This window comes from Tasmannia lanceolata, unplaced genomic scaffold, assembly GCF_043159265.1.
Source record: "Tasmannia lanceolata isolate RefF3 unplaced genomic scaffold, GAP_Taslan_0.1 ptg000006l, whole genome shotgun sequence".
Taxonomy (NCBI): domain Eukaryota; kingdom Viridiplantae; phylum Streptophyta; class Magnoliopsida; order Canellales; family Winteraceae; genus Tasmannia; species Tasmannia lanceolata.
The window spans coordinates 49,367,074-49,428,021 of NW_027518683.1; the positions used below are offsets into that span (position 1 = coordinate 49,367,074).

Below are 60,948 nucleotides of genomic sequence, written 5' to 3' on the forward strand. Positions count from 1 at the left end.
ACCAACCCGGGTCAGGTGGTTGCCATCTTGGGGCTACAACCTCTTCTAGATCTCTGCTAGAGCAAATCTCTCTCCAGCATCGTCGAATATATGTGGCCGAGTACAAACTGAAACAAGGGAGAACTTTAGCCTAGGCAATGACTAAAGATATAATCTTAGCATAGGAATAGGTTGCACTTTTGACTACATTCTTAAACATGCGAGGATTCCTTTCTTTCCATAGGATTCTTCGCTTACTAGGCCACGGTGCAAAAAGCCAATTGTCAAGAAGATCCGTGATATGAGCTAGGAAAACCCACAAAATCCCAAAAAGATCCAAAAGTTTGCCCCGTACTTTTCTAGCATAGCTACAGTGGATAAACAAATGATCCACTGACTCACCAACACCCACACAGGGCACAATGATCGACTACGAGCAGTTGACAATGACGGAGATGGTTGATGTTCTGGATCCTGTTCTGGTCGGCTATGAGCATTTGACAATGATCTGGATCTTGTTCCGGCAAGCTATCCATCCAAACGCCTGAAATCTTGTTGGAGCTGGAATGAGCCACAGTTCGAGAAGCTGTGAAAGGCTCTAACATTTCCAAAATGACCATCAGCAAACAATTTGAGAAGTATTTAATAAAGTGAGAAGTGCCATTATCAAAACATGGGAGTGCAAATATCATTTCCCATAGCAATAACTGACTTAACGAGATTTGACACCTCATAGACAACAAAGCACATGGATACACAAACCTTTAATGGGCTATTCTAATTAATGATACCTGACTTACATATTGATGGTGGAAACACAATTATCTGGAGGAGCATATTCCATTAGATAATCAAAAGAGATGACACAGAGATTAAAATAGACTGATTGAGCAGACCCAATTCCCTCCAATGAATTACAGGCATTCCTCCATTGCCACCAAGATATAGAGAAAAATGCTCCAAAAAAATGAAAATTGTGTGGCCAGTCAATTTTATTCAAATTTCCCTACAAGTTAACCGGTCATTGTTGATACAAGCGGAAACCCTTTTCCCGGTTTCCAGCAAAAGAATAGGGTGCAACAAATGCATTAGTTACGGGGAACACTCAAACCCCTTCTCCAACACGTTGTTGACACCCACATAAGCAAAAAACAAAAATCCGCACCTGCTCACTATTTTCGGAGGTCTCATCTGCTTCGTTTTTTTGCTTCACTGTAAAAAAATTACCCCGAATACCGTGAGTGCGTACCCCAGCATCCCGGTGACAGAGACAGGATTCCTGAATATTATAATCGATACAGCTACAGCTACAGCACCTTTTGCATTCCCCAGTACCTGAAAAATTGATAGAATATGGTCAGCCGCTCGCTAATCCTTGATCCCACCAATGATCTCTTCAAGAAAAATAAAAAGTTTTTGCACCAAAACTTTAATACATATTGGTAACAAGGAGTAAACAAATTCTTTTCTTTGCTGTAGTAAAAAATGAAACAAATTCTTTTCATTGCTGTAGCACAAAATGAAGCAATGAACATAAGTAAGAACTGATACAGATTTCTCACTGAATGTAATATACAACTTTCATCAAACAGGCCGCAAAAAGGCCATTTTTGCCAATTGCTACTAGCATCCATGCTTTCAATTCGGGATTTTCTATTTTTTGCTCTTGAGTGATGACTGATGAGCAAAAAAATGCAGAGAACACAGAATATTATAAGAGGGGACTGGGATGGATATATGCCCAAGGTATACTGTTTGAAATTGTTCTCTTGTGATCAAACCAGATATTTTATTTAACAGCTTCGGGGCAGGAGTTCTGGAACAGGAAAAAAATCATAAAAGGACATCAAACAAATCCATGCATCAAAGGCAATCCTATCCTTCACAACATCAATCAGTTGGGCTCCACCAAGATGGGCCATCACCCAAAATCTCTCAAAGGATGGGTAATCCTAAGTGTTTATGGGCCAGCAAATAGACAGTTACAAACAAAGGCAACAGTGACACCCAACAGGAAAAAGTCCAAGGTCGAGGACTGTGCATGCTAATGATATGGATAAGTGTTGTGGAGACCATGGTTTTAAATTTCGGTTTCAGCTAAAATTTGAGACTTATCCGAAACCGAAATTTCAGCCGAAATCCTGAAATTTCGGAGGAAATTTGGTATTGGCTAACGAAAAGCCAGATTTTTAGGATGAAATTTCATTTTAAATTCTTTAACGGAATTAAAAATTATTGTTTTATTATAAATTTTGACGAAATTTCGAACGAATTTCGGTTTCGGTACCTTTTCGTTTCGGTCCTCACCGATTTCGGTTGAAATTTAAAACCATGGTGGAGACTCCATGAAATATGGAAAACCACCTTTCATATGGGATATAAAGTCAACTCTGCAAAAAACCAGGGTGGCATCAAAAGTTTTTGGTAGTGAGTGTTCAACAAGTAACTAAGCAGTCCGGCAGTAGAGTATGGGAGGGCAAGACTCTTCACAAACTGTGGAATCGTCCCGAACGAGCGAACTCACAGTGCCAAATGGTGAGGCAACTCATCTGGGTGAGCTGGGCCAACTCAATCCAGAGTTCTACCGAGCATGGTTTTAAATTTCGACCGAAATCCGAAATTTCGGATTTCCGTGGAGACCGACACCGAAATCAATAAAAACCGAAATGGTCATTTTCCGAAATTTACCCAAAAAATCTTTTTTTTTTAAAGCAAAAACCCCATTAATTTCTCTCTCTCTCTCTCTAAAGTTCAAACTGGAGAAAGGGCTAGGAGGGAATGATGACCTGATGGGTAAAAGCAGAAAAAAACGATCTTTTTTGGGGGATTGGTATTGCATTAAATGTTGCATTAAATGATAAACTTAATGTTACCGTAAAGTCCTTTTGTTTTTGGACTTCTTGTTACATCACCATCGACTTTAAAAGGCTGGGTGACAGAGAAGAATAATGGAAATTCCTGAAGTGGAAAATTAATTTAATACTTCACTGAAATTTCGGCCGAAATTTAATATTGAATAAAATATTAGTTTCGGGTTTTGTACCAGATTTCGACCGAAATTTCGAAATTTCAAGGTCCGAAACCGAAATTTTAAACCTTGCTACCGAGTCAACGAGTCTATAGACCGTAGTTACCAGAAACTTACTCGTTCGATGGGAAGCTCACTTCCCTGGAAACTCACTTCGGAAGATAAGTTCTTCTCCCTTCCTAAATTTAGCGCACGCTTCCCAAATGCTTCTTATACATTTCCTCTTAATTAAGAGTATGCTCCCACCATTCAAAAAAGAAAAAAGAAAAAGAAAAGAAAAGAGTATGCTTCCTGTTTCGGTGATTATTTCTTCCTAAGGATATATTTTCTCCTTTTGACAATGCCGAAGAAGCGTAATTGAAAAAAAAAAAAGTGCATTTAAAACTGGAAAATTCATTTTAAGTTCCAAATGGAAATTATATGGTTCTTTTTCTGAAAAAAATTAAATATACATGATTAAAACATATGAAACTGTAAATTCCTAAAATTTGTAATTCTAATTAGTTTCTAAGTCTTCTTACCTATATTAACCCTTCTCCCTAACCTACTACGATCCAATATATCCTTGTGAATCAAGGATCCATCTCCGATTTTAGACATTCTTGGAACACATTGCAAGTTTGATTACCAATTATTGAAGAATTTGTCAAAGAAGCACCTCTTAGTGACGAATCTGTTTGATCGGAAAAGGAAGAATCTCAGAGCACGGATTTTCTGGTTCGTGCAAACTATGCAGAGTTGGAGCTTGTTTTCTCTTGAAGTTTTCAGCTGAAAATTGGTAATATACATTAGATCATCACTCTTCCGGTAAGTTTTCTGGAATTTCATCATTGGAAGAAGTGCATTTGTTGCAATCACTTTTCCAGTTTAAATGAGACACAAATTTTAAGGCATGTGTTGACAAGATAGGAGAATAGTTGCTGCTCGTCTCATTGAACTCAAGGATCTGTTCCGTCTCTTCCTATGGAATCCACTAATTGTATGAGCATAGGTTTCAATTACCAGATCAGTGGTATCTAGCTTACAAATGAAATTCCTATAAGGCTCAAGAGCATGAATAAGCTAGATTGAAATTGGAGCGTAACCGACCTACTTGTGTGAATTTGAGCCTCTAAAGCTCAGCCACAAATCTAAGAACAAATGATGGTGAAATCCATTGGTGGAATTCTAGCTTTACCCTCTAATGACTAGAGGACAGAAACATTTCATCATCTTTATTAAGGTTTCTCTTAGAAAACTTTTGGATCACGTGAGCAATGACATGTGAGCTTCCCCAATTGTTTCTTGTCCAGCTCCAACTGACAGTCCAATAAATACTGATATCTGGTTATTAATGCCTCATTTTTAACCATTGCTAAGCTGATTCTCAAGACTTGAGGAATAATGAAACCTGGAATTCATTTGGCGATTGGGGTTGCAAAATCGAGCTTTGTTGTTTGTGGATTTGCAAATCACTTTCGGTTCTGTTGAACACGAATTAGTGCCACTGAAAATCTTGTTTTAGTGGACATATGTTCTCCCTGGGTTTTCTAAGAAAGCATCTTAACCCGGGCTACAATATGTTTTCTTTTATAAAGAAAAATAATTTACATATTGTTATTTGCAACTGAGTCTTCCATCTCTTTAGTGCCGAAATTCAGAATTAGTGCTATTTGATCCGTTGCCCTGATCTCTTTCCCTTGTCACTCTCCTTTCCCATTACAGCGACTTGGAACTTTAACCACCATTTAATTGCTTTTCTCTCCTTGTGGCCTGTCAAATTGCTTGTGAATCTTTTAGAGTATACCCTTTCGTATGCTTCTTACGTACGCTTCGGCGAATTACCCTACATCAAAGTGGTATCAAAGCGTCCTCCCTGCAACCTTGATCTCCGTCACATCATAGGTGTTTGGAAAGGTTGATATCAACCCTATGCAAGTCTATAGCTGTCTTTTTGGGTGTGCATGAAGCATTTTGCCCATTAAAACCTTTTCTAAGAATTTACGCCCAAGTATAGTCATGAATTCATGTCTTAAAGGGAACGATATCTACATGAGTAGGTGGGTTTCAAATTCTTGGTTCATGGCAGTGTCAATTTCAAACAAATTATTTGCTGAATAAAGGGAAGCCTTCAAAGGCGACACACAATATTAAGGTTTGCAATCATAATAAAGCTTATTTTTACATGTTCTTTGGAAGATGAGTGATGCCCTACTCATACCCAAGAACATGTATAACAACTACCATAAGTCCTAACCAAAATTTGGGAGATTCTTCACAATTAGGGGCAACTGAGGAGCACAAATGTTGACAGTGTAGGTATATTTAATGGGCAATCGTTGCATGGAGATGGCCACTAACTGGGATAGTTAACCCCTTAGGTGATTTTCCAAATTTAATTTATTTTTCCTCTGCATACATTCTTTTTTATTGAGGAGAAAACCCAATATGGGCTGTTTTTACTGCTACCAAGAAAAACCTAGAGGAGTGTCTCAGTTGCCGATACCATAGTTTCAAAAGTCCCCCGCATCATTGTGGACTCCCCCGAGTTGACTCCTTTTTACCATGGCTGTGTTCTTGTTCGAGTCCATGTTTTGCCCCGCGTAAACCGAGTACTCAACCACGTAGACTGAGTACTTGACCAAGTCGACTAGGATTTGCTTTAGCTACGTTTTGACCCACATCTGTGTTTTGAAACAGTGGTTGATACACTTAAAAAATCCAAAACCTCATCAGAAAGCAGATTAAATCACCACAGCTCCAGACTCCTCTTCAATGCTCATGAATTGGCGCAGAAAAAAGAAGAATCAAAGAATTGATACTCCATGTAAACAAAAAGATAAAAGCAATCAAAGGCAATAACTTGGCAAAATAAGGTTGTGTCAGATAGCAAAACACTACAAAAGCGCTCAAAATAAATGTTTATTCTACAAAGAATAATCCACAAAACTTGTATACTAGGAGGATTATGGATTCTAGAAGGCCTTTGTCCAGCCATGACATATATCCAGGCACCATAAGCCTCAAAATAAAACCCTAATCTAAGTAAATTTCACCTATTCATTTTCTCTAACCACCCCATCAATACCAGCTGGACCAGGATTGCGCCTCAAACTCGTAGAAAAATTAACCAATTAGGGGGTCTTTCCATTTTCTCAAATACTTGTCTTCAACTGTTCCAATCTTGGGCCACCAATCTCAGGTTACAATCTAAGCCTTGCACATTCACCTCGTGATTCATTCCTAATCAATCCCAATGTATATCATTCCTCTCCACCAAACAATTCGTCAAGTCACTACCTTCATTGGGAACATGCAACTAACGCCAAAGAAACTCCACCCCCGCCACCACAAAGACATGGATGAAAAGATGGTTGACTGTCTCTTTTAGCTTTAACACATTACGCACACATTCACGAGCCAAATCTCCCCATTTAAGATATAACCAAACAAAAGAATATTCTCTTTAATAGCTACTCAGAAAAATGGTTCCCAAGATCATGAGATGGAGTGCAACCCACTAAGGAACTAAGTGACACTACTCCCCTCCAAGGAACTTTTTTCATCAACAACCAGAATTCATTAGTATCAAAAGGGAACTAAAGAGTCCAGTGACGGTACTTTTTCTTAAAAAAGAGTCCAGTGACAGTACTTTTTCTTAATATTACCATTGTTGTTCAAAAGAAAATAACAATACGCCATAAAAGATGAAACTAAGTCTGAAATACAATTGATGACTACCGCTCCTGTAGCAAGTATCAAACTTGCTGTCCACCTCCTCAATGAACAATGTAGGAAATTTTAAAGGTATCAAATATATGCAAACTATACTATGAGCGAGCGCCTATGGATGTTTCTCTCCCTAATCCAACAAATGAAATTTAAATGAAAATATAACCATGAAATGCATCAACATCGATGATAGAAAAAAAGAGTTTGGAAGGTATTCTTTCTTGCCACAAAATGGGTCCTTTGGAAGGGTGTTCAAAGGTTTCTTTACGAGACCTGCCTTTCTCTTTAACAAGGTTATTGCTCTCATTGTTTCTTGGGTGAGAATCATTCCCAGTTTTGCATTTGTGTCGGCATTCGATCTTTGGCACGGGTGGACTGTGATTTGTAGTGGGACTAGGGGAGCCCCATCGATGGATCAAGTTTGGGAACCTCCGATGCATGGATTTTCAAAATTAAACTTTGGTGGTTCAAGTCTGGGAAATCCGGGGCCATACGGTATTGGAGGCGTACTTAGAGATGATCTTGGAAGAGTCATATGGGCCTATTCGGGTCGTATTGGGATCTCGGATGCAAATGAAGTTGAGGTGCGAGCCATTCATTTCAGTATAAAGTTATTATCAAAGGATGACCTCGCTAAAGTTGAAATCGAAGGGGATTCAAAGAATGTGATTAGATGGATTTGTGGATCTCACTCAATTCCATGGAGATTTGCTGCATGGTTTGATGAAATTCAAGACATCATCGGTGACAATCATGGTTAAGCCTATCATGTAAAAAGATCAGCTAATGGTGTTGCTGACAAACTAGCCAAGGAGGGGGTTTCTAGAGATAGCGTACAGAGATTAAATTTCCTCCCTCCTTGATTTCATGTTTTTCTGAGTTGTATTTCCCTAATGTACATTCTTTCGGGCCCTTGGCCCTTTTAATATATTATACCTATCATTCAAAAAAAAAGAAAAAGAAAAAAAGAGTTTCTAATACAGCAAAAAAGTTCAGTAGCACAACGCAATGACGCATATAAAGCAAGTGACCAAGCTAACACTCCATAGCACAAATTATTGACTGTTCTAGCATTCGGCTATTTGGCTAAGAGATTTCAAGTAATCTACTTGAGTCTTTTAGTCCCTTTAGAGAATTAATGAATCTAAGTTGATGATACATAAAAATCAATGAAGGATATTGAAAAGTAAACTTGCATTCAATCATGAGCACATACCTGGAGAGTCAAAGCACTAGTGTGTTTAGTGACAAAGAAATTGGTCAAATTGACAAATACGCCAGTGCAGAATTGAAGAGTAGGTACCAAATTATTCTGATATCTTCTCTTGCAAGTGCCAATGTGATGCCAACCACATTTTCCTCCACATAAAAAGTGTTGCAGGAAGAAGTAAGACAACGGCTATTGGAGCCATGTACAGAAGGAGATTCATGGAGTTCAGCTTTTCCCTGAAAAAAGAGTAATATTGTTTCTGTATAGTTTTCCAGTTTCAGAATCAATTCAAATCTAAGCCTAGAAACTTAAGTCCCTAAAGCAATCATGATAGAACGAAACTAATTCTAAAAGCAAGTGAACATGCTAAGGATATGCTCTATGAGAAAGGTACATCGGATGGACCAACTTGGTGCAGTTTCAATATATAAAAACAGTATAAACTAAAATACTACTAGAGAGAGAGAGAGAGAGGGGGGGGGGGGGGGGGGGGTAACTGACTTGAGTGCTCTCGCAGCAGTCGCACCAACACACATTATAAACCCAAATAGATGGAAACTCAGTTCACCTACAGATAAGGCATAAAAAAACAAGAATAATTAATGATAGTCCAACAAAAAACGACAGACCTTCAAAATCATTAAGCCTTCCCACCACTAGCCCACTCAAATTCATCCACATAACAAGTCCTAATCTAACACTTCTTTTCTGACGATGAAGAGCAAAATCCAAACGTAAAAAATAAAAATAAAGAACAATTTAGGTTCCCTCAATGAATCTATGAAGATCATCCATGTCCACAAGCCCATCCACAGCCTTCCAATTGAATTGCCAGGCAGCCTCATAATTCTACCCAACCTTCTCACAAGATAAAGCAACGAAAAATAAGACATCAACCAGGCGATACCTAATTAAACCCATTTCAAATTTTACTAACAAGAAAGAAGCATATCTAATCCAATGGAGACAAAAAAATTAAACATTCAGGAAGTCAGTGCAGCTCCCTGCATTCATAGATAAACAAATTGTATGAAAACTAGACTTGCAAAATCAAGTATAGTTATTTGTTTTCCTTTAGTTTGATCAACAACATTTCTCCCTTTACCGATTGAAGTAACCCACTATATTGTGACACCCATTCGCTTATTTCGGAACATCCTTAGAATGGCTAAGAGTTTTGATCAAATGCAATAATTGCACACAATTAACAGCTTTCATTCTCATCGATAAGCAAAAAAAATCTTCAAGGATTATATTGCTTCTCAGTTTGTATTCAGACCTATATTATTGCAGCCATATTTATGTATTTCATATCTTTAGTCAGAGTACGCATCCCAATGTGATTTGACTAACTTTGAATACTTGATCTGATTTTGTTGCCGGTTGGGTTATTTTAATTGGAATATTAACCTATTAAGTTCCTGAGTTCTCTGAAATTACTGACGAACCTCTGGGTTTGCACCGGTTTTTCTTTAGTTTGATCAACAACATTTTCCCCTTTGCTGATTGATGTAAGCCACTACATTGTAACACCCAAATTGCTTATTTCAGAACATCCTTAGATAGGCTAAGGATGTTGCTCCATTATTTCAGAACATCCTTAGATAGCCTAAGGATGTTCACGAGAGGGCAAGCGGCGAACCTTGGCGCAAAGTTAAGGTTGCTCCAATGTGACCTAGTGGTCACGGGTTCGAGTCACGGAAACAGCCTCTCTGCAAAGCAGGGGTAAGCTGCGTACATCCAGACCCCGCAATGGCGAGAGCCTCGTGCACTGGGCCGCCTTAGATAGGCTAAGAGTTTAAAATTTTAATAAAATGTAATGATTACACACAATTAACAACTTTCATTCTAATCAATCAACAGCTAAAACAAAATCATCAGGCGTTAAATTGCTTCCAAAAAATCAACAAAACGAATTCTTAGCCCGCTGGCAATGATCACCCCAGTAACAACAAGGACGAGGGCAATGTACGTAAGCCAAGCTTCTCGTTTCAGCGTCATGATGTACGCAAACACAGCTGTGAAGAATGGCGCCGTTGCCCCAATCGTGAACAGACTGTTCGAGACCCTCATCGGATAATTCGATGAGTTTTCTAAGGTTTTTTAATCTTCTCTTTATGGAGGAGGTGGACGTTGGGTTGAATTACAAGAATGTAGATATGGAGGCGTTAGGGTTAGGGTTTTTTTATGGGAATAGAGAGAGGAGAGGAGAAGAGGAAGAGAGATCTGTAATCACAGAAGAGCATTGGTGAATTTAGTGAGAAATTGAGATCTTGGGGAGAGAAAGTGAATTATGCATTGTATGATCATTACGCTTCAACTGGGTTATTCTATTTCTTCACTAGAGTCAGCACAATAATCAGTAGAGTTGTCTCTAATAATTAGGCCCCGTTCATTTAAGATTATCACAACCGATTGTGATTATTGGGCACAAATTTAAATGTCAGTTTGGCAGTTTCTCTGTTATCGTAATCTTAAACGAACAGGGAGGGCATAATATTGATGGTGGTTGCATTTTCATAAGGTATTAGAGAATAATAATTATCAAATAGACACTGTATATCAATCACCCTCGCTACTTGACTCTAGCCACACGGCTTTTTCTTTGTCTAATTTTTTGTTATTTTCCTGCCCACTTGTCTACTGCCATTGTCATGTTGAATCCTCCTTGCCAGCATCTGCTATTTTATATCAGTGCACTATTAGACAAATTTTATGGATGTGGTGACCCACTACAATAGATTTTTATTCTTACTAGACACATCCTATAAAACCCAAAAGGGTTAGGATCAACCTCAGGAGAAGAATTTTGGGGCATGGTTTAAAATTTCGACCGAAATCCGAAATTTCAGATACCAGTGGGGACCGAAACCGAAAATTGCCGAAATTCAATTTTTCATCATTTACCAAATTTCGGACCGGTTTAATTACATTATTTATTGAAAAAAAAGTTTTACAAAATTTCGTCCAAAATTTGGAACCAAATTACGAAATTTCGGACCGAAATTTCTGTTTTTGGTGGGGTCCGAAACGGTTACCGAAACCGAAATTTTAAACCTTGTTTTGGGGCATGATCTATATAAGGCGAGAGGCACCAAGTGTATGGTTTAAATCATTAAAATGAATGAGCTCTATTGTTCTTTTTATGTGCCCATGTATTTTCACGGGAGTACGCGCGTATCATATGAAATCTCCATGAAACAAAATAAACGGTAGGCCCACCCTCAATAAGCAGCACTTGTAAAATAAAATACATGGTGGGTTCACTCCCATTGCAGTTTATTTGTAGATCAAAATAGAATATGATGGGCCCACACATTGTGTGGACCACTACAAGTAAGTCATTGTATAAATTATTTGTCTTCTTCTTCTTTTTTCCTCAAATATATATCAGTCCACTTGACTGATTTAAATTCCGATATACGATAGCGATGTGTGTGGGTATATTATTTGATATTTCACGATATTTAAAGGGCAGTGATAAATCGACTCCCAAATATCTTAAATCGACTCCCTATGTGTCTTTCTCTCTCCTCAGGGTTAGAGAGAGAAAGAGGAGAGAGATAGACACATGAGGGGGTAGATTTAAGATATATGGGAGTCGATTTATCACTCCCCTATTTAAAATGTGGCCCTGAGTTTGCCCAGCTGGTTTTATTTTCTTAGATCATTCACCATATACTCTCTCGCAGTGAACCATTCTTCACATCAGAGTAAAAAAATGTGCTTTCATGAATAACGCTTCTGAATTGCTCAACACGTCCACCTTAGGTCTGGCACAACACCTACGTGTGATTCCTATTTGGTGACCTACACGGACTTGGTCCCATGCCGCACAGCTGCTTCGTTTCTTAGATCAATAACTACAAAAATCAATGGTTTATCTTTTCTTCTTATGCCTACAAAAAAATACCTTATCAATAGTGGTTGTAAGATCTTACAATTATGGTGGGAACATCTGTAACAAGCGGACTCGTAGTTACCCACAAGAACATAGGATTTGATTAGGGAAATGATATATTCTTCCCCTTTCTCTATCCCAAGCCACCTTTTTAGAGTTTTAGGCCATGTTTGGCAACTATGAATTTTTTTTTTCATGATAAATTAACTCTCAAGTGATGAGAGAGAGGCGTAGGCAGGTGGGAGAAGGAGAGACTTAAGGGGGCAAGAATAACTAGAAGGTGAACAGTGGCTAAAGATCAAGAATAACTATGAAGGACCTGTAATATATATGAACTGATTTGCTAGGTAATTTCATGGAAAGTCATAATCCTGCAAAAGTGAGCTTGCAAATGGCTTTCCGCGAAATTGCCTACCAACTCCCATATAAAGCTAAGTCAACTCTACTTCATACATTTTAGGAAAGCCAATTAGATCAATTTCCTAGGCCCTGTTCTTTTTTGGATTTTGATAACTGATTTCAGTCCTAAATAGATTGTTGGACTCAAAAATCAAAATTGCATCTAGGCCTTGTTGGTTTTGGATTTTGGGTTTAGAACTGATTATTGGACTGATATTAGAGTTTTGGACTCAAACTTAGTTCTCATAACCCAATACAAACTGGGTCTTAATTTTGAGTTCAATAATCATTTTGGGACTCAAATGATCAGGGCCTCAGTATCCTAAATTCCATTACGTTAACAATTAGGCGATGCTCGTTTTTGAACAATCAGTTTTGGACTCATAAACAATTCTCAAAATCCAAAATGAATAGTGCCTCTGCAGTCATCCTCCCTTAAAAACGAGAGTAACTAATAAGAGAGAACATTTCCTACACACTTGTGTAGGTAAGTTACCTACACACTACCTTAAAATACAGTGGGGGCCCACATTGTTTGGGTGATCCAAACCATTCATTTGAATGATCCTCACATAGATAGGGTGTCCACAAAAAATCAGATCCATAGGATCATCCTAACCATTCAAACTATGGAGGCAAAAAATGGACTAATTTGTGAAGGTTTATACACGTCCATTTTACCTCCACAAATCGTAGGGTTGGGATGATCCTATGGATCTGATTTTTTGTGGACACCCTATCTATGTGAGGACCATTCAAATGAATTGTTTGGATCACCCAAACAATGTGGGCCCCCACTGTATTTTAAGGTAGTGTGTAGGTAACTTACCTACACAAGTGTGTAGGAAATGTTCACATTCCAGACTAAGTAAATTCACTTGTTAGCAGTTACGAAGGACCTGTTCGTTTTGAAATTTGAGAATTGATTTTGAGACTAATAATCAGCTCTCAAAGTCCAATAAGAACAGGGCCTCGGGGCCTAACCATCGTTTATCTGAGTGAAATTATCCAAGTAGAATAGCCAATCCCAGGAGTAGCTTATCCAAGGATTTTATAACCTCATGCATAATGGGTCGGATTGCTGGAATAACTTGCTGAAATTGGCATCCTATTCCAATTCTGTCTAATTCCGACATTTCATTAAAAAAAAAAAAATCCGGGAAAGAAATGACATCAGGGTAATATGTTTCCTGCTCAAGCAGTAGTATTCTGAGTCCGCCCAGGCCAAAATCAAATTTTGATTGGATTTTTTTCATTCTGCTTACAATAAAATCATTCTGCTTACAATAGAATCGAAACGGGATGCTGAATCCAATTCCTAATTCCGGCAATCCAAATCAGCCTATGTGTAGACTATTGTTTAGACTTCTACAATTAGTCCACCAAAGGTATGATTAGGATTGTTATATAGGGATATATTTTGGGAAGCAATATATTCACTCCCTTTTTGTATACTTGGGACAGCCCACTCTAGTGTATTTATGACTACTCTTTTACGCCAGAAGGGGCTGTCCCAAATAAAAATTTGGGAAATATATCATTTTCCTATTTTTTATGACTCATCTAAGAGAAGTGCCCACCAAATGAATAGTTGCAATGGTTGAAGATGACTAGTTTCACCACTAACTACAATTTATCTAATCCAGCTTGAGTTTTTGGTGGGGCCATAAAAGATCTCACTTATAGATTGGCCCCCTTTTTTCTTCCCTAGCTTAGTGTATTTACGACTGCTCTTTTTTGCAGTAGAAAGGGTGACATGGGGAAGAAGAGAGGGCTAATATATCATTTCCTCTACATAATCTAGACTATTTATCCAGGGTGGGCCCCTCTATGAAGTTTCCATAAGATGCTTCCATTACATATAAAATGTAATTCCAAATTTCCAATCCTGTGAGTTTGGATTGTCGGAATAGGTTGCTGGAATCGGGATCTGATTCTAGCGCAGTTCCAATGTTAATAAAAAAAAAGGGAAATGTTATCAGCACAACCATATTTTGATGATCGCACTCCTCACTTTATTAAAAAGTAAGGTATGGTCCACACCATAGGATGATCCAAACCATCCATTAGATGGGCCGCAGCATAAATAGGTTGTGCCCCAAAAATCATTCCCATAGGTTGATCCTAACGTTCCAATGGAATTGACACCTGGGCAGAATTAGAGTAGAAAAATACTGGAATGTGTTTCCCACCCCAAGAAGCAGTATTCTAATTCCACTCCTGTTGGAATGCAATTTTTATTTCACATATATATATATATATATATATAGAGAGAGAGAGAGAGAGAGAGAGAGAGAGGAATATGATTGTTAGCTTGAAGCTCATATAACTTATATGAGCTTGAGGGCCCAAACACATGTGCACCCACATTGTTATGATCCAAAGCATTTATTTGAAAGGCCCTTACATAGATAGGGTGTGTACAAACAGCTATATGAGCTTCAACCTCACAATCATTTTTCCCCTCATATATATATATATAATTTTATTTTTTTTTGAATTAAAATTTTTATTTTTATTTTTTCTCATTCCGTTTGATGAAGAATTGGAATTGGATCCCATTCCCGAAATCCTCCAGCCCCTCGAAAAAATGGACTATTTTCGTAATTTCATTAGATTCCAAGGGCATTTCCAAACCCCTCACCGTTTATTTTTCCGCTGAACATTTTCCATTTTACCCACCTTTTACTCGGTGTTGCGCAGCGTGTTTAGTAAGGAACGGGAATAAAACTTTTTGCGCACTTCCAATGGCAGTTGCGACCTCTAAACTGAAAACCGGGCCCCAACAAGAGCAAAGACTAAAAAAAAAATAGGGTTTCTCAGATCTGAAGATTTCTCTCTACAGAGATCGAGAAAAACCAGAAGAAAAATCTCCTCTGTTCATGGAAGATGATTACGTTCGACAATTTACCGGCCATGGATTATCTCCGCTCCGAAAAGATGAGCTTCGTTCAGCTCATAATCCCCGTCGAATCTGCTCACAGAGCCCTCACTTATATAGGTGAACTCGGCCTCGTTCAATTCAAAGATGTAAGAATCAAACCAGATCTGAATACTTCTATCGATTTGATAAGTCTCTCATTTTGATTCCAATCGATTCCATTTGTAGTGTTTTATTTATTTATTTATGAATTCAGGTTATGATTCGTTTGGATCATTTGTTGATTTGGTCTTTTTCTTGTATTTTGATCTCAGTTGTTTGTAATCTAGTTAACTTATTTATTCTCTACTGGATCTTAATGATTTATTTACTCACTGCAATTTAAAGACATAATAACCAAACCAGATCTGCTTACTTCTATCGAATTGATAAGTATCTCATGTTGATTCCAATCGATTTGTTGTCTGCTTGCTTGCGGATTTCTTTTTAGGTTATGATTTGTTTGGATCATTTGTTGATTTATACCACTTGTGATTTGGTCGATTTCTTCTATTTTTATCTCATTTGTCTGCAATCTAGTTAATTTATTTACTTACTACTGGATCTTGATAATTTTGTTTCTTCACGTTGATGATTTGATCCTTTTAACTTTTTTTTTTTCCTTTTTTGTGTGTGTGTATTGTTTGCTTGATCTGTTTCCGAATTTTGAGGCGGTGATTGGAAGTAATTAGTAATTCATTAGTTTTTAGGGGCATGACTTGCTATTTATGTCATTTGCATTGAGATCTTAGAAGTAGAATGTATACTTAGCATCTCGGACAAGTGTATACATTGAGGAGAACACAAAGGATGGTGTGGATCTTGCAGCTAGCACCTTCCACTATGAAAATCGTGAATTGGTGTTTTATATGGCAAAAGAATACTAGCCTCAAGAAGACGTAAAAGGATTGGAGATAACTCATGCCATAATTTTCTAAGATTAACTTGTAGAAATGATACCTCTTGTGTCTTAATCACCCAATTGTTATATGAAGCAAATATGTTCAAAATGTAGCCAGAACTCTCAACCTAACCTGTCAAAATCGGGTATCGCATGATCACTTAAAGTATTGAATATAACTTGGTGGGGTTAGTGACATGGGACTTGTGTTGCAAAAATGCCTGGCTTTGTGCTTTCATCATTATTAGAGTGAGTTCAATCTCATCTTTTAGAAAAAAAAAGAGTGATTTCAACTTTGCTATTGAGCATCTTTTCCAATTGAAATATCGATGCCTATTATTGTCTTTTGTCTTCACATGGACATAGGGGTTGTCATGAATCATATTGTGGTCTGATTCTCCATGGTCCCCAATTGAATTGCCCATAACATATTCAATGCTCTGCTCTTGTCACAAAAGCCACTCACACTCTGGCATTTCCATTGTTTTTTCCTTTTTTCTGTTTTTTTTTTAAAACTCAAAAAGTAAAATATATTGATAGGAGAAAGAATACAGATGCCAGCCACAACTAGAGTAAAAACACCAAAAATATTAAATAACAGGATTACAGGCTAGGCATCTCATGCGAAAGCATCAAAATAGTGTACGAAACACCACACTTGGCTAATGATTCGACACTCTTATTCCCTTCCGCATGAATAAGAGAGGAGCACTGGAAACACAACAAAATTGTCCTTTATCTCTCTAAAGTGATGTCTAAGCCTCCAAGGAAAAGAGGACTCCACCCTAAGCCGCATAATTATGTATAGGGAAGTCTCCTTCCATCCAACTCCTAGTGGGACCTAATTGAGCAGCAAGCTTAATCCCAATCCACATAGCCCAAACTTCCGCTTCTGCTGTGTAATTGTTACTACCTGCATAAGCCATGATAACTCTACTATTTGTGTTAGAGAAGCCACCCATCAGTAGGGACTACCCATACCTAAGGGAGGGGGACGCATTTATCAAAATCCAATTGTTAATAATATATTGGACGACAACACAACATACTTAGATTTTGATCCGTGTTCAGATACTTCAATGATCCAGTTGATAAGAAGACCAAGGGTCTTACCTTTACTAGATGATCCATATCATTGAGGGGAAGAGAGTTCTTCATAAGCATTCTATCCTCTTGTTAGCAGCCGATTTTTTTTATTACACCACCAGGACCAAAAGGAGTTGACGGAAGGGAGCAAAAGAATTACAGCATATTCTAAAGAGACAGAAGAAATAACTCAAAATTTGCTTTGTCCAAGGTACATAAGAAATTAGTGGAGAGGGGTCTCCATCGAAAAACCATAGATAGTGCAATCATGAGAATCAGACACACTCTAAAGCAGAACGATCGAAGGAAGGACTAATACTTCGTTGTGATTCCAAACTGATATAGGACAGATCTATGGAAGGGACGTTAGGCGTGAAAATGATGGGTGAAAATTAGGATTTTGGGTCCTAAAATGGGCGATTAGATTGGAAAAATTATTTCTAAAAGATTTAGTGTAAGTTTAGAAGGATGTAGACATGTACCGAGAATGTGCAGGCATATGCCAGGAAGGTGTAGACATATTCCAGAAATGTGCAGACGCATGCGTGGATGGTACATACATATGCTGGGAAGGTGCAGGCAAGGGTTTTTTTGTGAGACTAAGGGCCGTAGGGATCAAAGAATAATATGCAGAGATCAACTCAACTCAACAAAGCCTTTGTCCCAAACTTGTTGGGGTCGGCTAAATCAAAGAATAATATGCAGAGATCAAGAACTAAAAATAAAAAAAGTATTAAAGCAACAAATTAAAGAAAAAAAATCAGACAAGATACGTATCTCAAGGCATTCCACCAAGAGTTTTTTCTTGGCATCTTACCAAAGGTGAAGAAGATTATACTAGAATCACACTAGCAACAACCTAAGCATCACCCAGGTACCAGGCTTTGCACTTTGGGGAAGATCAAGGCATCATACCTTGAGGATGAAGGCTTCGCACCCACACTTTTGCACAGCAGCAAAGAACAATCCTTTTCATTCATTCACCCATCCATAATATCCATCATTATCATTATTAAAAGAAAAGTTCCATGAGGGTTACAATATATATGTAAAAAAAAAGAACTAGAATTGTAAAAACCTAAACATAATACTTTTGGACCAAAATATCCTCTAATGACCGAAAGACTCACTCCTCAATTAAAATTCCCGTAATGCATGTGTGAGGCCTATTTAAAATACTCATTACTCAAAGAACTTAGGTGATTGCGATGGAAAAAGATTCTAATACCCCCTATAACTTAATATGGCTTAATATCACTCTAAAAATTATATAAAACTCTTTTAACACTAATGATAGGTCCCATCTTCTTAATTCTTTGATTCTTCATGTCATTTTGGATGGCCCCCATCGTATTCTTTTTGATTAGTTGGTCCTCAGTAGGATTTTTCTATGAATCGCACTCCATGTAAAGGTCTTGGCCCTAGTGGAAGCTGGAGACTGCCAAACATTAGTGAAGGCCTTGAAATCAACTAGTGGCGTTTAAAAGCTAGTGGCATGAAGCTTTCGTGTGTTGGATTATAACAAAATGCCGTGAAATCAGAATTCAAGGTAAAGAAGTGACACTTGTGCCAATCATGTACTTGCTGACCTGCAGTAGGGGCCTTTTGGCCCCTATGGGACTATATCGTTGGTGAAGAGATAAGCCGTAGTGGGCCACCTTGAAGCATAATTCCTATCGGATGGCAGGATGGGTAAATGCTTGCATGTCCTATGTCCATCCTTGTAGATCTCATAATGTGTTGGTGGTGCTCAAACTTAATTTTGATAGCAGCAACACGGTATTTGGGGACGCAGCTGCTTCAATTAGAATGGATGACTGGGGGGGGGGGGTAATTTCAGACTTTCACTAAAGAGTAATTTTGGCTTTTGCAAGAGTGTGTGGAAATAATCAGGCAATTGATGTTGAATTGAAAGCTGCTCAATTTGGAATATAGTGCTTGACAGAAATTGTGTGAATCTGTGATAAGGCATGGATAGAAAGATATTCTTATATTACCATCTGCTAGAAAAAAGATTCTAGGCTTTGCTGGAATTTTTTTTTAATGGTAAAAGACTTTCATTGATAAGAAACAGAGGCCGAGGCAATCCCAGCTCTAGCCGTCCGATATTTTCTGTGGTCATGATTAAACCAAGATGCAACTTGGTAATGACGGTAACCATTAACCCAAAAGGTAAACAATCCCCTTTAGCGTTTTCGTTCCTAAAATTTTGAAGTCCCAAAAATCACAACCATATTTCTGGATTTGGAGCTTCTGACCATGGATAAATTTTCTTTTGGCGGCAACCGGTTTTGTTCCCTTCCAGCAAAGCCATTGACAATGGAGGAATTTAAGCCGGCTGCAAATATGTCAGATCGATGAGCAACGCCAGTTAAAAATCCACGCCCATCTGATCTCCCTTGTCTTGGAAGCAAGGGTGATGTTTGATGAAATACTAGAGCTTACAGCTTGTCCAGGCTTTCTTTGTCTTGAAATGGTGCTGTTTGATGTGTTCTTTATAACAAAAAATTGTCAAAGAGATGTCAGAGTGGCTTGTAGCTACAACGTCATTTGACTGTCCTTGATTTTTGTCATTCTCTGTAGTTGATCTATGGAATCACTAGCATCCTCTACAAGGCAACGAAGAAGACTTCCCATGAAAACAGCCATCATTGTAATGGGCTAGCAGATTGAAAATCCCATTGAGATTTGGAACTATTTTCTGCTAAATCTTATAATCTGTGCTCATTAGCAACACTGAAAGTGTCCCTAAAGCAAGATAGGGCAATTCCAAAACACTAATAAAGTATCAAGGACTAGTGAAACTAATTAACAATTAAGCTTCTATACAGCATAGATATATAGAAACATCAACTCCAATGAATCATACTGTGGACATTGGTGTCCTGCAAACTGAAATTTAATTAAATTTGTTTAACCGTCAATCTGAAGGCCACAGGTCCATAGTTGGGATCATCCAATCATAACGAGCAACCCAAGGCGAGGCCTGTGGATGGGTTGCCCAGATCAATGGCCTGAAATTTTTGAAGAGAGAGTTGGATTTGAGCTTTTGGCAGAGGCTACAAGGACCTTTTCTTTTGTGGAGAGAGCTAGTAAATCAAGAAGTTAAGATTTTGTATGGGGTTAGAATTTGGGTTGAAAACAAGAGATGAAGAGGATGATGAGGTAAAAGGTGAGAGGGGGGCTGAAGGAAGAGAAAATGCGTCTCCGGTAGCTTCATTTCTTACCTTGCCGCCGTGATTTGCTGTCGATATTGTCGTATTTTCTGCCCTAGAAAGCAGGAAGGGGAAGGGTGGGTCGTGATTTTACCTTTTTTACATTTCTAGTTACCGTCATGTCCAAGTTTCATCTTAGTTTAATCTTGACCGCAAAAAGTATCGGACGACTAGAGCTGGGTGACGAAGCGTTTTCGGCTACGTCGCGACACATGTGTAACGGCCTCGCTAGATACTCCTTCTCTAGCTAATTTATCCGCCTCACCATTGACAGATCGCCTTACATGATTAAATAGAATCGATGTACCCCCAATCCTATCTTGGATTTCATCAAATAACGTAGCAAATCTCCAAGGGATCTCGTGTGAATCTCGAAGCCGTCTAATAATGTTAAGGGAATCCCCTTCTATCACCACCTTGTTCAAATCCACGTTTTGGAGCAATTTGATACCTTGGTGTATGTCACGTACTCCTGCCTCATTCGCATACGTCACCCCAATCAGGCCTCGAAATGTCCAAATCACTTCCCCTTCTTCATTTCTCAACAAACCTCCAATACCCGACGGCCCGGGATTCCCCATGTTATAGCCATCAAAATTTAACTTTAGGATACCTTGTCGGGGAGGCAACCACCTTTGAACAATTTTGGGTTCGATGGTCGACGTGTTACAAATCTCTCTCCAATGCCATAAGTAATATGCCGATACAAATCTGAAATTTCCTAAAGTTTTCCCCATGATATGGTTACGCAATCACCTTGCTAAACACAAATTGTGCTCCCTTTGAGAATCCCTTAAGGCTCTGTTCACTTGCGTTATCGGGAAATCGAATCCTGGGAAAACACTCCTTTTTTTCCCGAGAAAGCTAAAATGTGGGTGTTCGCTTGCTTTTCTGGGAAAGTAACATAGCCTAGGTTGAAAATGAAATAAATGAAATGGAAATGGCAAATAATGACGTGAAAATCTCTCTTTTCCCACAAGAGTGGGAAACCAAATCCCACTAATTTGGTGCGATTTGGTTTCCCAGGAAAAGAAACTCTGTGTTATGTAAAAAAAAAAAAAGAAAGAAAGGCAAGAGAAAAAAATAACGGCCAAAAGGGTTCTTGGGGTTTATCATACGAAGACCAGCGTCTTCTTCCTTGCTTGTTAACAAAAGACGAAGACCAGCGTCTTCTTCCTCGACGAGAAAGCTTATCAGGTATGGGTTTCTTTTTCTTTTTTTAATTAATATGAGTTAGGGTTCTTGGGGTTTCTTGGCTGGAAGAAGAAGATAATGGTGGGTTTTGAAATGGGTTTCTTGGCTGGAAGAAGAAGATAATGGTTGGGGTTTAGAAATGGGTTTCTTGGCTACAAAAAGAAGATGATGGTTAAGGTTTAGAAATGGCTTTCATGGCTGAAATGGGTCTATTCCACCGAAACCCTAGGTCATCTCCCCCCCGATTTTTCTTGTTTTCTCTTGGTCAGCTCCCCCTCTCTACTCCACCAAAACCCTAGCTCATCTCCCCCTCTGTTTTTTCTTATTTTCTCTTGGTCAGCTCTCCTCTCTACTCCACCGAAACCCTATGTCATCAAATCCTCTGTTTCTTCTTCGTTTCTCTGGTTCAGACCTCCTTCTGTTGCAGAAATGAGTAATAAATCCCCCCTAAAATCAGATCCGATTGATCCTTGCAAAATCGTTGGGTTAGGGTTTGGTATGTGGGTTTATTTTTTCATTTTAGGGCTGCATGTGGGTTTCTTTTTTTTCATTTTAGTGCATGGATGTGGGTTTTTTTTTTCGTTTTGTGCTTTGAATGTGATTTGTTGGTTCTTTGTTCTTTTTTCTTCTTCATTTTTTGTTCTTATGGTTTGGATATGTATTCTTTTTTTTTTGGGGTTCTTTTTACTCCAAAGAGCTTCTGATTTCTATATTAAAGTTATTTTTGGGTTGGTTTTTTAGTGTTTAGTGTTTTGTATTTTAGGTTTTTGGGTTTATTTCCATAAAATTGTGATGACATTTACAGTTTCTACTGATAAATAGTTGGCTTGTTGGCAATGGGGTTTGGATTTTCAGTTTACTTGCCTTTTTGTCTTGGTGCCAAATGAATAAGTTGGTGTTTCTCATCTAATGCCTCGAAAGAAATGAGCCCTCAAATGTCACTGATGATGGTTGATATGAAGGAAGGAAAATGAGAACATATATCTTTCAAAAATGATTAAAATGTTTAAAATGATTTTTTATGTTTAGGTTTCCCACCAATGTTTAATTGGCAAGTGAACAGGAGTGGGAAACCTTTTCCTACACAATTTCCCGGCATTTCCTGCGCAAGTGAACAGGCGTGGGAAACCTTTTCTTGCACAGTTTCTCGGGATTTCTTTTCCTTTTGCCACGTCAGATTCTCGGAAAACCTTTTCTTTTCCTTTCCGGAGAAAACAAGTGAACGGAGCCTAAAAGTTCTTCCATTTCTTTCTTTCCAAAGAACCCATATGGTAGCCAAAAAGGAGATCTGCCATAGTATTTTTCCTTTCCTTTTCAATGGTCCCAAAGCTCAACTTTCCACAAGCTCTACAAACCTAAGCCGGGAACACCCATGCTATCCCAAATTTGGCGAGTAATCTTCCCCAAACCTCACTGGCCATCTTACAATGGACTAAGAGGTGGTCCACTGATACTCTAGACTCAATACAAAGGGCGCAATGATCAATTATCAACATATTCCTTCTCTAAGAAAATCAATAGTCTGTATCCTCTCCAAGGTAGCTGCCCAACCAAACATGCATACCCTTGGTGGCACTTGGAGGTCCCATATTTTAGTTGCTTTGGAGGGAACAGCCGAACAAGGCTAGGTAGAAGTTTATGGTAAATAGATTTAATCGAGAATTCTCCATCTGAGTTCCGGACCCATATTCTTTTATCTTCCCCATCAAGCTTGATGTAGCAGCTTTCTATAATCTCCAAGAGCCTTCCCACCAAATCTAGTTCGCTGTCAAAAAACTTCCTTCTGAAAGATGGCGCCCATGTCACCCTGTTCTCTATTCGGCTGAAACACTCCGTCTCCGTAACCTCTTTTACCGACGCTAGGGCAAACAACTGTGGAAAGATCTCTTTAAGAAGAACATCTATGCACCATTTGTCCCACCAAAACCGAACTCTGTCCACGATATATACTTTGAATCTCACCCCTTCTGAGGATTTCGCTTTGAACGACATAATTTCCCGTCATAAAGTTCTCCCGTTCTTTCTAAACTTATCCCTTTTTTTTTTAATGGTTTCTTTCTAAACTTATCCTCTGCTCCCCAATGGCCTTTACACGATCAATATTTAGTATCAATCACTCTTGCCCACAGCTGAGGCCTTGCTGGAAATATTGGTACCTCTCATCTTCTAAGATGACCATATTTTGAATAGCTTCCTAACCACTTCTTTGAGAAACTCCTTTGTGGATTGACCCTTCCTTACTCTTAAGAATATATCCTTTACGGTTGCTTATGTTGAAAGACGTGATTCCATCACTATAGCAAATCTGTAAGCATATTGCTACTTTTGATTGATATCTTCTTTGTGGAAATCAAATCTGTAAGCCTATTGCTACTTTTGATTGATATCTTCTTTGTGGAAATCAAATTTTTTATTCGGGGTTAATTCTATTTCACCAAGTTATTTGGATTGCAAGATGAGTAAGGATACTCTTTCTAATTGTTCAACTTTCTGCATCGTAATGATAGGATTTCGTTCTCTTTATGTACCTTGTCTACAAACAGTGGTCTATGCCCAATTCAAACATGGAACTTTTATTTCGAACTGTCTTTATGTGCCGTGTCTACAAACATTGGCCTATGCCCAATTCAATCACGAAAAACTTCTACGAAACCTCTGTGATCCTTTAAATTAGACTTTCGTTAGTGTTGCATGCTTTGATGGCTGAGGTATGTTGATTATCACATGACTAATTACCCAGCATAACCTTTTGTACTAAGTTTATGAACTTGTTACATGGGGTTGTTGATATACAAAACTTGTTAATATATGACTTTAGCCAAAGAAAACTCTTTCAGAATCTCTGTTTATTTGCTTATCAGAAAAAGATTCTGGAAGCAAATACTTTTTTCATATCTTTCTGTCCATTTACTGTTTCATGTTCATGAAATTGTCTTTGAGTTGATCTCTCAGATGTCCTCACTTTGTTATCTTCTTTGCAGTTAAATGCTGACAAAAGCCCTTTTCAACGAACATTTGTGAATCAGGTATTTGCTGCCCTTAACTATTTATTCTTTTCAGAAGTTGCCTCCAAAATATACTTTTTAATTCATTAATAACGGAGCAAGCTTGCCATTAAAAAAAATAACGGAGCAAGCTTTTATTAACCATGATAACAAAGATAAATTTGGTAGCCTAGTTTCTTCTGTAGCTTCCTTTCATAATCCTCAGATGGTAACTATTGTTTGTGTTTATGTCCCATATGTTGTGTGAACTTTTGCAATCCAAGTGAACTGCTCTCGCCAATGAGCCTCTAATTGTACAGTGGTCAATCCTGCCAAAATTTCTAACATTTGTTTAAAGCACAGAAAATGCAAGGTGCTTTATTTTTGAAATGGATAGTGTCATATATTTTCTCCCAAGCTCAAGTTTTGGTCAAGCTATTTTAGTAACTGAATTGTCTAGGAATCAATTCCGATGCAGGGGTGGCCTTGCGGGCCCTTGGCAGAAGATCCATACAACTATAGATAATTCACACATACACATGGAAATTCTGCTTGCTTTTTATCATTGGCTCTTAAGATACATATTTTAGATGACAGTCCGTTGGATGCCAATTGTCAGTTCAATGCGCAAGAGTTTTCATATTCTTATGCTATAAATATGTAAACACGAATTGGAATGTCTAACAACCTCTGACGTGTGGTCTTGATGGAAAGCAGGGGATTCGCCTATATAGGTTTGCCCTTTTCTGTTGAAACTGTAGCTATGAATTTGTGTGTCTAAAATCTAAATGTATTAGCACGTCTTCTACTGCTTTAAATTTGTAAGAATGAATCTGCAGGTGATTTTTAGTGCTTGATATAATTTTTTTTCTAGTGTGTTTTTTCTTCTTTTTTTTTCTTTCAAATCAAAATAAATTCCCCTGCAAGCAGGGAATAAACTTGTTTGAAATTCATGCCCGAATGTTTGTGAGCTCCTTTCACAGTTTCACCAGAGGTTCGCTGATAGCTATTTCATAGGTTAAACGATGCGGGGAGATGTCAAGGAAGCTACGATTTTTCAAAGATCAAATCAGTAAGGCTGGTCTATTATCTTCTGCTCGTCCTTCCTTGCCACTAAATATTGATTTGGAGCAGCTAGAGGTGTATATCTTTATTATTAACTGTTCTTTCTGGCAATAAATTTATACTCTTTTTCTTTTTCCCAGAACGGTTTATTCAGAACACTAACAGGGGTTAGTAATTGTAACTCCTCTTGTTTTCAGATACAACTTGCTGAGCATGAAACTGAGCTTCTAGAAACAAATGCAAATAGTGAGAAGCTGCGGCAAACTTACAACGAGCTCTTGGAATTCAAATTAGTATTGCTGAAGGTACTTGCGTTTACAATTTTCTTATCAGATGTTTCTGCTCGGAGAAATACTCGTATACCAGCATCTTGTCTTTTGTCATGGTCATGTTATAAGGTTACTTTACAATGTTATTGCTTCTACAATTGGGAGCCATTCTCTTCTATTTGGTGGAGACTCCTCTATTTCATTGGAATGTGCTTGTTGATTTTTCTCTTCATATTAACCATTTCACATTACTACGATCTGAAAACTTGTTCATATTTGGGGATTCAGATTTCTTAGTGCCATCACTCTCCTTTGTTGCCTTTTCATAAGTTGATTGTTTATAAGAAGCATTGCTCTATGGCTTACGTGGATAGTCCTTATGTTTTTTTTTCATTCTGATGTGTTTTAAATGCTTGCAAGACACACTTGGGTGAAAGAATACAAGATATCATATTATATTTATAGAGAGCAACTAATTACTGGTCCTTTTCTCCCTTTATTCTTTTTCCTGTCTGTATGAACCATCACTAAGCCCCATAGGAAGGACTCCATGGATAGGTGCTACAAGGATTTCCTTGGTGGAGTTGTGGGGTCGGACATGGTGTCTTCTAATACAGTTTCAACTTTTAAATTAAAATTGGTGGATACGAGGTCTAGCTACTCTGGAGAAAAGGGGAGGGGTTGGAGCCTAGAGGTAATCTTAGTCAAAGATAGGGGTAAATAGAGGTGAAGATGGCGGTCAATTAGGTTTAAGTGGTATTTTTTTTACGAACTAATTTAGTACAAAAATAGTCCCTTACTAGTGAGTAAGAGAAAGAGGCTTTTGTAAATTTAAAGGAATTGGGCTGGGGAGGAAGATAGAGGTGAAAAAAGTGTACATTTTAAGGGAAGAGGATTATTTGTAGTCTTTTAAAGGGGTTAGTCCTTTGTTTTGCCTTTGATGAAAATGAACTTTTGGGATTCTGTTTGGAAACGTCTTGTGAATGTTGTTTGTTTGTTTGGGGTATTAAGTGAAAACTTGGGGTCCAGTGCAGCAACTTCATGTAAGGTTGGTAGTTAAGGATCCCTTTTTGTCATCGCTCATTGTAAGTGGGTTGATGGGGGTGGTTGCCTATCACATTTGTTAGTGGTGGCTTCTTCAAATTTCTTCGCGATGGGGTCTTAGGAATGTGCACCATCTGATTTATTTGTGCAAGTTTCGATGTGGTTTCTTTTCAGCGTGTTAGTAGGTGATGATCCCTTTAAGGGGTTCCCTCATTGTCAGTAGACCCATGAAGGATGGTTGTCCGACCTATCCATCAATGCGGGCATTCTTAGGATTTCTCGTGGATAAGGAGCATGCATGTCTAGTTTAGGTGTTGAAATAGCACTTAGGGTCGTTTATAGGAAGTGCTTAAGTGGGGTGTAGAGAATATGGAAGGGGTGCCAAGATTGTGGGGTTTATCAAGTGAAGCCCATGTGGAAGGGACTAGGGAATAGTCAGGTTCCTTGAGTGAAAGGAAAAGGATTTTGGGTGGGTTTGACAAATCCTTTGACAATAAAGCGGAAGGGGAAAGGCAATCATGAACTTCAAAAATTAAATCTCAATAATTCACTATGGTAAGAGATCTTTCGAAAAAAGAATGGATGCTTAATCTAAATTCAAGCTTTGGCGATATTGCAACACGGTCTCTCTCTCTTTTTGTTTATCTCTCTCTCCCTCTCTCTTTAATATTTTTTTTCCCTATGTGTGTGGGTTTGGTTGCAGATAAATGAAAGTATGTTGCATGTTTTGCTTTTCTCTTGTGTGACTTGTTGATATGGGATCCTACTACCTTATTTGAAGTTAGATTTTAAATTTTGCATGCTCCCAAAAGGGACCTAAATATATTATCAATTATTATTTGGTGGCTAATGCAACTATGATCCTAGTGATCTAAATCCTGGAGATCAGTTTTGAGTTATCAACTCACATGGAAGAGGATAGGGCAAGGCTGTCTGTCACAAACATAGAAAATCTGTTCTAAATCTAGAAAAGAGGGTGGGTCTCAAGAACTTGGAGGCGGGAAAGATGCGGGATCTGAGGATAATCTGTATATTGGTCTCAAGAGCTTAGAGGCGGGTAAGGTGAGGGATATGAGGATAATCTGTACATTGCTCCCTAAATGAAGATCATTCTCAGAGTGTTAGAAGGTTCAGTAGTGGAGATTTAGAGCTGTGCTGAAGGAGGTTATCACAAGTCCTAAGGCTAATGTTGCAAAATTTTAAATTCAAGCATTTTGGTGATAGTGCACCCTGCTCTCTCTCTCTCTCTCTCTCTCTCTCTCTCTTTGTGGTTGAGTGTGGGTGTGGGAGGAGAGAGGGAGAGGGGGTGGGGTGGGGTGGAGATATTTGCAAGCATGTTGTTCTTTTGCTCTCGTGTGATTTTTGTGGATATGGGTTTTTTAGTATTTTATTGAAGCTAGTAGTGAAGGTTTGCATGTTTACATCGATTTGATCAAAATCCATAACAATTTTTGTTGGATGGACAGTGCATGTCCTAATGATCTAGATCTCAGAGATCAGCTTTGAGTTATTCTTGACTTTGTTCATTCTTCGTAGTAGAGGTTTGATGTGTTTGGTGGAGGCTTCAATGTTATGCGGCTACCCATGGAAAAAGGGGGTTCTTGGATAATAAATAGCATGAGAACAGCCACCTCAGATGAATCAAATGAATAAGACAAAATCTGCTGAAAAGTGAGCCTATGTGGCTGTTCTGTCATGCAAAAGTCAGCCGCGAGATGCCTTTCCACGAAATTCCCTAGCAAATCCAATATATGTGTGTGCGCGTGCGCGAACATCATATAAAATTCTTATAATTAGATAGATAGATAGATATACCACATTTAGTAATTAATAGCACTTAGATCTAGATAGGTAAATAAATTTGATAGTTTAATTTAATAGGTAAATATATTAATATATGGATTAAATATAGCTAAGTTTTTCTATAGTGATATTTAATAGCAATGAATTATTGATAGGTAAAGTAGTTTAATAGCACTTAGCTTTTAAATATGTAAATAAAATCAATGGCTCTTAGCAATATAGGTATGCAAGTGTATCTATAATGTTTTAAATAGTGTGGGATGTGTGGATCCCGCTCATGCTTTCTCGATATATATATATATATATATATATAGGAAAATGATATCAACACAACCATGTTTCGATAATTGCACCAACCCATCTTGTCTTAGAAAGATATATATATATATATATATATATATATATATATATAGAGAGAGAGAGAGAGAGAGAGAGAGAGAGAGAGAAGTGTTTCTAAGCACGTGCTTAGATTAACTTATCTAAGCATATGCTCAAAAACACATGTGGCCCACATTTTTTGGGGGATCCAAAGCATTCATTTGGAAGGCCCTTCCATGGATAGGGTGTGTAACAAAAATCAGCCCTATAGGATCATCCTAACCCAATCAAAGTTGGAGTGGAAAATGGACAGACACTGTGTGTCCATGGTTCTGCCCATTTTCCCCTCCACAAATGGCAGGGTTAGGATGATCCTATAGGGCTGATTTTTGGTACACACCCTATCCACGGAAGGGCCTTCCAAATGAATGCTTTGGATAAATATATATATATATATATATATATATATATATATATATATATATATATATGAGGAAACTTATGGTGAGCTAGCTTGCCCAATCACATGGGGGCCCACTTTGTTAGGATGATCCAAACCATTCATTTGAAAGTCCCTTACATAGATGGGGGGTGTACCAAAAATCAGCTCCATAGGATCATCCTAACCCCTCCATTTGTGGAGGACAAAAATGGACAGACCCCCCCATCTATGTAAGGCCTTGCAAATGAATGGTTTGGATCACTCCCCAAAATGTGGGACCCATGTGATTGGGCAAGCTAGCTCACCATAAGTTTGGTGAGCTTAAGCTCACCAACAGTTTCCTCTCTCTCTCTCTCTCTCTCTCTCTCTCTCTCTCTCTCTATATATATATATATATATATATATATATATATATATATATATATATATATATATATATATATATATATATATATATAGGAAAATGATATCAACACAACCATGTTTCGATAATTGCACTAACCCATCTTGTCTTTTATTATTTAAAGATCTGTCAAGTGTTGTTAACAGTTCCCAAACATTCAAAAAAATAAAAAGTTTCCACTATGAAATATCTTTGGATGGTAAATTGATTTATACCATAAGAACTTTTTTTTGAAAGATAAAAATGGAGATAATTATGTAAGGGTGCTATACCATAAGAACTTCTGCCTCTGCATCGTTACAATCCCTACTAGGGCCTGCATATGATAGAATAACCTGGTAGTTAGAATCAGAGAAAACTTAATGAAAGTAAGTATAAAATACATATATTGGCAAGAATGTAAACACACCTGATAAATGCAAAATTTCCTTTAATTATCAAATATCATATTAAATGGAAATTTCCTTAGAAGTATGAATGTAAGTTGCTTTAGAACCTTTTATCGCCATATCAGGCAAAATGATGAAATGCACAAGCTTCAACATAAGGAAATGAACCTTATTGTTCCGGACTTGCGGGACAATGCTTGTCACTGGGTGTTCGATGTTGTTAAACCTTATTGTTCTAGTCCTGCTTATATGATAGTCTCTTAATGTGTATTTGTGTTTTTTTTAGCATTTCTTGAAGTTTCATCTTAAAGTTCTATCATTTGCATATATTTTTAAATGTTTCCGTTGTTTTACAAGTTTTTCACCTAAATTTCCAGCCAAAGTCGACACATTTCCTTTTCTGTAGAGACCGAAACATATACAAAAACTGAAACCTGAAACCTTGTTTTCTTTTGCCTACTTTTGCCAGATGTAGTTTGTCTCATAGGGGTTGATGTCTGCCATCAGCTTGGGTTTTTTCTTCTTTTGGGTGGGTGGGGGTTGATTATAGCGGCGGGAGAAGATGATGGACTGATGTTTGATGTGGAAGTCTCCCTCAGTTTCACATGGTATGTGAGGAGGATCAGAGAGTTAATACTTATCAAATGTGACATTACAAGAGTTTAGGATCCCTCGTGAGAATAATACCATTCAGATAAGAAAAAGGATCCCTCGTGAGAATAAGTTATAATAGTGTTAGCCCTTATGCTCATGACTATACTTGCAGAAATGCATGCATGGTTTTAAATTTCGGTTTCGGTCGTCACGAAATGGAAACTTTTCGGTTTTAGTTTGAAAGCTTGTAAAATCAGGGAAACATATAGAAATATATCAAATGATAGAATTTAAAGATGAAACTTCAGAAAATGCTAGAATAAGCACAAATGCACACTTAAAAACCATCACATAAGCAAAAAAAAAAAAAAAAAAACTTTGAAGAAAAGCAAGACAACTATCCATAATGGTTTAAAAACATCGAACACCTAGTGACATGTACTATCGTGCATGTCAAATGATTTAGTACATACCAAATTTCACATGTAATTTATGTAAATGTTAATACATAAGACATGCACCACATTTCGCATGCAATTCAAATAAATATAATTATGTAATACATGCTGATATAGTAAGCAATCCCTCACTGTAATACATGCTGATATAGTAACCATTATTACACTTACCATTCTAGTCTATGCATTTTGGTCGTTTTGGTTTCAATTTCGGTGGGGATGGAAATGGAAATATTTCGGTTGTTTCATGTCACTTTCGGGGAAATTTAAAATCATGAATGCATGTCATGGTTTTTAGAGAAAATTTCTTTTGCTTAGACGTGGGCACATGAATGCAGAATATGCAACTCCGTGACGGAAGTTGGGAGTAGTCTGGCTTTCATCCTTGAAAGGCATGCTCAGGTGCACTGGCCTAGAATTGAAGATGGAAGGAGACAAGATGTTGTGTGTTGTGGTATGAAAAGCCTTAGTATGGGGATGTAGTTTTGGAGAGTGGAAATCATTTGATGGTTATTGGAACCAAGGGACTACAATATGGAGAGAATTTATAAAATGTAAGATATTCAGAAAGGGTTCTGCTTCACTGCGGGACATGGGTGGAGAAGATATGATTCTTGTTGGAAAAATGGTGTGGGAGTAGAACCTTAAAGGAGGACTTTTCTGTATTGTTTAATGTCGTTTCCATAAAGAGAATTATGTGACCGATTATTACCGTAGGTCTAATGGGAGGGTGGATTGAATTACAATTTTCGAAGATAATTTTTTGATTGGGAGATCCATATTGTAGCCTCTTTCCTAACCAAAATTATTTCGGTATGGATTATAAGATGCAGAAAGAATAGGAGATGGGCCTCAATTGGCTCCTTTACCATTGTTTCATTTTTAACCATCTGGTTCACAATTCTTTTCCCACCTTTCTTGGAGAACTTGGAGAGTCAAAGCCCTTCTGAGGATAAATGCATTTTGTTGGACAACATCAACTCAACTCAACTCAACAAAGCCTTTGTCCCAAACTAGTTGGGGTCAGCTAAATGAATCCTTCAGAAAAAATTCATGAAGAAGGTAAAAGGAATCTACTTGGCTCTAATCCTGGTTCCAGTTGGGTTTTTCTACGTGGATCATTTTCTTCCATTCTATCATATCCAAGGTCATGTTCTCTATTATGTTCCTAGATATCAAGTCTTTCCTCACTGTTTTTACCCAAGTTGTTTTCAGTCTGCCCCAACCTCTTTTTACTCCATCAATTTGGCACGAGTCGTCTCTTCTCACCGGAGTATCCAAAGGCCTACGCTGGATATGTCCAAATCATCTTTAGCGGTGCTTTCTCATCTTCTCCTCAATTGGTGCCACCCCCACCTTTTTACGAATGTCTTCATTTTTAATTCTATCTAACCTTGTGTGTCCGCACATCCATCTAAGCATTCGCATCTCCGCTACACTCATCTTATGCACATGCTGCTTCTTGGTGGCCCAACATTCTGAGCCGTACAACATTGTTGGCCTCACATCTGTCTTATAAAACTTTCCCTTCAACTTGGTAGGGATTTTGTTGGACAACATGTCTTGATAAAATCCTTACCATTTATCGCCTCTGACTTAGGCAAAGGATCATAGTCAGTCATTTTTTTTATGACGTAGGGTATCTCCACCCCAATTTTTAGGGCGGGACTATCATAGTTAATCATTGTGCATTATGGCTAGTTCACAAAAATGATATTGTTGATTATCTTTATGTACTATATTTTTTTATCGCTTCGGAGTTAGTTGGGCTCTTCCAAGTCATATTCATTTTGAGCTGTGGATTTTTGCCCATTTGGCATTCTAGAGGTAAGATTCTTTGGAGCCTATTCTGTGTTGCTATTCTCTGGCTTGTTTGTAAGGAAAGAATCAAGGTGGGAACCACCTCTTCATGAGTATTCGAAACTAAACTTCGACGAATTGAGTCTTTGCTCCTAGCTATTGCTCATGTATGCAAGGATGTGAGATTCAATATTTTTAGAATATTTATATATGGGAGTTTTGAATCCTTGCTATTGGTGTTTCCTCTATGAGAAACTGGTGGCGAGTCATTCTTTGACCTTGTATGGTCATCTATTTCTTAGCATTTTCGGACAATGCCGTCATTCTTTGATCCTGTATGCTCATCTATTTCTTATCATTTTAGGATAGTGCCGTAAATCACACATTTCTTGTTTTTCATATTTTGAAATATGCACACGCAAAAAATAAGCTATCTAATAAAACCGTATGTACTCTCTTACTAAGATGAGTAGTACTAACCATTTCTGATGATGGTGAGGCATTCTCCTTTGGGTCAATGTTTGCTGCACTTGAATTTTTGAAATATTGGTGGGAGGGTTTCGTGCCCTATCTGTTATCTACTAAGAAAGAATGGGAGGGTTTCATGCCTTATCTATTATATATACTAAGAGAGAGTGGACCTACTTTGCATTAGGAAGATCACTTGAAAAATATCATGAGTCTGTGCCGAGATTCATATCTCCCGTTATGGCCTCTTTTTATGCATCAACATAATTAACCTTGTAGTGTTTTTGGTGTGCTTATTCTGGTTACTAGTTTAGTCTACTCAATGCCATTTAGTGTTTTTCATGCTTTTCATCATCAGTTTTGTCGTTACGAAATACATAAATCTTCATGGCTGTAGAATATTTCAGTTCATTCCTCCATGTATCATCTGCTCACATGAAGACATTTGTAGTGGTTGTGTTGTCCATCCCGCTCTTTATTTTGACACATTTAATTTTCCAAATATCTGTTTTTACTGCTATTTGTTGTTCCTTCACATATTTTTTATTCCAGGCAGGTGGCTTCCTTGTTTCAGCTCAGGGCCATTCAGTTGCACAGGAGAGAGAATTGGATGAAAATATTTACTCCAAAGAAGACTATATGGAGAGTGCATCTTTACTTGAACAGGTGTTTTTCCCTTGTAGCTCCTGAATGTTTTCTTTTTTGAACCTATCATTATTGTGTCATCTCTTTAAGGAATATCCATTTTACAGGAACCGCAGACCGAGCCATCAAACAAAGCTGGCTTGAGCTTTATTAGTGGAATTATTTGTAAATCTAAAGCTTTAAGATTTGAGAGGATGCTCTTCCGTGCAACAAGGGGAAACATGCTTTTCAATCAGGCACCTGCCGAGGAGCGTGTCATGGATCCAGTCTCCTCTGAAATGGTTTGAAGCGTGTCTTTATATTTCTATTAGCTTCTAAATATCCTTTCCAGTTATTCTTCCCCACTGAGAATTACAGTTCATTTAATTTTCAACATAGTGAGTTTTAAAGTAAACATCAAAATTGGAAGAAATTTGATCATGTTCAACCTCTAATGAATATTGAAGATTTCTTGTTTAGATAGTTCAACTTTATGGCACTAAAAGATTCTATATAGCATCCTAGAGTTGTAGCTATACCAATTCATTTGGTTTTTGTTCTGCAGGTTGAGAAAACTGTCTTTGTAGTTTATTTTTCAGGAATGCAGGCAAAATCGAGAATACTAAAAATTTGTGAAGCATTTGGTGCAAATTGTTACCCTGTTCCTGAGGATGTTGTTAAACAGAGGCAAATAGCTCGAGAGGTATGCGTGCCTTTAGGATGACCAAATATTTCTGAGCTTGTATACGGAGAAACCATTTCTTGGCATAAGTTATGTCGTGTGTGTGTGTGTCTATATATATATATATATATATATATATATATATATATATAGGATTTGAGTTGTTGAGTAACATGACTTCATTAATCTTGTTTCCGTACAGTTCCATTTTTTGTTGGAGGATTCCCAACTAAAGATGCTATTTTTCTAATGAGAATGTTGTCTACAATAGGCTTGTTGATATTCTTGGCTTGCCTGATATGTTATTTTTTCTGTAGTCTTCATTTGCTATTTTGGAGAGCAGGAGCGTTTTCTTATGTTAGAATATGTATATATGATCTTGAGTGTTTTTTTTTTTCGAAATGTTCAAAAAAAAAATCACTTAAGTGATAACGACATTTAGCGCTTGTTTTGGGAATGTCTTCTTGAAGCATATACATTGCAGTTGCAGTAAATCGTGCATCAGATGGCTGCTGTTGTTGCAAGCAGTGGTGCACATGGCTGTAGATTTTACATTTTAAGTGTGGGAGAACTGAAATTCGAGATGAAGTCTTCACAAATTATTGCCTTTCAATGGAAAAATTTGTGTGTGTATGTGTGCGTGCGTATGTGTTGGTTGGAGGGGGAGGGGCAAGGTTCTAACCAAAACTGAAATGTTTCCATTTCCATGCCGACCAAAATGGAAAGCGAAACAGAAATTTATAACCTTGACTGAAATGTATACAACCACTGAACCACATACATATGCTTCAAATGACCACAAAATGTAGGAAAAATATCCACTCCATTCATTCATTTCATAAAAAGTTTAATATAATGATGGAAATTTAATGGATTTTCTAAAAACCACATATGCATATCCCCGGTTTTTTTTTTTCATTGAGATTTATTTGTATTATAGTAGTATATGATGACCCTTTTGTTAATTTTGATTTATCATTCTGAAATGGTGTATGTAACAGGTTTTGTCACGTCTCTCTGAATTGGAAGCCACTTTGAATGCTGGGATCCGTCACAGGAATAAAGCTCTTACTTCCATCGAAGTCCACTTGCGAAAATGGATAGTTATGGTAAGTGAAGATGTTGTAGTTGTTGTGGGTTTTCGTATCTTTTGTTAAATATGTGACTATTGTCCTTTTAAGTTAAAATTGTATATCTACATTACAAATGGCAGTTGTATTTTGAAAATGTGAATTAGCATATGATTCAATATAGGAATGGGCCATGCATCTTTATTTTGATATAACTTTCCTTCTTTGCCCAGGTAAGAAAGGAAAAAGCTGTGTATGATACGTTGAATATGCTCAATTTTGACGTCACAAAAAAATGTCTAGTTGGAGAGGGCTGGTGCCCTTTTTTCGCAAAACCTCAGGTCACATTCTTAGAACTTCGCGCTTTTTAATGGTTCCTATTTGGACAAATTTCCTCACCTATTGGAAAGTAATATTTTTTGGAAACTTATTTAATGTCATTGTGTGTTGGTATTAACTATATTTGCAATTCTATCTTTTGGTGGAACAGATTCAGGAAGTGCTGCAACGTGCAACAATTGATAGCAATTCACAAGTAGGGATAATATTTCATGTGATGGATGCTGTGGAATCGCCACCTACATATTTCAGAACCAACCGCTTCACACATGCTTTTCAGGAAATTGTTGATGCATACGGGTTTGTCTTTGGACTTATACCACAAGGGGATTGTGACTTTATAATTTGCTATGCTTGAGGGCATCATATTTTGTAAATTGTTTCCACACACACACACACACACACACACACATATATATATATATATATATATATATATATGAGGAAAAGGATTGTACGCTCGAGTCTACCAACCTTATGGTACGCTCGAGTGCCCAACCACATGTGGGCCCACATTTTTAGGATGATCCAAAGCATTCATTTGAAAGGCCCTTATATAGATGGGGTGTGTACCAAAATCAGCTCCATAGGATCATCCTAACCCATCCATTTGTGGAGGTCAAAATGGATTTGTCCACAAATCTGCCCATTTTTGCCCTCCACTTTGGAGGGGTTAGGATGATTCAATGGAGCTGATTTTTGGTACACACCCTATCTATGATATGGCCTTGCAAATGAATGCTTTGGATCACCACAAAAAAATGTGGGACCCATGTGATTGGGCACTCGAGCGTACCATAAGGTTGGTACACTCAGCTTACAATCCTTTTCCTCTCTCTCTCTCTCTCTTTATATATATATATATATATATATATATATATATATATATATATATATATATATATGAGGAATAAGATTGTGCGGTCGACCGCACCTAAGCTTGGTGCGGTCGAGGACCCCAAACTCATGTGGGCCCACTTTGTTAGGATGATCCAAAGCATTCATTTGAAAGGCCCTTACATAGATGGGGTATGTACAAAAAATCAGCTCCATAGGATCATCCTAACCCATCCATTTGTGGAGGTAAAAAATGGACAGACACCGTTTGCCACAAATCTGCCCTTTTTGCCCTCCACTTTTGGAGGGGTTAGGATGATCCAATGGACCTGATTTTTGTACACACCCTATCTATGATGGGGCCTTGCAAATGAATGGTTTTGATCAACACAAAAAATGTGGGACCCATGTGTTTGGGCCCTCGACCGCACCTAAGCTTAGGTGCGCTCGACCGCACACTCCTTTTCCTCTCTCTCTCTCTCTATATATATATATATATATATGAGAAAATAGTTCTTGCGCTCGAGTGCAGGAAACATGGCGGGCCCACATTTTTTGGGTGATCCTAAGCATTCATTTGAAAGGCCCCATCATGGATGGGTGTGTACCAAAAATCAGCTCCAGTGTATCATCCTAACCCTTCCATTTGTGGGGTGAAAAAATGGGCAGATTTGTGGACAAACAATATCTGCCCCCCCCCCCCCCCCCCCCCCACCCCTGCGAACCCACAAATGGACACCCTAAGATGATCCAATGGAGCTGATTTTTGGTACACACCCCATCCATGCTTTCAAACGAATGCTTAGGATCTCCCAAAACATGTGGGCCCACTCTTGTTTCCTGCACTCAAGCACAGATAAACTATTTGCGTTCAAGCGCAGGAACTGTTTTATATATATATATATATATATATATATATATATATATATATATATAGAGAGAGAGAGAGAGAGAGAGAGAGAGAGAGAGAGAGAGAGAGGAAACTGTTAAGCTCACCAAACTTATGGTGAGCTAGCTTGCCCAATCACATGGGTCCCACATTTTGGAGAGTGATCCAAACCATTCATTTGCAAGGCCTTATCATAGATAGGGGGTGTACTAAAAATCAGCTCCATAGGATCATCCTAACCCCTCCATTTGTGGAGGACAAAAATGGGGCAGATTTGTGTCTGTCCATTTTTGTCCTCCACAAATGGAGGGGTTAGGATGATCATATGGAGCTGATTTTTGGTACACCCCCCATCTATGTAAGGGACTTTCAAATGAATGGTTTGGATCATCCTAACAAAGTGGGCCCCCATGTGATTGGGCAAGCTAGCTCACCAGCAGTTTCCTCATATATATATATATATATATATATATATATATATATATCGAGAAGGTTAGTCATCTGCATTGTGGAATATATTCTTGACTCAAGTATCATCATTCGGAGAATTCAGATATTGATACACTAGATATTTCAAACATTTACTAGGTCTTGGTTGCACCTAATCTCTAACAGTTGCCAGATTTTTTTGTATATACAAATGTATAAAGTCGAAAATATACAAATATTCTTGAGAAGGTTAGTCGCATTGTGGTATTCGATGAAACAAAAATTGACTCCGCATACAGATGACATCAGCAATAGTAGCCATTTATCTTCAGCTGGTGTTCTATAGTTTATTCTGCAGGGCACCGTCACTGTCCCTTCACATTCACAATGTTTCTCAACAACATCCCATAATTCTTGAAATAATTCCATGGAGAAACCAAACCATCATAACCAAGGGCCTTGTACTTGTCCACACCAAAAACAGTCTTAGACTCTTAAGGACCTCCCTCAAAAAGGAACCTCGAGCATGTCCACAGATTCAGAAAGAGAAGGGAAATCCCCCATAGATCCAAGGATGGAGGCGCCGATCTGCAGATAATGGTGAGGAAAAATAATTTATAATGGCCTTCTGTATCCCTTTCCTAGCTTTGAAAGATTCATTGTCAACTTCTATCTTTGAGATTAGCTTTTTCCATCCTCTAGAGGCGGTTTTATGGAGGAAAAAGTTTGTTTTGTGATCCCCACCTTTCAATCAATGTGCTTTAGACTTTTACCTCTTGGTCATTGATTTCCATCCAATCATTTTTCAGGACTCTTTTTGTTCCTATCAAAGAGGGATGGATCTACAGTCCTTCAATTTGTTCAATTGCTCTATTTGTTTTATAATTTTTGCTTTCATAACGACAAGGTTATTGGATTTCTTACTAGGATAAAATGGAGACGGTGAATCTCTTGATGCACCTCTACTGTCCACGTTTTGTTCTGGTCGATGGTGTGCAAGTTGGGGACTCTTTTTTTTTCTTCTAGAAGACCTAGTCAGGATGACCCTATCCCTCCTTTTCCTTTGAATATGGCGGAAAAAGACTGCTGTTTACATCCTCAGAAAAGCTAGCTATTAGGGTTTTCTACGGCGTCCTACAATCTTCCACCATTATTATGTGGCTGACATGATTATTCTAGATGAGAGACATCTTTGAACCAAGGCAGATCTTTATGTAGATGACACCTCTGTTATGTGGACAACGTGATTATTCTAGACGCTCTTTGAACCAATTATGATCTTCAAACGTTTTATTGGCCCTCATGGAAGAAAATATTGGGCAAGAATTAAATAAAGACATGTCTTTTTGTTGTGCAGATGTCTTGTATGCTGACAGTGATTTATCACCCTAGCAGACTAATTATGCGGGTTGAGCTATATAGCTATTTCGGAAATTCTTGATGCAGTGGAACTAAAATATAAGCCACATACAGGTTTGTGAGGTTTTTGTGCATTTCTTGGCTGAGAGGCAAGGAAGAAAAGTGACGTCAAAATAGTGAAACTCTCTTCTCCTGTGGATGTAGGCACACTACCAAACCACGTAAATCTCATGTTTGCTTGCTTTGTGTGTTTTTGTTTCTTGTATCTCATAGATCATTGGATGCACATCGAGTTTGATCCTGTTTTGAGAGATTTGAATCTTTTGGTTTTCAACACTTCTCTTTGTAGGATCAATGCAATGGTATTTAAGTGGAAGAAATGGCCTCCATATTGGCAGTTGAAGCTTCTTCTCGTCCTCTGAAATAGTTGAGCCTCTCCCCTCCCTAAAAGATATTGACTTCAGTGAACATGATCTGGATCGGTAGTTGAGAGAATTGAATCTAGGATCGAGAGTTAGAACGGGAGGTATCTCTCTTTTCTGATGGATAATAGTTCTAAAACCATTATCAGATACTCTATCTATTATTGTTTTATTTTTGGGACTCCCTTTTTTGTGGCCGGTAAAGATTGAAGGGTTCAAAGAAATTTTTATGGAACAATGATCCTACGATTCAGGAGGGTTCACTTGATTAATTAGATTAAGTTTGCATAAAATAAGGTGTAGAGTCTTGACCTTAAATGCGTTGGAAATCAAAATATGGCTTTGCTGGCTAACTGGTGATGGAGGCTTCTCTCTAACCTTTACAATCTTTAGACAATAATCTTTAATGCTAAATGTTAGGACCTAGTCTTAGAGAATTAAACTGGGAGTTACCCATTCGAAAATCCTGAAAGCCCAATTTTAACTCTTTTATCAAAAAAATTAGATTTAATATCAGAAATGGTTCCAATGTATGTCATGGCTAGATAACTGGTACGATGATTAGACGTTAGTGGAGGACTTCCCCACTTGTATAAAAAACCCTTGAGCCCCTACCCAAAGTTCCATAGCATATTGACGCAGGTCACGCAGGGGCTCTTATGCAATTATCACTACAATCATTAGGAGGGATTGTTTATTTTTGCATGTAGCATTCCTCAACCTTTCATTTAGACTCCAAAATGTCTACCTCTTCTCAAATGATATCTAGGATGAGGTCATTTGGTCTCCTGCTAGTTTGAAGAAATTTGTTGTTAGGCTGTGCCAGTCTTATTCTATGGCCAGGGTGGCAGGGTGGAACCTAGTATCCTGTTCATCTAGGATTCACACCCTTCTCCGATAGCTGTTACTCTTGTATGACTTGTTTTTAAGGAAATATTCTTTCCATGGTTTTAAATTTCGGTCGAAACATTTTTTTTTTCTGCCGAAATATTTTTATCATTTTGGCCGAAATATTTTGATTTCGGATGCTACCGAAATGTGATCCACTTGGATTTGGAAAAATACCATATTTTGCCTAAAATTTTGGGATCTCGTTGTTTCAGTCGATATTTACGAAACATGCATCTTTTTCAGGTAAAAAACAATGTTTTTTCGATAGAAACCTTGACAAAAATAATTTCAGTTGCTAAAAAGAGAAGAACAACGGGATTCCTTTAAGATTTTTCCAAAAAATAAAGAGGTAAACGGGTGGTGATGAATATTACCCAGATGTCGGCTGTGATTTCGTACCACAATTTTTCTGTGATTTTACTAGATTTTGGCTGAAATTTTATACCGAAACCAAAATGTTTCTGCTTCGTTGATGACCGAAACCGAAACCGAAATTTAAAATTTTGATTCTTACTGGGGACTAACTCAAATCTTGGAGGATTGTTGATTTGCTTGATTACATATTTCTTGGGTATTTAGAGGAGACTTTGATTCACATCTTCATCCATTCTAATTAGTTCTCCCATATTTGGCATTGTTTCCTTTGGTATTTCAATATCAATTGTAATTTTATTTTGATATCTCTAACTTAACAACTTCTGTAAGTGGTAGCACCGAACTTTTGACAAGAAAAGGAGGAAATGGTTGTGGAATATCGTTTTTCCTTTGGCTATATGTATGGATTATTTGGAAGAAGAAAAAAATCTTTAAAGGTAAAAGTAACGTATCCATAAAATCATCAATGGAATAATAGTTGGTATCTCTGAATGGACCTCTAAATCTAATCTTTTTATGGAGCTCTCTCTTAATTCTTTAATCTATGATTAGGATAACACTTGTTCATCCTACATGGTGATTTTCTTTTCTTTTTAGAGACATAGAGTCATTAAGCTTGGGCTTCGTCGAATGGTCATTTCATATTCATAGAGAAGGAACTCCTAGTTTGTGTCTCTTAATTCTTTAATCTATGACTTGTATAGCGCTTGTTCATCCTACATGTAGATTTTCTTGGCTTTTTAGAGACATAGAGTCATTAAGCTTGGGCTTCGTCGAATGGTCATTTCATATTCATAGAGAAGGAACTCCAAGTTTGTGTCTCTTAATTCTTTAATTTCTGACTTGTATAGCGCTTGTTCATCCTACATGGAGATTTTCTTGGCTTTTAGAGACAGAGTCATTAAGTTTGGGCTTCGTCGTATGCTCATCCCATATTCATAGAGAAGGAAACTCCAAGTTTGACAAACTAGCTAATTTTGGGTTCCTTTGTAATGAAGATTGATTTGCTTCTATAAAACTTATCTCACTTGTTGTAAAACTTTGACAAGGTTGCTACATTTACATTTTGTTGCATATCCTGGAAATCATGATATTTTCATAACAAGGGAGAATTGCGAGTTGTGATTGACAGCTTTTGCTGCATGTGTAGGACCATGTCCCACCAAGGAGGACCACACTGTCAAAATGGAGTTTAGGGTTTTATTATTTTGGCAAGAGACTTGATTCTAACTCCCAAGAACTTTTGGCTTCTATTTGTCTTGGATTTTGACATTTCGCTTCTAGTATGATGCTTTTGGCTCTGTACTCTATTATTTGAGCGCTGCAATGTTGTATAGATGCCCACACTTCTTCCCTCTTCTTGTCTCCTTCCCTATCTTGAAATCCTTCACAATACAGTCCACATGATGAATCTTGAATGCCCAGAGCTTAAAAAATGGCAGTTAACCATATGCTTCGACCAACATCGAATGCTGGGCCTTTCGTTGAAGATAACCCATATTCAGTATTACACTCTTAATTCTCATTTTTTTTCTTGCTCAAATCTCTTAGAGATCTGTCCTAAATCTGTGCTGCATGCTGAATTCAATCAATCAAGCCAGGCAACAACTCGATTAACCACTCTTGAAAAGAAGCCCTTCTCCCTACTTGATTTGCTTTCCTGATTTCCGAACCTTAACTTTCCTTAGGAAACAGAAGTCAAACATGGAGAGAGTTTCCGAAAAAAAGACAATAAGGTTAAGCCGTTTAACGTCGAAAGCCGAAGGCAACTCATTCCACCCCTACTATTCAAAGGTTAAAGGTAGTTCATCGCTACACTTGATAACACACACACATATAGAGTACGCCTATGCATGCAGAACTGTAGGCCACGGATTTCAACAGAGTTCTGCACAGCAACACATCTAACTCAAAATCTCAAGATGAAACCAAAGAGGACGAGGTCAATGAGGAGGCCAAGGTCACTGGAATCAAAGGTCATCATCATAATAAGTGTCAGAACAACAACTGGTATCAAGGTTGGACCAATCGAGGAGGAACTAGGCCTTGTAATGGAAATGTATTGTTTGCCTCTGTATACTAATCAAGGAATGGATGACTGCTGATACATCGACTCATACCCATACACATGACCGGTGGTTACTCAGAAAAAGACTTATTTCCTTTATTAACCTAACAGCTTTACCACTTTAGATTAATAGGCAACTTTTGTTCGAAAATTGATGTTCAGATTCTTTTTTGAAAAGCTTAATGTGACCTGCATTAACAAATTGCTCAGGAATGAAAGACAAGCAAGGAATAGAATGTAGTCTTACTGTTTGGGCCACTAAGGTAGCTTTATGTGAACCCAAATTCTATACTTGCTACCGGTGGAGGAAGGCTCTTCGATTTCTTCTTCTAACCTCGAGGCAGGCTCCCTGACTGTGGTCATACCTCCTCGATGACCTCTTGAGCAACTTCATCTAATGAACGTTAAGTGAATCTTTTCGACGCTTGGATGGGAACTAATAAGTAGCCGCCTACTTCACTTGGCCGTCGAGTCTCTAAAGAAAGAACCTCTACTGCATTCCCACTGGCTTGTCTACTCTTCCTCTCGTTCTTCCCCCGCAGTCTACTCTTCCTCTCGTTCTTCCCCCGCTCGAAACGAAATAGGAAGACTTGATCGCTCGATGAAAAAAGGGCCTAGGCTAATGTATTGATCACTTTTCATCTCGGAGAGGCAGTCAAGCTAGCAAATCATCATCAAGCTGTTTTTGAATGGATGGATTCTCTCATGACCTGGCGATTGAGCAATATAGGTTGGTTTTGGAAGGGGATTTGCAGGAGATGAAACGTCTGGCATCAGTAGATTCAATTGGACCAAGCCGCGCATGATCTAGTCATACGTTTCATCAACTCGATTCTCTTTTGGATTGTCAGATTGGCGTCACCTTAAGTGGTGAATAGTTCTTTAGGGGATACGGGGCATGACTTCTTAAGGCCAGTGCTCCTTCATTATTACCGAAAACTCTTGACCTGAACTTAGTTGTCGAGGTCTCACGCCCTAGATTGTCTTTCACCGTCCTCTCCAAATCGTAAATCAACTAAGATTATAATTGGGAAGTTTGAACGTAATTTTGCACTTCTAAGAGCCTGAAATCGTTCCCAATGCTGTGTTAGATTTTGACTTGGGCAATACATTCCTCAGTTAATTTTTTACTAGGTAACTTGAAATCCTTGCCAATACTGTGTTAGCTTTTGACTTGTGCTATTCATTCCTCAGTTAGTTTTTTACTAGGAATATTACCTTTTAAGCCACTTCTTGTTAATAATAGGTAGAGCTAGGCTAAGATACTAATCACTTCTCATCTCGGAGAGGCAGTCAATCCAGCAAATCCTCAGCAGGCTGTTTAGGAATGGACGGATTCTTTCATGACCTAGCAACTGAGTAGTATAGGTTGGTTCTGGAAGGGGATTTGCGGGAGAGGAAGCGTCTGACATTAGTAGATTCAATTGGTCCAGGGCGAGCATGATCTGGTTGTACATTTCGTCAGCTCTATTCTCTTTTGGAATTTGGGACTCACATAACCTTAAGGGTGAATAGTTGTTTAGGGGGGATTGTGGGCCACCCTAGATTGTCTTTCTCAGATAAGCTACCTCCTATAGGTGCATAGGAGGTGTCACCGTCTTCACCAAGTCATAAATTCACTAAGATTATAATCGGGCAGTTTGAACATAATTTTAGACTCTTTAAGAGTCTGAAATCCTTCCTGATACTGTGTTAGCTTTTGACTTGGGCAATACATTCTTTAGTTAATTTTTTTAACAGGAGTGGTGTAATCACATCCAAAATAGTTAGGGATTATTTACCAAATCATGCTTCCTCAGAAATTAAGAGGTTGCGCACTAGTCATAGTTGTAAGATAGTTTTAACTCCTAAATACTTTCTTAGTTTCTCTCTTCTAACCATCTCGGTCGCTTTAGTTTTTTTGTCCTCTTTTAATAAATCCTTTTTACCATTAAAAAATAGCTCTCACATTCTTTCCTTTGGAGGAAGAAATGTGTCATGGAAAGGGTTCTTCACTACATATCACCTGATTATAACCTTAAAGAATTTCCACATAGAATGATATTTGTAGATGCGGTGTAGCAAATTTATTGGGAGAAAAATTCCTTTTTATGAACATGACCTTTTCTTTTCAAAGTGCTCCATGTTTTCAATCATTGCATATCTTACTATCTTTAGGAAAGCGTGCTCAATTCCTCAAGGTGTAGACTTATGCAGGTTAATATGTTTGAGAGATGCTCCTTTCATAATTATTCTGCCTAGTATTACATTAATAGTCTTTTATCAAATAAAAATGGTGTGATATACTTTATGTCGGACTCAGTGATTGGTGTCCTTAGTTTTGCTGTTTGATTAACTGATAAAACTACTATAAACACCAAAAATGTTTTCATTGCTACTGTCTTGATGAAGCATTTCTTTTCCTTGGATTTAAGCTCATGCTGTCTTTCAAAATATTAATACGAGCAACTTCTAATGCAGTGTTGCTAGATACCAAGAAGCAAATCCTGCAGTTTATACTGTTATTACGTTTCCTTTTCTTTTTGCCGTGATGTTTGGGGATTGGGGTCATGGAATATGCTTGCTATTGGGATCATTGATGCTGATAGTTCGGGAGAACAAACTTGGATCTCAGGTATGCCTTTTTTCCATTCTTTTGCTATAATATGCTAGAAAATGATTACATTATATTGGTCTGTACTACTGGGTTCATATTTTGGACTGTATTTAATATCTTATTTTAAGGAAAATAATTTGTAAATCATACTGGGTTGTATTAAGTTAGGAATTCTATAGTGTGTATTTAATATCTTATTTTGAGGAAAATAATTTGTAAACCATACTGGGCTGTACTAAGTTAGGATTCCATAGCACCCTAAGCTAGGAATAGCTGTAGAATTTGCACATTGCAATGGTAAAACGTGTCTCTTATCAAGTTTCTGTACATCACAATATTAAGACCTTGAGAGTTTTTCTCCTTTGTAATTTTTTAAGAATATAATTTGTCAATTATTTTCACTACATATCTCAAATATATTTTTACAATTTTTTTTGTTCCATTGGTTTCTCACTTCATATCTCAAATATACTGGGTTGTACTAAGTTAGGAATTCTATAGTGTGTATTTAATATCTTATTTTAAGGAAAATAATTTGTAAACCATACTGGGCTGTACTAAGTTAGGAATTCTATAGCACCCTAAGCTAGGAATAGCTGTAGAATTTGCACATTGCAATGGTAAAACGTGTCTCTTATCAAGTTTCTGTACATCACAATATTAAGACCTTGAGGGTTTTCCTCCTTTGTAATTTTTTAAGAATATAATTTGTCAATTATTTTCACTTCATATCTCAAATATATTTTTACAATTTTTTTTGTTCCATTGGTTTCTCAACTTACTAACTACTACTACTATTTAATTTCATTGGAAATATTGAAAATGTAGAAGGTTTGAAGTTTTGTAATTCGACTTATGGAAGTGCTTAATATATGATTGTGTCTTGGTGGTTGCTAATATTGCTTTGTCGTGTCCTCTATTGGCTCCTCAAAATGGATTTAGATGCAACAATTAATTGATTATGTATAATGCATTTCATGCAGCAACTACTAAAAAAAGAGTGGCCCAGTGCACGAGGCTCCCGCCATTGCAGGGTCTGGGGAGGGCTAGATGTACGCAGCCTTACCCTTGCTTTGCAGAGAGGCTGTTTCCGTGACTCGAACCCGTGACCACCAGGTCACAATGGAGCTACCTTACAGTTGCGCTATGAGACGTTAGATCATTGTCATCCAAAGCATTTCACTATTGTCATTGATCTGTGTGTTTCTTGAGGATCATGAGTTTCAACTTGATTTCGAACTTGGAAATCAGTTGAGTTCTTTGGTTTTTTAGGACCTCAAGTATCTTTGTGTTTCTCTTAGTCTCATTTGGTGGGAAGTTCTAATTGTGATTGATCGCCCTATACTTCAAAGATATGCCAACCATTTCGAGTTCTGATGATAATTGTATTGTCTCTAATATTCATCATGAAAAGGACAATATTTGGTGTTTCACCCATTTTGGAGTCTCATGCAATGAAATTGTCATCTTGGAATCACATGCCTGTTTTCTAAATGATTGTAGTTTTTTAGGTCTTTTTGGTGGCCACGTACATCCTTTTCTTTGTTTGCTGCCGTTGCTAAGGGTTTTTGTTTTTGTTTTGTAGACATGTTATTAGTAGAAGGACATAATTTGTCTTCTATTGTCTTTTCCTTCTTTTACTGTGTGTGTGTGTATAAAGGTTGGATGTCTAGATTCTAGAGTGATGTAAACTCTCTCTTAGTTTAAGTAGGACATAATTGTCTTCATTTTGTTGTTCCAATAAACTTGCCAAATGTAAGTCCAAAGATCCCGGAAACACCGCTGAGCAGTGGGAAGCTTGTTTCTGAAATGGGAAACATCCCTCTTCCCATGATATGAGGAAGCGTGTTTCCCAGTTCCTGGGAAGCGCATTTCCGAGTTTGGGAAACACATTTCGAATTTTTCGGGGATTCACGTTTTCTTTTGGGAAAGTTGCCTTGTTTCCCACCACCACAATTATCTAATATAACTGGAATTTTGGTTGTGGTGGGAAGGTAAAACTAAAAGAGGAATGATTTTTTGGTTTGGCAAAACCTAGATATAAACTCTTCTTAAACGACTCTTCATAGTGGTTGCTAGACGAGGGAAAACCGAGCTTAGGTTTTCTCTTGGGTGTGAGAAGAGAAAGAGAGGAAGAGAGGGAATGAGAGTGAGGGAGATAGATTTCCTTCAATAGGTTCTCTTGGGCTTCTCTTCGGTTTGTTCTCCTGGGTTCTCCCGTATATGGTGTTGGTTGAGAAGGAAGGGAAAGGATTGCGGGTTTTTGGGTTTGGGTTAATACTTTGTAATCCCTTTAATTTTTGTTTTCTCATAGGGGCGGAAGATTGTGTTCTCGCTCGTGGACGTAGACATCTTTGCCGAACCATGTAAATTCTCGGTGTTCTTCTTGTGGTTTGTTTTTATTTTTACTTTTCCGTTTATTTGTGCACGATCGAATTGGATTTGCCCGACAGATTTTCTCAACAAGGGGTATCAGAGCTCTGGTTGGAGCGTTCGTTGAGTCCGAGTGGAGTGATCGTGGGTGTTGTGATTGGATCGTGATTACATTGATCTTTAGAGGACAGAAAGATGGTCCGAGAAATTCTATTTTGAGGTGGAGCTTCGCATCTAGGGTAATCTAATATGGCGGTAAAATCGAATTCTACCTAGTTCAACATTGCCTGGTTCGACGGAAAGGGAAGTTTCACCTTACGGAAGATGAGGGTGAAGGGCATCCTTATTCAGCAGGGCCTGGCTAAGGCGTTGGAGGGAAATGATGGGAAGCCGAAGATGGCAAATTCTAAGTGGGAAGACATTTAGTTGAAGGCGGTCATCGCAGTTCGGCTATGTCTGGCGGATAACGTTATGGAAGAAGAAAAAGTACCTAAGTTATGGGAGAAGTTTGAAAAGCTTGGCCAACCGATTGTATCTAAAGCGGTAGTTGTACGGGCTAAAGATGCGGGAAGGCGGAAATCTTTTGGAACACATTACTGTGTTCAACGGGCTTGTGGATTAGGTCCGCAAGGCCGATGAAAAGTTGAAGGAAGACGAAAAGGCCATTTTGCTTCTTCACTTTCGGATTCATATGACAACATGGTGACGACTTTATTGTTAGTAAGGATACAATGAAGTTAGAGAAAGTCACAGTGTCGCTCTTATCGAATGAGATGCGGAAGAAGCCTGTTCTTGATGGGAGTCAAGAGCATGTGCTAGTTGTTCATCGTGGGAACCAAAGAGGAAGGTCGTCAGGGGATCAGGAGAAGGTAGGTCAAGAACCAAGGTCGGCGTAAAGGGCGTGCAATGCCATTGTTGCAAGGAACCCGACCACATCAAGTGAGATTGTTCGAAGTGATCTGACACGTCGGACAATAGTGCTACGAATACGGTGGTGGCGGTAGCGGATGAGTAAAGCGAAGAGTTTGGGTTCTTAAATTCTCCACCGGTAATCACATGATGAGTGGATTCTAGATTCAAAGTGCTATGTTCGTATCTGCTCCAGGATGGAATATTTTGATATGTTCCAAGAGATAAGGGCAGGTGTAATGTCCTTGGGTGACGGGTCAACTTGTGACCAAGGTTTTAAATTTCGGTTTCGGAATGCGTTTCAGTACTCACCGAAACCGAAATTTTTGCTGAAATTTCGGAATTTCGTTCGAAATCCCACGAAATAGAAAAAGCAATATTTTATCCCGTCTAAAATTTCGGGCGAAATTATCGAAAGTTCACCTGAAATTTCAGACATATTAAATAATTAATAAAATGTAGATTTTCTTGTGATTTTCCTACAATTCCTGATTGAAATATTTCATACCGAAATTTAAGGAAAACAAAATTTCGACCGAAATTTTGAAATTTCGGTTGAAATAAAGTAACGCTTCGGGTTAACCCGACCGAAATTTTGAAATTTCGGTTGAAATAAAGTAACGCTTCGGGTTAACCCAATTTCGACCGAAATTTTGGGTTTCGGTCGAAATTTAAAACCTTGCTTGTGACGTCATGAGAATTGAAACGATGAAGATCAAGATATTCGATGGAATGGTTTGTACTTTGGGTGGTGTGGCTCATGTCCTTAAGATATGGAAGAATCTAGTGTCACTTGGCCGGTTGGACTCCAAGGGTTGCAGGTATTCATCTGCAGGTGGAGCCATGAAAATCACACGCGGTTGTATGGTTCTGATGAAAGGAGAGAAGTGTGGCAGATTATATCGTATGGTCGGGGACACGATGACTACTGTTCCTAAGATCTCGATGGCTAGTTGGAAACAAAGTGGCGGCATGCGCACTTGTAGAGTCTCTTTCGCATTTTGTGCAAAGACGGGTTTCCAGGTTGCAGACAATGGTGAGGACCGAGTTCCACCTGGTTCAACATTGACCGGTTCGATGGAAAGAGCAGCTTCACCCTATGGCAGATGAGGGTGAAGAATTCAAAGACAAATGCACTAAAAATTCAATACAAGAATTCCATGTTTTGAAACGTGGAACAGAGAAGAAATGATGAGGTTATTGTCATTAGGAATCACCTCATTAGATGGCCTGTAGGTAAGGAACATGGTTTTTGCAAGTGCACTAGGAAACCTAAACGTTTTAAATTCAATTACCCTTCTTGCATTTTGAAAATGTCACACCAAACTTCGACGTCCAGATTCATTACTAGATTACATAGTGGTTGCAAAAAATTGTACTTCGGTCTATCAAATGTATTTATATGGTATGTGCAACACCTCAAAGATCCATTTGTAGTCTCTGTTTGGCTTCAGGTAGTTACCTTGTAGATTAGTGGTATAAGTGGTCAATAGGGAGGAGACAAACATTTGATTTACGTAGAATTTACCGCTTAGAATAGTGATAAGTAGTGTTTGGTCGCCAACCTCGTGGAGTAGTGGGAGGGGGTGTCATTACCAATATATATATATATATATATATATATATATATATATATATAGAGAGAGAGAGAGAGAGAGAGAGAGCATCATTCTCCAAGCCAAATTCCACCTTTTTGAGAAATTTGGCTTGGAAGTATGAGGAAGGGACATGGATGCCACGTCACAGACATGCAATAATTACCGATGAAACTTGTTTGGCAGTCTCCAGGGATTTCAATGCTACATTGGCCACCAAACAAGAGATTTTGCTGACATGGCACCCAAATGCAAAGCAAAACCCCTAAACTATCCTGGCTTTGGGGCCTATGTCACAAATATCTCTGATATTTTCAAAATATAGTGTTTTTGTCGCGAGATTTTGATAAAACAACAAAATCCCGAATCAATCCCGAGATTTTTAAAATATAGCGATATTTTCGTTTTTATCATAAAATATCCCGATAATAACACGATATTATCCCGATATTTTTACGACATTTTTATTTATATTTTTTCTTAAATTTAATATTTTTATATATTTTTAAATAATTTTATTTTTACCGTTTATCTCCCGATATAAACCCGAAAAAAATAATAAAAATTAATATATCCCGAGATTTTCCCTTGCCAAGAAATTCTCGAGAATGACATTTGTGGCGTAGTTTGGGGCAACCAAACACACCATTAGAGCATTAAATCGTTGATGCTTGTGATTATTAGTAGTACATTGGATTTTCCGAATTGATTTTGAATCCCAAACAAACTGATTATTGGGCTTAAAATTTAATGCATATTTGAGTCCAATAATCAGTTTCTCCCTTCACGCTTCCCTGTCAAGCTTCCCCGACCCTGAGTACATTGGATTCTCAGAATTGATTTTGAATTCCAAACAAACTGATTATTGTGGTCCTTGCGCTTGTAATCCCCTCGAGTTGTGCTTCAAGAGGTTTTTTACAATGCTCACTTCAGGAAGTACTCTTTCAGATACCTACTTGACTACTTCTCATAGTTAGCTAATAAAAATAAGAGGATATTCTAGCTTGCTTTCCTAAAGACGAAGGAAGAGGGTGGTCCGTCAAGCCTTCCTTGACGCTTCCCGCTTCCCACATATCCGTGGCAACCTTGGTAAGCACAGTAAAAGTTATAATCAAGGAGGAAAAGAGCACTTTTCACTTCTAGAACTAATTCTGCAACCGAGTGAGTTGTCGAGGGGGTGTCAGGAGACCAGTTATATGTGCACCTGTTGTAGAGGTAACCTCACAGTTGGATCTAAGGATGCACTGTTGACATTACTAGTTTATTCCAAGCTTAACGAGGAAAATGGTGTTACTGTGTTGACATGTACTTAAGATCAGTCCTATCTTTCTTCGCTAAATGATTATTTCTCTTAATAATTTCGGCATACATTAGCGGTGGAACTTCCAAGCCCTGCTTGCTTCCCTTGTATAACTTAGCATGTGGTACTGATCTTGAGTCCTAACTTTGTTGACGTATAGCAGGATTTACACTTGATTTGCTGAGTCATTGCAACTACTTTAATTCATGAGTGTTACATATAATTGCAGTTATATTTTTGTTATATGTTTTTCTTTTGCTGTTAGGTATGTTTGTATTGATTATGTTCACTGTTAGTAAGTTGGAATGTTTTTCTATTGCTGTTAGATGCACTTATGTTCGTGTTGATTATTTTCAGTATTAGTAGTAAGTTGGAACCCAAATCATACACCTTAGTTGGAGCAAACGTTTTACTTCTTTCTTAACTTGCAAAGTCTGATCTTTATGCATTTTCCTTTTAGAAACTCGGGAACTTTATGGAGATGGCATTTGGTGGGCGCTATGTTATCCTTTTGATGTCATTGTTTTCAATCTATTGTGGATTGATTTACAATGAATTCTTCTCTGTTCCTTTTCATATATTTGGTGCATCCGCTTATAAATGCCGGGATACTACATGCAGGTACCTCTGTAGTTATTTAAATTCTATTTAGATGCAGGTCCATGTATATGAAACTATGTTTCTTTCTTCTATCAATATGCCATCCTTATAACAAATGTTATCCGATTTTTTATGTCTAACCTCATTAACATTTGACTAATTTTGTCATGCAAATCAATTGTATATTCTGTATTTGTTTCTTGATTATCTGTATATAATTGGCTCCATAATGGTTCTCTCTTTACTACTAGGTGGCGTATATGTTATTTGGTATGCTATGGGTACATTTTTTTCTTTCTAGAATCTACTTCAACCATTGTTGGCCCCGTCAATGCTTTTTTTTTCCAATTGACCGTCACAATGGTAACAGAACTTCATGTTTGTTAATGGGCACATCCTGATACATTTAACCTAATTTTTATAATCCTCTCTCTCTCTCTCTCTCTCTCTCTCTCTCTCTCTCTCTCTCTCTGCAGTGGTGGTTACTAGGGAATTGAAGCTTCTCAAAACCACCTGCAAACTGCTTCAAAATTTTAAATTGTTATACAACATATTTCACAAAGGCCTTAATGCGAGAGCTTAATCTGACAAGCAAATGTCAGAGCAAAGCTTAATGAAGAGCTGCAATTTTTATTTTATTTATTTATTTTTTTTGAATGGCATCGAATTTCATTGAAGAACTGCAATTTGTTGGCAGCGCAAAATTCTTTCATAACCTATTTCCAAGGTTTCAAATGTCGGTTTCAGTATACGTTTTGGTTGCCACAGAATAGCAACATGTCAGTTTCAGTCATACTTTGGTAGAAATCCTGTAAAATCATGGAAGTTTTTGGAAGACTATGCAAATGATGAAAATTTAAGATGAAACTTCAAGAAAATGCTAGAATAAATACAATACACATTAGAGACAATCACATAAGCCGAAACACGAGGGCTGGCTTATACTTAATTTTGATGGGAGTTCGATCGGCAATCCAGGGGTGGCTGGCATTGGTGGGCTCCTTCGGAACTCGAACGGTGACACCGTAATGTCGTATTCTGGCCCTGCTGGAATCTGTGATGCAATCATGCAAATGAGGCCGAGACACGAGCACTTTTTCTGCCAAACATAATCTCAGACCACTGATCGGGGAGGGAGACTCTTCGAATGTTATTGCTTGGGCTAGGAATCAATGTGCGGTCCCTTGGAGGCTTGCCCATCTAATTGACGAAATCTGAGATCTGATTCGCGAAATTAAACCAACTATTCGTCATATGCGTCGTTCGGCTAACTCAATGGCGGACGAGCTTGGCATGGCTTTATCAGCTCTGTGTGCTATTGACACAGAGTTGAGAACTGGGTTTTGATCCTTCATTTTTCTTCTGTAATCCCCATGTGTGGTGGTGATCATTCGATTGATCTCTTACCTTGTACGGGGGACATCTTGTCCCCATCACATTATATGCTTGATCTTATGGAATGAAATCGTTATTTTCTCAAAAAAAAGAAAAAGAAAAAAAAAGAAACAATAACATAAGCAAGATAATTATCCGTGATGGTTTAACAAGATCAAACATCTAGTGACATTCTTTGTGATGCATGTCTAAACATAACATAACGCCAAATAAATAACATATTGGCACACAATCCCACTATTTATACATAATACATACACACCACATTCATGTAATTCATATACGCATAATTATTTTACACATACAGGGATAGTTCGCCATACAATACGCACATAATTCATGCACGCCACATTTCACATTCAATTCATATAAATATAACTATGTAAGACATACTAGTATATTAAACCACATAATACGCTAATGCTCTATTTGGTTACCAAAGGTGGGAAGAGTAGCAGCGTTTCAAACGCCTGAAACGCCGCTGATCTTCCCGAAATCTACCCAGAGCATGTTTGGTTGGCCAAACTCCCTTTGACCACCAGACAACCTCCAGACATCATTATTAGCTTTTTTCCTACGTGGCGTCAATGTTTCCCCCTCTAATCTTCTCCCCCATCTTTCTCCATTTTGGTGGAATTTGTGGAGAAGATTAGGACAAGATTCTTGTCTTATTATCCTCTCTCTCTCTCTCTCTCTCTCTTCAACCCTCTATTTTGGTAATAACACCCCTACATCTTCCACTAATCTTCTCACGGATTGCGGCGCAACCAAACACTACCTACGACTCTTCCTCACACTACTTACCACTCTTCCTCTAATCTTCTCCCCATCTTCCATGCTTGTCTAATTCCTTTTGACTTCTTCTTCTCCTAATCTCCTAGCCAACTTCAACCAACCCAACACAACATAAATGAAAAAATAGATTTTTTTTCTTTTGTCAAATTATTTTTATTATTTTATTAAAAATTTAGCAAATAGTGAGAAAATAGAACATAAAGTTTATGTATAACATGACACGGCTAAGTATGCGCATGCTTTGATTTATTATTTTTTAAACTTATTAAGTATTTTGATTCTCAATAAAAATAAGAAAATTATTGATAATGCAATAAAATACACAATATAAGAATTCAATAGTATGAGTTATGCCATTATGTTTCATTCTTTTTTTGTTATTATAAAAATTCATTGTTGCAAATATCCCAATGTTAATTTATGAGTTATTCAAAATACAAGTTCCTAAGAGGATCATATTTTGAAAATCTAATGTTGATTTCATGTTCTTTGATCAGCGATGCCTATACTGCTGGACTAATCAAATACCGGGATCCATACCAATTTGGTGTGGACCCGAGCTGGCGTGGAAGTCGTTCTGAGTTGCCTTTCCTAAACTCCCTCAAAATGAAGATGTCTATTTTGTTAGGTGTGACTCAGATGAACTTAGGAATTATACAAAGTTACTTCAATGCAAGGTTCTTTGGCAGCTCCATAGATATACGGTGAGCGTTATTTTTTTCATTTGTTGTTTCTTTTTCCTCTCTTGCTATTGTCTTTTTCCAAACGGAGTTGGTGAAGAAAGTGAAAAATATACAGACTTTTATTTCTTCTTTCGTAGGTATCAATTTGTGCCACAGATAATCTTTCTAAACAGCCTTTTTGGCTACCTTGCACTTCTCATTGTCATCAAGTGGTGCACAGGGTCCCAAGCGGACCTATATCATGTAATGATTTACATGTTCTTGAGTCCTACTGATGATCTTGGTGACAATCAATTGTTTTGGGGTCAGAAACCACTGCAGGTTTGATTTCTATCACTTCCCTTTCTTGTTTTTCTGAAAGCATACACTCACACGCATGTTTTTCTTTATCTCTTTTCGGTTATCTTATAACATATTCCTTTGCAGATCTTGTTATTGCTTTTGGCTATTGTTGCCGTCCCTTGGATGCTCTTTCCAAAGCCTTTCATTTTGAGGAAGCGTCATTCTGAGGTAGGCTGGATATTCAGTTTGCACAAATTGTGTGGTGCATCTACAGTGTGAATGAACTGAGTAGCTTCTAATTTTTGTATATGTGATTTATTCTTACTTGATCTAACCGAATAACACGGAGTAAGATTTTTTTTAATCACTAAAAATTAATTATTTTATTTATTTTTGTTAGAAAATCATTTAAATTTCATCGCATATGTACTTTATTTATGAAATTAATGAATGGAGTGGTTGTTTTCCTTCATTTCTGGTTTATTTGAAGTATATCTATATGTGGTTGTATGCCTTTTTAGTTTAGAATAAGACCTTAGTGTTCCAGGCATCCGCAACAACACATATAATGCGGTGTTAAACCATTATGGATGGTTTTCTTAATTATGTGATGGGTTCTAGGCGTGCATTTATGGTTGTTCTAGCATTTCGTAAAGTTTTGTCTTAAATTTTCATCATTTGTAAGCATTTCCATAATTTTTTTAGGATTTTTGCCAAAATCTATAACCAAAAGTGACATGCTTTTATTCCGTGCCTACCGGCATGCTAACTGGAACCAAAATTTAAAACCTTATCTGTAATAGCCTAGGAAACTGATCTCTTGCATGCCTAGATGGTCTCCCAGTAACTGCAGTATCAGCCACAATGGTTCAAAGTTCCCACTGGCCCCCCTCTCAAAACTTTTGTTATTGGGTTTTGGTTAAAAATTTCTGTTGACACTTGACTTCATTGATGCTTTTAAAATAGCCTTTATTTTTAATCTTTTGGCTTTGTAATTTTTTAACCTCATTTTTTTTAATGTTCTCCTAGAAATAGGAAACTGTTTCGTGGTTTAAGGAACACATTTCTCAAATGTGGAATGCTTTCCATACTTGTACTGGGTACTACTTCCCAAGACATCAGTATGAAGATAAAAAACTATTGTCAGTTGTGAGAGAGCTGCTAAAATATTCGCATATATTCTTATTTTGGGTGATGATTTGTAGAATTTATATTTTACTATGTACTACAGTCTGTTTATGGGAATTCTCAACAATTATTGATACAAATGTTTGCGTTGATGATTAGTTATGCAATAATTAAAGACAATATTGTGTGGAATTTTCTGTATCCTGCTTCCCATATCAAATTTTCAGTCTCATTGCTGGTTTTGATATTCTACTTCATGTAGGGAACGACATGTTGTGAAAATGGATGAATTAAAAGTATGGATGAAAATTAAGATCAGGTTTGCTTACCCTTGTTTTCTAACATAATTGTCCTATGATAGACCAGCCATATGTTTTTATCATTTTAAGCCAATAGACCAGCCATATGTTTTTATCACTTTAAGCCAAATCTTTTTAAGAAGATTTTCCTTGTTGCTCAGTACCCATCAATCTGTGGGAAGTGCATCTCTTAAAAGGGGGAAAAATATAATCGAATTCAGTTTATTTACTTATGCAAAATCGAAGGATATTTTGAATGCTTCTATATTCAAGACCAAATTTGTCATCTTTTAAAGACCTTCAAAACGATTTTTATTTCATAAAAATAATTTTTTGTTGAAACCTTAGTAAATCTCAAGAATCTGAACATCTCCAATTCTTAAGGTACTCAACAGATATTCTAGAAAATCAAAATTACCTTTATAGGTTTTTAATTTCAATTGAAGTGGATCTGCAATGCTCAAATTTATGATTAAGGCCTCATGATCTCAGTTTTTTTTCCCGAACAAATGACATTTTATATAAAAATAGCACTCTAGAGCTAGCTGCAGCAATAAAAACAACGAAAACAAAAAAATTAAGACAAGAAAAGGAGTAAAACTACAAGCTAGGCAGGATTCAACTTGAATCCCAATTTGACAAAAATTGTACACGAATTATAAGCACTTTCAAATAGAGAGGAGCAAAGTTAATTTATCTAAATCTGATGGGGGTCCCATGGAAATATTGGAAATATACTATTTTTAATGTACCCTTGACTGTTGATGGGTTTATATTTACTTCTTTCTTTCAATGTTTGTTTTTTCTGGAATCTCTTTATATTTTTTTACTACATCTTAGTGTTGCTAATTGCTATAAGACTGTAATGTGATGCATTATGGGGATAAGAGTGATATGGAGCATCACTTAATGCATATATTCAAGTACTTTTTAATTTTTTTACTGCTTACCATAAAAGAACCTGTGAGAACTTACATTAGGATTCAGTTTGTTCTGTATGCACTCTGCTACCCTCACAATTTTGAGATGCAACATTTTAAAAGAATTGGTTCACATATTTGGGGTTTCCTGAAAATGATGTATCAGAGCATCTTTTTGAAATTTGTGCAGTTGTTTTAGTTCAAAACTTGTTAAACTTTCTGATTTACTCTATAATGACTCTTTAACCTCTAGTGAGAAAATGGGGCACTGAATGAGGTGTAGCTGTACGCCTGTACCTATTGCATTTGCAGATTTTCGCAACACAATAATGACGAGTTTTCTTGATACCGTGTCCAAAAATTCGCAATAATAAAAAGAACATTAGTAAAATTTCCCAAGATTTTGGATGCTTATTAAAATAATTAATGATTTTATATTGCAGAGATTCCAAGGTCGTACCTACGGAATCCTGGGCACCTCTGAGATGGATCTAGATGTAGAACCTGATTCTGCACGGCACGAACATGAAGAGTTCGATTTCAGTGAGGTTTTTGTACATCAAATGATACATTCTATTGAGTTTGTGCTGGGTGCAGTCTCAAATACTGCATCATACCTTCGGCTCTGGGCTCTAAGGCAAGTCACAGTTTACCACAGTTTGATTATCATCTCTATCTATTCTATTTATACTTTCCTGACTAATTGCTTTGCTCCACAGCTTGGCTCACTCAGAGTTGTCAACAGTTTTCTATGAGAAAGTCCTCCTCCTGGCTTGGGGGTAAGTTTTAGTTTTTCCTATCATGTTATCATTAGTTTTTCTCTTGTAGCTGGATTAATAAGGTCTTCGCCTCTTGTTGGCCAATGGCTAGCTTGGCTGCCTAAAAGATTGAAAACTTCTTCATGGGAACCCTTCTCAATTACTTAGGCCCTATTCGTTTTGGATTTTGAGAATTGATTTTAGTCCAAAGTGATTGCAAGCGTACCTCTGATTCGAATAATCAGTTTTGGACTACCATTAAAAAAAAACAGTTTTGGACTCAAAATCCAAAACGAACACGGCTGAAAAATGGTTGAAATGTTGGCTTTTAGAAAGAGTATATCCTTAATCTTAGAATTTAATATTGCGTTCATAAATAAATTTGAAAAGAGTTCAGCGCTTCTCCACAAATGAAGAAACATCATATGCACATTGATCGTTCCCAGAATTAGCTGAAAAACTAAGGGCCAAATTTGAGTCCAATAATCAATTTTGGACAGCTTACAAAACATCTTAATCTAGGACACTTGATGAGTAGTTGCATTCATGAATCACTACTTTAATCACGATTAAGAGTTTAACACGATGGCTGTAACAGGTATGACAACATTATCATCCGGTTGATCGGGCTTGCAGTTTTTGCCTTTGCCACTGCCTTCATATTACTGATGATGGAAACCCTCAGTGCTTTTCTTCATGCCTTGCGTCTTCATTGGGTTGAATTCCAGAACAAGTTCTACTACGGTGACGGCTACAAATTTAGACCCTTCTCTTTCGCTTCCCTGGCCGACGATGAAGATTGATTTGAGCACACCCATCAAGAATTTTTCTTCATCAGCCTCGAAAATTCAGATGATAGATGCACCCAATCTGATGGAAGAGAGCGTGCAGCGGATTCATTTATTCCTGCATTCCTGCGCATATTTTTCTCGAAGCTATTGGCATTGGGTTATTCTCGGCGAAAATCTACAGTTGAGCTCTTCTTAAATGTCTAGGCCATGAAAAATCTCTTCTTGTGATGTAAAGCAGAGCATCATTTCTTAATCTGGATAGACTCCTGCTTCTTCTCGAATTATATTCTAATATTTTGACACGAAAAAAGAACGAATTTTGGATTTTGCAGGAAACTGGCCTTCATTTTTTGCCTTTCAATTGACAGGGAGCAAAGTCAGTGAGTTACTCTTCTCTATTTGTATATTATTACATCAATAATAAGATGGAAATGACTTTTTTCTCTTCTTCTATTACAATTTAGGGAAGCGATCATGAACTGTTGCTCTTAACGCCTTTCATCTCCGCCTTATGTAGATGAATTTTCTAATAAATTAATATGTATATCCCCAACGTAAATATCCTAACTCTTCAACCTATCGAGATTTCTATAGGGTGTAGTTTATCTACAGATTAAAGGCTTAGGATCATCCAATGGAGCTGATTTTTAGGGGCACAATCTAGTAATACTAATACCCAACAACTAAGGTTTGGATCTTCGAAAAGGGTGGACTTAATTGTATTTTCGAACAGATGCAATATAAATGGGCCTACCTCACCTACATGTACATCCTACAACGAGTATTTTTTTAGGAAATTCACTGGGTCACTTTGTTAGAAAGAAAGATCCAAACCATTCATTTGTTGAGCTTCAATGTAAATAGTTTTTCCCTTCAAAGATCTAAACATTCATTCTTGAGCCCAACTAAGGGTTTCTGCTCAAAGATAGAAGAGAGAGTATTGGTTGTGAGAATAGAG

General features: G+C 37.6%; 1 protein-coding gene and 1 pseudogene across 3 annotated transcripts; one reads left to right on the forward strand and one right to left on the reverse strand.

Annotated features, from left to right (window-relative positions):
* Positions 1–1,166: 1,166 nt before the first annotated feature.
* LOC143879123 (putative sugar phosphate/phosphate translocator At3g11320) lies at positions 1,167–10,001 on the reverse strand (annotated as a pseudogene).
* Positions 10,002–14,916: 4,915 nt separating this feature from the next.
* Positions 14,917–60,433, forward strand: VHA-A1 (vacuolar proton ATPase A1). 3 transcript variants are annotated; one of them, XM_077383460.1, is made up of 18 exons: positions 14,917–15,258; positions 24,526–24,570; positions 25,546–25,668; positions 25,791–25,898; positions 34,134–34,247; positions 34,334–34,507; positions 34,771–34,908; positions 35,889–35,996; positions 36,191–36,298; positions 36,448–36,596; positions 46,027–46,180; positions 52,800–52,960; positions 55,627–55,833; positions 55,950–56,133; positions 56,239–56,322; positions 58,885–59,078; positions 59,161–59,220; positions 59,798–60,433. In XM_077383460.1, exons 1-18 carry the CDS (start codon positions 15,118–15,120, stop codon positions 60,000–60,002), a joined length of 2,457 nt encoding a protein of 818 aa, XP_077239575.1. In that variant the 5' UTR covers positions 14,917–15,117; the 3' UTR covers positions 60,003–60,433. The 3 variants fall into 3 exon arrangements, with proteins under 3 accessions (XP_077239575.1, XP_077239576.1, XP_077239577.1); XM_077383461.1 differs by lacking the exon at positions 14,917–15,258 and having other exon boundaries at positions 24,541–24,570; positions 25,512–25,668; XM_077383462.1 differs by lacking the exons at positions 14,917–15,258; positions 24,526–24,570 and having other exon boundaries at positions 25,546–25,600.
* Positions 60,434–60,948: the final 515 nt, after the last annotated feature.

Coding starts and splice junctions, on each gene's coding strand:
- VHA-A1 (XM_077383460.1), top strand. CDS start 15,118: ATGATTACGTTCGACAATTTACCGGCCATGGATTATCTCCGCTCCGAA. Junction 59,079..59,160: donor CTTCGGCTCTGGGCTCTAAG/GCAAGTCACAGT, acceptor TTTGCTCCACAG/CTTGGCTCACTCAGAGTTGT. Junction 59,221..59,797: donor GTCCTCCTCCTGGCTTGGGG/GTAAGTTTTAGT, acceptor TGGCTGTAACAG/GTATGACAACATTATCATCC.